Here is a 72,089-nt window from a genome sequence, read left to right as displayed (position 1 = left end):
GTTTTCGGGTCAGTGTACCACCCCCCAATGTTGCAAAGTGTCAGAATCCCAGATTTCGATTGGTCCCCACGTAGGATAGGTCAGCACACCAATCAGAATTTACTTCTACAAGCTCATATTTGCATTCTAAGGATCCGCCTAGTAAATTTGGGGTTCTCATGAGACAAGTCAGTGGAATACAATGGAATATTAACAAATGTTTCAATTTGGGTACAGACAACTCCGTCCTGCTGGGTCGCAGGTCATTTTCTCAGGAGCATCTTGACTGTCTCTGCCAGCTGGCTGAGTTCCACTGTTCAAGGCTGACTTTCCCCTGGCTGTGCGACATGCGCAGAAAGGACCTTCAAGATGGTTCTCGGCTCATTCAGACCCCCCAGTTATCACGGTACATGAAAAGTAAGCGAAAACAAATTAAAACATAGAAATAAATGGATTTACTACATATCATGATTTTGTACTTTAGGTTTCTCGCTGTAAAAATATACTATGCGATTATAGATTAGTGCAACACACAATAACACGAGAGCATCTGCGCAAGCTTCACCATGTGAGTATTCCAGACAGCCATATTAGCGGCAAATACGCATGCGCACATTTTCCCACCACAACTGCGACTACGTCACGTCACGTGAGTGTGACTAACGCATGCGCAGTAGTAAATTCCCAAGCGACGGACATTTTAAGGACAAGGGTTACGAAGTTAGTAAAACACATAAGCAAGCATCACTAAGATACATGTATATAGTAAAAATAAAGGAAATTAGTAAGACGTACAATTGGATTACAGAGTTATAAATGAATCGAGGTTCTTGATTTCAGCAAGTCGCGTAATGTGCGAAATCTTGCTTCATCAGTTTCATGGATGTTATAGTTCGAAATTAGCCTTTAAAAAAACATAGAATTTAATTGATAAAACTGAGATTTCAGATAGTTGGACATTTCACTCGGACAAAACAAGAGAAATTCAGCTATTATAGTTAGTTACAGTTAGTAACTCGCTCCCCCGCAATGCACTGCTGATGACATCACATATTACATCATTCATGACATGGTCAGTGGCATCACTGATGACATCACAGATGACATCTCAAATGACATTACTTGATAATGTTGGATTTATTATAGCAATTGTAGGAAAGAAGTTATAGAATTGATTTCCTAAGGTTACTCAATTCAGCCCAGTAGCAGTCTCTTCTGCTTGGCCAGATGTTGACAGGCTACACCAAGCTGCCTTAATGAGGTGTGGAATGGTCTGGGCTGAGGGAATGAGATGTCTGGTGGGAGGAGATCAGCAGCATCATATGCAAGAATAGGAAGTGGGTGGATGTCCAAACTGATCTTCAAAGCGAGAAAGACAGATAGGACAGGAACCAGAGCCAGAACTAAATCCTGCACCCCAAGCCAGGTAGGAGTCTCTGTAATGGAATTAAGAGAGCGTCTGGAAAGGGAGTGTAGTCAAATGTTAGCCACACCTGTGGTATGGGTTAACCAGACCTGATTCTCCAAGAGAGATTTTCTCCATTTTGATGTTTGTGGAACACCGTTTTCTGGTACACGAAAATGCCAGACATTTGGTGAACTGGTCATCACAGACGGTGGGACCTGCACCCTATTGGTCACTGGTACCACCCTTCTTGCCAGCCCAGAAACCTGGATAAATATGGGACAGCTGCCCAGCAACTCAGATCACTGCCTGGAAATATCAAGACAAGCCCAGCTGACCAGCGTCACTTGGACTTTAAAGGAATTGTACCAGGTGCATTGTGGGAATAGCAGTTCCAAACCTCCAAGAGGCTAAATAGGGCTGCTGGACCCTTGACTGGTGTTGTGGACCCTCAAAGACATAAAAGAAAAATCTGGCAAAGAAGGAGTTCCCTGCTAGACCCTTGGACTGCTCAAGCGAAGATTGCACTCACAAGGACTGCACCTGCTGCACTCACAAGGCTTCACAGCAAAAGGATTTTACCTGTCTTAAACAATAAGTAGTAGAATCCCAGAGCAGCAACAGGTAGGAATGTGCTGCAACATTAACTGCAAGGACAACTCCAGCTGACAACATGCACTTGGATTTTACATGGATTGGCCAGATGAATAGTGGGAGTTGTAGTTCCAGACCAGAGCTTCTGAACCCTTGCCTAGTGGTGCGTACAACTTTCCTGCACAAGAAACACTTCTAGAATTAAGTGAAATAGTGTGACATTGCAGGCGACCTGAACTCTTGCCTCTGTATTGGTCCAGCAAGACCTTTTTTAACTGCTATTTTCTTCTAAGCGCTAGTTTTACTTTTAATCCATAACAAATCAGATATCTACATTGGATTTTTCCCATATTGGTGTCATTTAAAAATATTTCCTATTTTTATAAATTGGTGTTGGATTTTTCTTGTGTGTTGTGGCTTATTTAGCTAACATTTTGGTGTTATTAAACACCTTATACACCTGTTTCCTAAGTTAAGCCTGACTGCTTGTGATCCACACTACCAAAGGTTGATCAAGGATTGATTTAATGAGGCTTGACTGGACCTTATTTGGGATTGTGGTGATAATACTAGCTGTAGGTACTAACCTTCACCTACTACTGAATAACCCTGGGTGGGCAACTTCGCTACGCTCACAAAGTGGGCGTAGTGTTGCCTGCTTCGCCCTTTGCAAAGTAGGCGAAGCAGGCAACACTATGCCCACTTCGTGGGCGTAGCGAAGTTGCCCGCCACACGCCTCCCTCCCGCCCACCCTAAATGCTTAAACAATATTATAAATGAATTATAAAACCACTTACCTTGTCCGCCATGTCCCCGGGGCTCCCTCTCGTCATCCGGGCTGAAGACGGCTGGAATGCCAGAAACCGGTCTTCGGAAGCTTGTTTCCGGTCCAGGGAAGACATGGCTTGGCAGTTCGGCCTGGACTGTTCCCATGAGGCACAGGGTCAGACTGATTTGCATATAGCCATGTCTGAACTGGGGTGGCAGAGTGGGCTAAAGAACGGTGATGAATTAAACCCAGATCTTTTGACTGGGTGTGAGTGTTTGATTGATTCAGATGCTCCGTCCATCACCACCCCCTTTTGTACCGCTTTTGGCCGCCATAAGTGTGGCAGGGTATGCTCAGACGTGAGTCCCTTGCTCACTTTGCCACTGGATTCAAGCAAGCCGGGCTGAAGACGGCTCGAATGCCAGAAACCGGTCCTCGGAAGCTTGTTTCTGGTCCAGGGAAGACATGGCTTGGCAGTTCGGGCTGGACTGTTCCCATGAGGCATAGGGTCAGACTGATTTGCATATAGCCATGTCTGAAATGGGGTGGCAGAGTGGGCTAAAGAACGGTGATGGATTAAACCCAGATCTTTTGACTGGGTGTGAGTGTTTGATTGATTCAGATGCTCCGTCCATCACCACCCCCTTTTGTACCGCTTTTGGCCGCCATAAGTGTGGCAGGGTATGCTCAGACGTGAGTCCCTTGCTCACTTTGCCACTGGATTCAAGCAAGCCGGGCTGAAGACGGCTGGAATGCCAGAAACCGGTCCTCGGAAGCTTGTTTCCGGTCCAGGGAAGACATGGTTTGGCAGTTCGGGCTGGACTGTTCCCATGAGGCACAGGGTCAGACTGATTTGCATATAGCCATGTCTGAACTGGGGTGGCAGAGTGGGCTAAAGAACGGTGATGGATTAAACCCAGATCTTTTGACTGGGTGTGAGTGTTTGATTGATTCAGATGCTCCGTCCATCACCAACCCCTTTTGTACCGCTTTTGGCCGCCATAAGTGTGGCAGGGTATGCTCAGACGTGAGTCCCTTGCTCACTTTGCCACTGGATTCAGGCAAGCCGGGCTGAAAACGGCTGGAATGCCAGAAACCGGTCCTCGGAAGCTTGTTTCCGGTCCAGGGAAGACATGGCTTGGCAGTTCGGGCTGGACTGTTCCCATGAGGCACAGGGTCAGACTGATTTGCATATAGCCATGTCTGAACTGGGGTGGCAGAGTGGGCTAAAGAACGGTGATGGATTAAACCCAGATCTTTTGACTGGGTGTGAATGTTTGATTGATTCAGATGCTCCGTCCATCACCACCCCCTTTTGTACCGCTTTTGGCCGCCATAAGTGTGGCAGGGTATGCTCAGACGTGAGTCCCTTGCTCACTTTGCCACTGGATTCAAGCAAGCCGGGCTGAAGACGGCTCGAATGCCAGAAACCGGTCCTCGGAAGCTTGTTTCTGGTCCAGGGAAGACATGGCTTGGCAGTTCGGGCTGGACTGTTCCCATGAGGCATAGGGTCAGACTGATTTGCATATAGCCATGTCTGAAATGGGGTGGCAGAGTGGGCTAAAGAACGGTGATGGATTAAACCCAGATCTTTTGACTGGGTGTGAGTGTTTGATTGATTCAGATGCTCCGTCCATCACCACCCCCTTTTGTACCATATGCATGAAGTGTGGCATTAAGGGACATTATGCCCGAGTTTGTACGGCAACGCGTGTTTTGGAAAAGAAAAATTCTGATGCAGTACGCATTGTAGTAGCTAGCATCAGTGAGGAGAATGGTAAGATTGATGCTGACAAAATTTCAATGCCAGAGTGTGATATCATGGTGAATGATTTCAAATTTGTAGTCTTAGCTGACTCAGGGTCTCCTTTCACCATGATAGGCAACAAACAATGGGATGAAGTTGTTGGTTTGGATGATACTATTTTGCTACCTCCTGATATAAATCCGGTCAGCTATGCAGGGGCTAAAATCACTGTTCTTGGTTATGTCGATGCTTGCATTAGATTCAAGAACAGGAAGGCTGTTGGAAAAGTCTACGTGGCAGTGAGAGGGGACAATTTAGTAGGCTGGAGGCACCAACGTGATCTGGGGATCATGCTTAATCCATCTGCTAAAGATCCCAAATATCAGGTCATGTTAGTAGAGTGTGAAGGTAATGGTGGTACATATGACAATCAGAACTGTATGTATTTTAAGAAATTTCCAGAAGTCTTTTCTGATGATTTAGGTTGTTTCAAGGGGTTTGAGCACAAAATCATTCTTAAAACAAAGCTATACCCTGTGTACACAAAGTTAGAAAGGTTCCCAACATGATGATGGATCCTTTGAAATTAGAGTTGGAAAGGTTGTTGAAGTTGGATGTAATTGAAGAAATTGAGGCATCAGAATGGTTGGCACCCATTGGCCGCAAAGGATGGTGGGGCCAAGGTTAGAATGTGTGTGGATTTGAGAGCATTGAATGTGTGGATTTGGTTTGACAGGCAACCATTACCCAACATTTCGGAGTCGCTTAGCACTTTGAAGGGTGCATGTGTATTTAGTGTTTTGGACTTATCATCCGCGTACCATCAGGTTGTTTTACATAAGGAGTCAAGACACCTCACTTCATTTGTTGTTTTTTTAAAAAACTTTTTATTAAATTTATGAATACAAACACAAACAATTTGCAAGGAATAAAGAAAAAGAGAAGACAGCAATTTAAACAACGTTGCATTACACGGTGTGGGAGCGGGAAGGTCAACCAATGAGCGTATGTTACATCAAGAAAGAGTCTCGCATGGGGGGGGCAGAAGGAACAAAATGTATCCAATACACAGTAGTAAGTGGAGGAACCCTCGGGTTACGGGAACGTAGGCGCAACATCTGGGCCTGGGAGAGGGGGGGTACATATATCGCCACGGTAAGTGTTCCACTGAGTCCATATCTTCCCCCATTTTCGGGGGGTACCCCGAGAAATATATACAGTTTTTTCCCTGAACATGCACCAGTCCATGTTTTGTTTCCATTTCCGAATCCCGGGTGGTCCCTGAGCGCCCCACAGTGGCGCAATGTCTCTTTTGGCGATCATATTGCCCAAGGTCACCCATCGAAGCTGCGATACGGAGTAGTCGTTCGGTTCCCATACATTCAGCAAGCATCTCCTAGCCTCCGGCATCGATCGCACCCCCGTAACCTCACTCATCACCTCGTGCACACGGGTCCAGAATCGCACTATCTCAGGGCACTCTCAAATGATATGTAAAAAGGTGCCCAGGAGACCGCATCCACGCCGACACAAACCATCCACAGAAAAGCCCATGTGTACCAAACGGGGACCAGTCACATACACTCTATGCAGGATTTTAAGTTGCACAAATCTAAGGCGCGCCTGGATGGCCACCTCTTTAGGGGAGGAGATCGCCACCTGCCAGTCCTCATCGTCCAGCTCCAGCCCATCACCAATCCAGACCTCTCTAAGGCGAAACAGGAGATCAGACCTGGAGTTGATCAATTTTTTATAAATAAGCGAAATCGTACTATCAGGAACATGTCCGTCCAGTACCCTGTCCTCAAGCGGGGACGACTCTGGAATCTCCACACCCGAAGGGAAGACCGAGAGCACCGCGTGGCGGACCTGCGCATAGCGGAAAAATTCGCGATCGCTCAGAGCGTACTCGGTTTTCAATTCCTAAAACGTCTTCATTCTCCCCTTGGTCCAAACGTCATCAATCCTGCTGATACTTATTAAGTCCCACCTATCAAACCCCTTCGACTGCCAGAGGGAGCCAAGTCTATCGGATGCATACAATGGGGTGGCACGAGTCAATTTACCAGTCCACCCAAGCGCCATGGAAGCAAGTCTCCACACCTGGACAGCCGTGTGGGGCCCGTTACATTTCGAGGGATGAGTCTCGAGTAGAGGGCTCTATTGTAGTCACCCCCCGGTAACAACCATTTGTCCATCTCGAAGGCCGGATTCGGCAAAGGGCCATACATGCAATGATTTATTGCCCCCAATTGAGACGCCCAATAATAGCGACGGATATCAGGCAAAGCAATTCCACCGTCGTACCACGGGAGCAACAGTTTAGCGATGGCGATCCGGGGTCTGCCCCCCCACACCAGTTGTCTCTGTAAACTCTCAACCTCACGGAAATATTAAGCCGGGACAACGTCAAGTGTGTTTTGCAATGCGTAGAGGAAGCGGGGCAGTGACATCATCTTAAACAATGCCGCTCTACCTAGGGGAGAGAGAGGGAGTTTCCCCCAAGCGACAACATCTGCCCGAAGGCGCTGAAGAGGGGGCAGTAAGTTCCGGTCAAACCGCAGTTCAGGTTTCAAAGTGATAAAAATGCCTAGATATTTAAAGCCATCTCGCACAATCGCGATAGGACAACCACTCGGCAGAAGAGGGGTGTCTCCCGACAGGACGTACACACAGGACTTCGACCAATTGATGACAAGACCCGAGTTTTTGCGAAAGGACGTCAAGATATCGAACAGTACAATGAGGGATTTACGGGGAGATGTGAGATACAGCAGAATATCATCAGCATAGAGAGATACACGGTCCTCAAACTCCGAATTCCATCTAATGCCCTTCAGGGACGGCTCCCACCTCAACCAGGCCGCCAGCAGTTTCAAGGCGAGAGCAAACAACAAGGGGGACAGGGGACAGCCCTGTCGCGTACCCCTGCCCAGTGCAAAGGGTGCAGAGACCCGACCATTGACCACCACCTGAGCCATGGAACCGGCGTAAAGCAATTTGACCCACCGAACGAACTCCGGACCGAAACCAAACTTGGCAAGAACCGCCCACAAATACGGCCATTCTATTGTATCAAACGCCATCGTAGCGTCCAAGGACGCCAAGATGGCGGGCTCACGTAGCGTCTCGGCTCGTGCCAAGACGCCATGCAACCTCCGGAGGTTAAGCGCCGTGTTGCGATGCGGTATAAAGCCGGATTGATCAGGGTGAACCAGGTCCCCAATGACAGTCGCCAGACGTGTCGCCAGCAGCCTGGCCAAGATTTTAGGCTCCGCATTAATCAACGAAATGGGTCTAAAAGAGGCACAGCGATCCCGAGGTTTACCATCTTTGTGGATGACGACTATAGTGGCCAGTCTCTGGTCAGGTGGGAGAGAACCCACCTCCAAAGACTCGAGAAACATAGAGCGCAGATGTGGAGCTAGCGTGTCCGGGCGTAGTTTATATAGCTCAATGGGGAGCCCATTAGGGCCCGAGGCCTTGCCGGATCGGACCGAACGGACAGCAGCGGCAATCTCGTCCACAGTAGGCGGCGCATCCAGAGCACCCCTATCAATGTCAGGCAATCGGGGAAGTGCAATATCCCGCAATAGCAGGTGGGAGTCCTGCTCAGATCGATCAGACACCTGGGAATACACCTCACGGAAGTAATCGGCAAAACATGTAACAATATCAGCAGGGTCAGTACAGCACTCTCCATTCTCCGCAACAATCACAGGGACGACACGGCTTGCATTCTCCCTCTTATCCAGCCAGGCAAGTAATTTCCCAGCCTTATCACCCACATCATACAGGCGGCCCTGCTGTTCCCTTCCCATTTCCTTAGCAGCTTCCGTGACCAGAGCCCTGTATTCATGGTGTTTCAACTCCAATAGATGTAACCCCTCAGCGGTGACCCCAGATTCCAAGCACCCCTCCAGGGCCGTGACCTCCCCTTCAAGGCGAACCATCTCAGCACGGTTGGCCAACTTCACGCTACCAATCAACGAGAGGGCCTGGCCACGAATGACAGTCTTGTAAGCTTCCCAAAGTAAACTTGGGGAAGAAACAGAGCCCACATTCTCGGCAAAATAACAATCGTGTGTTTTAACCAGCTCAGCCCTGACCCTGGGGTCTTTCAAATACCAGGGGTTAATCGGAGCCACTCGGCCCGCCGAACTCCGCCGTGCATCAACCACCAGCCAAAGCGGAGAATGGTCCGAGATACCCTTGCCAGATGTTTAACTTCCCGTATGAGGGATGCATGGGCCGAGGGCAGTAAAATATGATCTAACCTCGAGAGACTACCATGAGCACCAGAATGATAGGTATATTGCAACTGCCCCGGGTGAAGCAAGCGCCAGCAATCAGTGAGCCCCAGCGTCTCTAGGAAGTCACTCCACCAAGTCTGGGCCTTCAGCAGTTCCCTGGGAGGGTGACGGTCACACATCCCCGAGACCACCGCATTAAAATCACCCCCAACCAAAAGCAGACCCTCGGGGAGACCCAGGACAAGTCCACTCAGATCAGCGAATGTGGTGGCTTGGAGGCCCGGGGGCACGTACACGGAAATCAGAATAAGAACCTTCCCCTCCCAGCGCCCCACAATGGCGGCGTATTGTCCCTTATCATCCAGTATGACATCATCAATGGCCAAGGGGAGGGAGGTCCGAACCAGAATGCCCGCCCCTCTGGAGCCCGAAGTGAAACCCGAGTGCGCCACAAGGCGATAACCACGCCTATTCAGAGCGTAGCACTTGTTGCCGAGCAAATTGGTCTCCTGCAGTAAGACAACATCAGGAGACAAACGTTTCAGCAATTGCAGCACCACCCTCCTCTTGATCCCATCCCCCAACCCGTTCACGTTCCAACACAATATCTGAAGTCCCCTACCCCCCATCCCCGAATTCAGCCCCTCCCCCGCCCCACACCCAGAGCAACTGCAAAAAACAGGAGTTTGCCTTTCTTTCGCCTTGCAAATAACAATAAAATTCAAACCAACAACCCAACCCCCCCAACAATGCCAAAACAACTATACCCCCCACCCCGCACCCCTGCTGAAGACCAAAAAGCCCCATAAACTTGCAGTGTGCCTGTCGCCCAACCACCCAACTAATCTACGAAAAGAAAACCCAGGAGGAGAAAGGACCCGCTCACCCCCCACCCACCCCCAAAAGGACTATTACTTGCAAACATTAATGACGCAGCATTAGCACAGTTCAAAGCCAACGTGAAGGGTACGGGGTCAAAGTCGATATCTACTCCTGCTCCGTCGGGCCACCGTCCGCCCGATCCGATCTGCCAGATTCCTCAAATGGTTCTTGATCCGCAGGCAGCGAGTCAAGCCATTCGCTCACGACCCCAGGATGGTCGAAGAAAAAAGTACGATCCCTATGAACCACCCGCAAACGGGCCGGGAAGAGCATGGCATATTTCAGAGACCTTTCCCGGAGTCTCTTCTTGACCCCTTGAAACCCCAGCCTCTGTTTCTGGACCTGTTGTGTAAAGTCCGGATAAAAGCTGACAGTAGAGTTCTCAAAGGCAATGGGACCAGACTGTCTCGAAGCCTGCAGGATAGCGTCTCTGTCCCGGAAATGAAAGATCCTCGCAATGATGGGTCGTGGGTTAGCACCCGATTTAGGTGTGCCGCCGGGGATCCTATGTGCACGCTCGACAGCAAAAAACTTGCTGAGACCCTTGGGTGCCAAGTGATTCAGTACCAGGTCTTCCACCAATAAGTCCGTCGAGGCAGCAGTCGATGATTCCGGGACCCCAATCAGGCGGATGTTATTGCGCCTGGCACGGCTTTCATAGTCCTCTAGGCGCCCAGAGAAATAGTCATTAGCTTTCCGCAGATTCCCGACTTCGGCCTGTAAGTCAGAGACGTCAGTGACCAGGCTAGTGGTCTTGAGATCCAGGGATTTGACCTTTTCGTTTGTCTTCGCCAAATCGGCCCTGATCAGATTGACATCAATCGACACAGTATCCAGTTTGAGAGTCAAGGCCTCATATTGTTGCCCCAATGAAGCCTTCATACCGGTAATGGCGCCCATGACATCCCGCAACGAGGGCTCTTCCTCAATCGATGAGTCCTCCGGCATTGTCGTCGAGGGTTTAGATGCTGCGCCCGGCGATCCTTTGGTAAGGGTGTACCGGTCCATAATGTTCGTCTGCAAAGCACTCCCTCGAACGCCCGGTTTAGTCTTGCGCCTCTCATTCTCTGGCTTGGTGGCCATCTTAGATCCTGGACCCGTACGGGTCGCCTGTTGTCGGGTGAAAATGGTGACTGCGGTGGCAAATGCAGAACCAAAAGGGCGAAGGAGGTGCCAGTCTCAGAACTGAAAACCACGACAGATCGGCATCAGAAGCGGATAGACCAAAAATATAGGCACGTCCGGCTGTCTACGTAGCTAACAAAGTCAGGTTGATCTCCGGACAGGAATCAAAACCAAAAGCGGTCGCCAAGCCCACGCTAGTCCGGCAGTCCGTTGTTGTTCACTTACTGGACGGCAGGCCAGACAAGATAGCTCGGGCGTCACCTTGGAGCAGGCCAGAAAACTGCGGCGATCTGTAGCTCCGGACCCCGAAGTCCCAAAAAGTTTTTTGGAACAGATAAATGATCAGCAGAACTACGCCAATAAACACCCGTCGTCCGAACCAGGATAAAGTACAGGATAGTCGATGGAGGTGGCGAGGGTTCGGGAGCCCTGTGCTCACGCGACCATCTTGGGTGCGCGCGAAGCTCCTCCTCCCCTCACTTCATTTGTGACACCTTTGGGAGCATATCGATTCAAGAGGATGCCTTTCGGATTGGCGTCGGCAGCGGCATGTTTCTAGAGGGTCATGAAAAAAGATTTGGAGGGAACTAATAACATCATGTTTTTCCAAGATGACATTTTGATTTATGGAAAGGGAGAGATAGAACATAGTAAAGTTTTGGTTGAAGTTTTGGAAAGATTGAAGGAGAAGGGATTGACGGTGAAAAAAGAAAAGTGTTGAATTGGTGTGGAAACTGTTACTTATCTTGGTCATGTGATTTCTGGTGAGGGAATTCAGCCAAAGTTGGAACTTGCAGAATGTGTAGTGAAGGCCCCGGTACCTTGTGTTAAAGATCAAGTGAGGTCATTTCTGGGACTTGCAGAGTTCTATGCTAAGTTTTTTCAAGGATGTGCCTGTGTAACAGAACCAATTAGGATGTTACTCAAAAAGGGGACACATTTTGTGTGGTCGGAGGTCTGCCAGAAAGCTTTTGAGAAGATTAAAAAAGCAATTAGAAAATTTGATATGAACAAAAAACCATACTAACCACTGATGCTAGCCTCAGAGGTTTAGGTGCAGTACTTTCACAAGTAATAAATGGTGAGCAAAGAACAGTTGCATTCGTTTCTAGGGCACTTAGGCAAGCAGAAGCGAACTAGTCCTGTATTGAAAGAGAGGCACTTAGTGTTTTGTGGGCAGTTCAACATTTTAAGTTTTACTTATAGGGGATTCCATTTCTTGTTAGAACTGACCATCGACCTCTGGTTCAGATGTTTTCATGCAGACATAGTGAACATTTGACACCAAGAATTAAGCGGTGGAGTGAGGGTCTACAAGAATATAACTTCCAAGTACAATACATACCTGGACCCAATAACAAATCTACAGACTGTTTGTCTCGGTTACCGTTTGAGGACGTTTTGGGTAATGACAAGGAGGAGTGTGTATTTTGGGTTGCTGAGAATGCATTGACACAAAATGAATGGGTGGATGGTGTGAACAAAGATAGGATTTTAACTGAGCTTAAAACCTGGATAAGTCAAGGGTGGCCAGATTACAAAACTTTGGACCAAGAAATGAAAACATACTGGTCTGGTAAAGATGAGATTTCCTTTGTTGAGGGTAAATTCTGAGAGGTGTGAGGGTGATTCCTCCAGTTGAGTTTAGGAACAAGATTATCAACACTGCCCATGATGGTCATCTTGGTAGGAGCCTCACTAAAGCAAGAGTAAGGGAAAGGTATTGGTGGCCTACAATGGATCGCATGATTGAAGATGTAGTCAAAGATTGTATATCATGTGCAACTAATGACAAGTCGTATGCTACTAATCGTCCGCCTTTATCACCGGTTGATGTTCCAGAGGCAGTGTGGACGAAGTTAGGGTTAGATATAATGGGACCATTGGAATTGTTACCACCTAGTGAACGTTATGTCATCTTATTGGTCGATTACACATCTAAATGGGTGGTGACAAAGTGTACACCTTCTGTAAATGCTAAATCTGTTATTGAGTTTCTTAAGGGTGTATTTGCTCCCGAAGGTTTACCTAAAATCTTGCTAACAGATAATGGTGTACAATTTGTTTCTAGTGAAATGTATGACTTTCTTAAAAATTGCGATGTGATTCATCAAAAAACAGCATTATATTCACCTCAGGTCAATGGATTAGCAGAGAGAATGAATCGACTTGTAAAAAGTTGTGTTCAGCGTGCTTTAGATTCTAAAACCTCTCTCAAGGATATTATGAGAGATACTTTGTGGGCACACCGTACCACACCTAATGCTGTTACTTTAACATCACCTTTTGAAGCTTTGAGAGGCAGGAAAGCAATTTCTAATTAAAATCCATTTTGAATGCCTGTCATTAAAGGTGAGACCATTTCTGCTGAAATAAAAAAAAATAGGATTTGGATTATCAATACAAATATAAAGCAGGATAGGATTAAAAAATGCATGTGAAGGGAAAGAAGTGGAATGTTGGAGACAGATTGTTGATAAAGAATCCTAGGCACACATTTAAAGGCAAAAGTACCTTTATTGGTCCTTTCACTATTGTTTCCATAAGGAAAAATGTGGTGAAGGTCAGCAATGGTAGCATATGGAGTATGTCTAGGTTAGTCAAATGTCTCAAAAATCATCCAAGTTTTTCTGACCATGAAAGTTGTGGTCAAGGTGATGTTGTTGACAAGAGTTGTCAAGTAGTGACCAAAATGCTGGAACCTCAGGAACTTGTTTAACATCGACTGATTTATATTCAGGTAATTTCACCAGCAGACGCCATGTTCATGTTAAATTTAAAGATTATGTTATGACTTGAATTGCAGACTAGACATCTTGTCTTACTCAAATTTTATTGTGCTAATTCAGGTTATTTTTCTTTCATTATCATTGTTATTTATTATAGGTTTACAATCTGAAGTTGAGTATATGTTTAAGGAACCTAGTGATGTCATAGAATGTGAGCTCCTCATGGGGCCAGTTGGAGAAGGAGTTGAAGCTGACTGGACGTTGATGCTGTGCTTATTAATCTTACAATAAAGATACTACTTTCTACCAACTCCGAGGTATCTTTGAATTTAACACCTTCCATGTGTGATGGCCATGCATCTGAAACATTACATCAAAAAACAAATATGTGGTACACGAAGGCCCTGGTGGGCGTGTGTGCGCATTATTGTGCTGCCTTTCGCCCTGGGTATTGATGGCTCAAAGGGGTATCATCAGCCACGGGCAGAGTGCACATCCTCTATCAAATGTGACAAACAGTAAAGAGTAATGTGTAGATTTGTGTTGCAGTAAGCTCTGTTGTCAGGCTTTAGCAGTATAGTAGTGTGTCATATGTGAGACTTTCAAATTCACGTTTGACCTGCATTGCTTGACTGTAATGGGCGTTATCACTGTGTATGACGTAGCCTCACTGCTGATCCTGCCTCCATCGGAGTACATTCACATGTGTGAACTTCGCAATAGCAATACTTTCAATAATACCGCACACCATTGACATGCGTGTCTGCGCATATCCACAAGCTTGACAACAACATGTGATGTTGGCCATTCAATGTTTTCAGACAGCATCTCATTAGCAGTAGTTGCCGCCCTCCAAGTACATGCTACATTAATGTAAATTGGGGATTGTGCGACGTCAAAACTACAACAGGGACACACACATAAGTACACTTCCTGACAAGGCAGGAACTGAACAACATCCAGGTCCCCGGAATAATTATTCACACCCATACGCTGGCCTGGCATAAGCAAGCCTAGCCCACTTTGTGTACGTATAAATAGGATACCGATGACGCCACATGTCCCAGTTCTTCCACACTGCATTAGGTGATATGGCCGCCTCCATCTCGCATATCCGAATGTGCAATAAAAAAAAGGGATCCATGAGGTGAACAACATCCTGGCAATCAAAACTCGATTTGAATTGTGAACCCTTCTGGCCGTCGTGTTTGGACACACAACAATGACAGCAGGTGAGCAGTGGGGCCTGGGTGCACAGGGGCTGCAATTGAACGCGGTGCAGCGGGAGGGGTGGGGTGCATCAGCCTGGGTGCGCAGGTGCAAACAAGGGATGTTGCTGTGCGTAAAGATGTGATCTCTGACCTCATTCAGTCACATCTCTGTCTCATTTTAAGGACCTGCTGGACAGTACTGTAGGCCTGCGCCAGCAGGCAGCGCTGCCCTAAAGACACGTGGTATTGGCTTTTGTGGCACTGTAGTGAGCTGATTACTAAGGCCCCCATTAGGATGGTGGGCGGACTTTGCCTGCCCACCATCCCATCGTGGAAAGGGACCGCTCGCCATAGGGGCGGGGCCCCGTGGGGGGAAAAGGGATGCGCCCACCATAGTGGCGGGCGCATCCTGTATTTTTAACATTGCAGCGGGTGGTGCTGAATGCACCGCCCGCCGGAATGTTAAAAATACATTTTGTGCATTTCAAAGCACAACGTGACTGGCACCGCGCGGTGCCTGCCACGTTGTCCTTTGAAATGCAGGGGGGTACCATAGGTACCCCCCATGTGCACCCCCCACCCCCCCGGAGTCCTTGGGGGCCCGCCACAGAAAGACATTGGTAAATGCCCATCCAAATATGGCTGGCGGTGTCTGATAGACACCTCCACCATATAAACCGTTTTCCGCCCTGGTCATCGCGGCGGACGGTCTTTCTGTCTGCCACAGACCCCCCCACCATGCTAATATGGCGGGGGGTCATTCTGGCATGGATGGCAGGCGTCATTCCGGCACGAATGGCAGGAGTCATTTGAGATGTCATCAGTGATGTCATCAGTGATGTCACTGTCCATGTCATTAACAATGTAATATGTGACATCATCAGCAGTGCATTGCTGGCGCACGAGTTATAGTTAGAAGAACTTACTATAACAGAGGAATTTCAATGGTTTTGTACAAGGGAAATGTCCAGCTTTAACAGTCCTGAAACCTATGGTTTTTCAGTGAATTTCTAACGTTTTTTTAAATGCTAATTCCTACAATAACGTGCCAGAACTCTATGCTTTTTTCAGTGAAGTTCAAAGATTTTTTAAATGCTAATTTGTAACTATAACATGCCTGAAACCTATGTTTTTTTCAGCTAATTTCAAAGGTTTTTTTAAATGGTAGTTTCTAACTATGCCTACAGAGGTAGAACATGTGAAGAAAGAAGAAAAAACACAAAGAAAGAAGAAAAAGAAATGCAGAAAGAAGCAACAGAAGTCCTCAAAGACATGCGGAAAGAACAAACAGAGGAGTAGAAAGAGGATTTGTTGCAAAATCATCCTGTGCCCACAACTTTTTCAGACAGGTACTGGTGGTAACTGACTCTGACTCTGACTAACCAGACCTAGAGCCAGTGGTATGCTGAAAAACACTTAGAATACAGTGAAAACACCTACATATAGTAGGGAACACTATGCGTTGGGGTACCCCTGTGCATGAACTCCTCTGTAAGCCCCTAGTATATAATAGGGCAGGGGGATTAAAACTACCTCTTAAAATGCGCCAAGGGGTACATTTGCACACTGGTGAAGGGAGGGAGGGGGCCTGAGATGACATGTGTGCAAACACGACCTGTGGCGCGTTTTAAGTTGGGGGATAAATTCCCCTTGAATCCGGAGGGTCCCTGGGGGCCAACTAACTCACCAGGTATGTCCAATAAGTGCCACAGAGTTGCACTGCAGAGAGGTGGAAAATGGGGCATGGCCTCGGACCACCTCTCTGCAACGCAGCTCTTTGGTGCTTACAGGAGGTACATGGTGGACTAGTTGGGACCAGGGACTCTCAGGATTAAAGATAACTTAATTCCCCAATTTAAAATGCGCCACAGGGTGTGTTTGCACACGTCACCTCAGGCCCGGTCCCCTCCCTTCACCACCGTGTAAACACGCCCTGTGGCTGTTTTAAGTTGGGGGATTAAGTCCTGTTGAATCCTGAGTGTCCCTAGGGTCCAACTAGACCACTAGGTACCTCCAGTAAGCACCAAAGAGCTGCGTTGCAGAGAGGTGTAAAAAGGGGCATGGCCTGGACCACCTCTCTGCAACGCAGCGCAGTGGCACTTACAGGAAGCACCTGGTGAGCTAGTTGGCCCCCAGGGACCCTCAGGATTGAAGGGCAATTATTTCCCCAACTGAAAAAGCGCCACAGGGTGTGTTTGCACACGTCACCTCAGGCCACGTCCCCTCCCTTCACCACTGTGTAAACGTGCCCTGTGGCCGTTTTAAGTTGGGAGATTAAGTCCCCTTGAATTCCGAGGGTCCCTAGGGTCCAACTAGCCCACTAGGTACCTCCAGTAAGCCCCACAGAGCTGCATTGCAGAGAGGTGTAAAAAGGGGGGTGGCCTCTGAACACATCTCTGCAATGCAGCTCCTTGGCGCATACTGGAGGTACCTGGTGGGCTAGTTGGCCCCCAGGGTCCCTCAGTATTGAAAGGGAATTAATTCCCTAACTAACAACTCACCAGGGGGCGCGTTTGCACAGTGGTGAAGGAAGGGTGTGTGGCCTAAGGTGACATGTGCGCAAACACGCCCTGTGTCTCGCTTTAAGTTGGGGAATTAATTCCCCTTGAATACTGGGGGTACTTGGGGGTCAACTAGCCCACCAGGTACCTCTAGTATGCACCAGGGAGCTGCGTTGCAGAGAGGTGTTCAGAGGTCACGCCCCTTTTTACAACACTCTGCAATGTAGCTCTGTGGTGCTCATTGGAGGTACCTGGTGGGCTAGTTGGCCCCCAGGGGACCTCAGGATTGAAAGGGAATTAATTCCCCAACTAACAACTCGCCAGGGGGGCGCGTTTGCACAGTGGTGAAGGAAGGGTGTGTGGCCTAAAGTGACATGTGTGCAAACACGCCCTGTGGAACGTTTTAAGTTGGGGAATTAATTCCCCTTGAATACTGGGGGTCCTCGGGGGTCAACTAGCCCACCAGGTACCTCCAGTATGCACCAGGGAGCTGCGTTGCAGAGAGGTGTTCAGAGGCCATGCCCCTTTTTACAACACTCTGCAACGCAGCTCTGTGGTGCTTATTGGAGGTACCTGGTGGGCTAGTTGGCCCCCAGGGGACCTCAGGATTGAAGAGGAATTAATTGCCCAACTTAAAACGCGCCACAGGGCGTGTTTGCACAAATGTCACCTCAGGCCCCACCCCCTCCCTTCACTACTGTACAAACGCACCCTGTGGCGCGTTTAAAGTTGGGGCTTAAAGTCCCCTTCAATCCTGAGGGTCCCTAGGGTGCAACTAGTCCACCAGGTACCTTCATTAAGCGCCACAGAGCTGCGGTGCAGAGAGGTGTAAAAAGGGGTGTGGCCTCTGAACACCTCTCTGCAACGCAGCTCCCTGGCGCATACTGGAGGTATCGGGTGGGCTATAGCCTCAGATGGCCCCACTTTTGAAGCCATATTCGCCCTGGGGACCCCATCCCCCGGGGCATGGCCATTTTTAAAAATCTTTTTTTATTTAGAGGGGTTCTGCCTTGCCCCACTCCTTAGGTCATTTATGGCCTCAGAGACCCAGTCCTTTGTTTTTTTTTAATTAACTACCCACACAGGTAGTTTCTTTTTAAAACAAGCCCCTGGGGTGGTGGTCCATAAGGCTGCATCGAGCCATGTGCCCCCACCAATATTTTATAGAAGCACCAGGGTTGGCGGTCCCCGGGGCTTGGGCGGCCTTTGAGCCCTCCACCCATTTATTAAACAAGCTCCAGGCGGTGGCGTTTTTCCCGGGGCTGCGGGGGGGGGCCATGAGCCTCCAGCAAATTATTTTGAAAAGCCTTGGGGGTGGTGGTCCCCGGAGCTGGGAGGCCCCTTTGGGCCCCCATTATAATATATACCATTGCCCCTGGGATTTGGCCCACCCAGGGGCTAATTAATAACAAAGCGTGGGAGCCTGCTCTTCGTTTTTTTTTTTCGGCCGGATCTGCAGTCGCGCATATCACTGTTTTTTAAAATAAAAATAAATATTTTTTTGGCCCAGGGGGTCCTTGTGGGACCCCCTAAGCAGGCCTAGGGGGTCAGGGTGTTTCCACCCTGCCCCCATTTACTTTTTATGGCATTTTTTCCCTTATTTCTTGTGCCTTGGTTCTAACGAGGCACAAGATGGCTGCCAACACTTCCTGATTTGGAGTGTTGACAGCCAATGTTATGTTATGTTATGTTAATAACAACTTCTAAAGCGCACGGTCAACCGTAGGTTTCATGGTGCTAATCGTAAGGAATGCCGCAGCGGATTGAATATGCATAGGCCAGCTCAAACAGCCAGGTCTTCAAGGCTTTCCTGAAACCCAGGAGGTTATCACAACTCCTAAGTGCTAGGGGAAGAGAGTTCCAGAATTTAGGAGCGAGGTAAGCGAAGCAGCAGCCTCCTTGCCGTTTCTGTTTAAAAGAGCAGTTGGTGAGCAAGTGGAAGTGGGCCGATCGAGACTTCGTAAGGGTATGTGCTTCATGAACATACTAATAATGAACCCTGGGGCTTTTACCATGTAAGGCCTTGAAGGCTAAGCAACCAGTCTTAAAAGCAACCCGCTGGGCCATTGGTAGCCAGTGGAGTTTCAGCAGCAAGGGTCTAGCTGAGAGCCATTTTGGCGGTTTGTGAATAAGTCTTGCTGCCTGTTTTTGAACGATTTGCAAGCGTCTTAGTAGAAAAGGTGGCAGGCTGAGGTAAATTGTGTTTGAGAAGTCAAGCCGCGAAAGTACCAGAGCTATCACCACCTGTATGAGAGCTGAATGAGTCAGCAATTGGGCAATTTTCTGGATTTTTGATGGAAGCTTGAGGAGATCACCGCTCCCACCTGTCCGCTGAGAGAAAGATCTGCATTGATGGTAACCCCAAGACTTTTCACCGATGGGAAGGGAATAGGAGGTGGCCCCAGTTCCACCGGCCAATAGTGCGGACCCCAGCCGATCTCGCACTTCCCACGCAGCACTAATTCCATCTTGCCTAGATTTGAGTTTCAGGTGGTTCAGATTCATCCAGCACTGGATGTGAAGCATGGTGGCCTGGAACTCAGCAGCGGAATCAGGGTGTCAGGCGGCCCTGATTTTGCTGGACTTCTCTGCTGCCTTCGATACCGTCCCCCACCAGCTGCTTCTCTCTCGTCTGTCTTCCATCGGCCTCTCTGGTACTGTGTGAGCCTGGGTGAAATCTTTTTTGAGCTCCCGCTCCCAGCAAGTTTGGATGCCTCCCTTTTCATCCTCTGCCAGGGAGGTCCTGACGGGAGTCCCTCAGGGCTCAACCCTGAGCCCATTACTTTTTAACATCTATCTGACCCCCCTGATCTCCCTGGCCGAAGTGCTGGGTGCCAAAATTATGGCTTACGCCGATGACACCCAGCTTCTGTTCAGTTGGGCAGACTCTGAGGTATGCGCCGATTCGGCACAAAGATGTTTAATCGCTGTCTTTACATGGCTAGCACAGGCCAAACTGAAATGTGATGAGGGGAAATCAGAAAACATCCTCTATGGACAAATCCCCCCGCTCTTCACAGAAGCACTGTGGCCTGCTGATTTTCCCCGCCCATCATCTGAGGGCGGCCCGGCTAAGAATCTAGGAAATTAATTTGAAAAGGACCTTAGGTTCGCGGAGCACATCAAAAAGCTAACAGGCACGTGCTTCGGGACTTTGAAATCCTTAAGCAGATTTTTTTCCCCTGCTTCTCCAGCCAGCCAAGGAGATGGTTGTTCGGGGCTCATTCTTTCACGCCTTGACTATGCCAATGCTTTGTTTCTTGGCATTCCGGCATATCTGGTTAACAAATTACAACTTATCCAGAATGCAGCTGCACGACTGCTGCTTGTCATCTATAAGAGATCTAGGGCCAGATGTAGGTGGCCAATTACCGGTCGGTAACGGCCGAATTCGTCCGTTACCGACCGGTAATTGGATTTTGAGATGTAGGAGCATGCTTTACAGAATCGGTATTTTACCGAATCTGCATTTACAGATTCGGTAAAATTACCGAATCGGTAAATACAGACTCGGTAAAAATACCGAGTCTGTAAAAGCACATGTAGGTAGCACATCTTTGAGTGCCGCAGGCCTTTCAGATTCGGTATTTTAACACCCAATCCAATTGGGTGTTAAAATACCGAATTCAGGTGTGCATGCACATGTGTGCATGCACACCTAGCCATGTGACAGACAGACATGCCCTTAGGGCATGTCTGTGTGCCACATGGCGCACATGCCTATTTTTGGGGTGCCAGAGGGTGTCAAAGTGACACCCCCTGCACCTTGCAAAATTCGGTATTTACCGATTCTGTAATTACAGAATCGGTATTGCCCATTGATTCCTATGGGCTTCAAGGCCCATAGGAATTAATGGTCAATACCGATTCGGTATTTACAGATTCGGTAAATACCGAATCTTAATGATTCGGTATTTACAGAATCTGAAATACCTACATCTCCCCCCTTCATATTTACCGACTCTTAAATACCGAATCGGTAAAATTCGGTATTTAAGAGTCGGTAAATATGAATTACCTACATCTGGCTCCTAGTGTTAGATCACAGATGAGCGCTCTTCACTGGTTGCCTGTGCCCTTAGCGGGTTCAATTTAAAGCTCTTGTTTTAGCGCATAGAGCCTTACATGCCTCGGGTCCCCCCTACATCAGGAAAGAGTGGCTTTCTACACACCCTGACGAACCTTAAGGTCTGCTGCCCATCGTCTGTTGGCCATCCCACGTTTTTGTAGGGTTAGGATAGGTGGCCAGTCATTTTTAGTTAAGGTGGCCACTCTTTGGAATGCCCTTCCGACTGGGCTGCGGCACACTAAGGACTTAAGATGCTTCAAGAAGCTTCTTAAAACGTACCTTTTTACCCAGGCCTACTAATCTTCTTTCTAGCATTTTGTTTGGGACTGCTCCGTGCCAGGATACTCTAGAGTAGTTGTGCGCGCTACAAATTTCCATATAACATATCATAACATAACATATAAGCTGAAGGGCGTCAGCATAGTTTAAGATGGTGACCTTTGTATTTTTTAAAGAGTGGATCAGGGGCCTTAGATACTGATTGAATAGCAGCGGGGAAAGCGAGGAGCCTTGTGGGACTCCACATGTGGAGGTGAGCTTGGGGGCGGTGAAAGTTCCGAGCCTTACTGATTGAGTACGATCAGTGAGGAAAGATTTAATCCAGCTAAGTGTGGGTCCTCACAGGCCTGCCTGCTCGACACGGTTCAGCAGGATGTTATGGTCGACCGTGTCCAACGCGCCCGACATATCCAGGAGCACCAGAGCCTCGTGGATACCCCTGTCTGCATTTGCTCTGATAGAGTCCAGGACTGCCAATTAGCATGAAGCTCATGATCGGGAGGGTGCGCGTATCCTCCGAGGCCATAGATATTATAACTTTTTGAATTTTGATTTTCTCAGCAAATACTGAAAAGATTTACACCATTTAACAAAAAGGGATCTTTCTGAACCAAGGGCTACCTTTTTGCCAAATTTGGTGTAATTCCGTTCAGCAGTTCAGGATTAAGGGTGGGCGTAGTTCGCGAAGTAGCGCTACGCGAAGCTACGCGAAGTGCACTTCGCACTACGCAAACTTCACGTAGCACTACGCAAGCTGCGTATTAGCATGTTCGCACTGTGCAAGATGCATTTTCCATGATTGCACAGTGCGAACAAGCATCCGGCACTGAGCAATCATTGAAAACGGCATCTTGCACAGTGCGAGCTGTAGTTTTCTGCCGCTCGAGTAGATTTTTACTCGAGCGGCAGCTTTCTCAACGCGAACTGGTAGTTTCTCATCGCGAGCATGCACGACCACTCGCAATGAGAAACCTGACCTCCCCGCGTTGAGAGTCTCGCCAGGATGTCATTTTGCTTGCTCGCGGTCACGAACATGACGTTGAAGACCGCGAACAAGCAAAAAATGACTGCTGAACTACGCTACGCTGTGCTACGCGTGTTCGCACTGTGCTACGTGCAGCTCGCATAGTGCGAAGTTGCACAAACTTCACAAACTACGCGAGCGTAGCGTAGTGCTTCACCCAGGGTTATTCAGGATGTAGCTGTGTCTAAAGTTTCCTATGGGAAATTGCATGGGGAAAACATGTTTTGGGACCCCCATTTCTTCTCGGCCCCCCATTTATGAATCACCCCGACACTTTCAAGATAGGAGCGGACCGTAGCGGGCCACGAGTTTTGAAAATTTCACGAAGATTCCTCAACCGGTGTTAAAGTTATTGGGAATAGAATTTTACAAATTTCCCATGGAAACTAGGTCCTAACTATAACTATATACTGGCGACCGCCAGTAGATAACATCTATCTATATATATATGCACTGAAAAAACCATAGGTTATAGACCATATATAGTTAGGAATTAGCATTTACAAAACCTTGAAAATTCACTGAAAAAACCATAGGTTATACACCATATATAGTTAGGAATTAGCATTTAAAAAACCTTATTTTACTCACACAAAACCATTGAAATTCCATATATAGTTAGTTGTACTAACTATATATCGCGCACCCGCAATCCACTGCTGATCATGTCACATATTACATCATTCATGACATGGTCAGTGACATCACTGATGACATCACTGATGACATCTCAAATGACATCACTGATGACATCACTGATGACAACATCCAGTGACTGTATGTTTCTGTAAAGTTAAAATATGTCTTACATATTGAAGAATGAGTGGATGTAGAAGTGTCTGAACAAAGGATTTAGTAGGTGCATGACTGACTGTATGAGTGAGTGATTAAATGTGTCTCACTGAGTGCATGGGTTAGTGACTAAACTGTCTTAATTTGTGCATCATTATGTCTGTTGTTCTGTAAACTGCTGCATGTGTTGATCAGTAGCTATATGATTAACTATATGGGTTATTGATTGGTTGCCCAAGTATTTGTATGGGAGACTGAGAGTGTGTATGGGTGGCTGGGAGGTGTATGACTCTCTGCATAGATGTATGGGTTCAAAAGTGCATGTGGAAACAGCTGTATGGGTGGTTGACTGTGTGCATGACTGTATTGGTGAGTGAATAGATATCTCAGTGCTACATGTCAAAGTAAGTACATATGTAAAATACAGTATATGTGAGAGTTGACATATATAAATAACTGTGCATAAGAGCCAGTGAATGTGTGAGTGGCTGTATGGATCATTGTGAACTTGTATCCAGGATTGTATAAGTGAGTAAATATGTTTTAGTATATGTTTGAATAAGTGAGGTGTGTTTAACTGTATAGTTAAGGAAATGGAGGTGTGATTAATTGTTTGCATGACTGACTAGGTGTGTGTGTAACTTCATGGATGAGTGACAATCTGCGAGTCTGTGTTTACACTGAGTGTATCTAAGGTTATATTAGAGTCTGAAGAGGTTTATCGTATTATCACATGAATGATGTCATCAGTGATGTGATCAGTAATGTCAAATGAGATGTCATCAGTGATGTCATTTGAGATGTCATTTGAGATGTTATCAGTGATGTCATCAGTGATGTCATTAGTGATGTCATCAATGATGTCATTTGAGATGTCATCAGTGATGTCATCAGTGATGTCATTTGAGATGTCATCAGTGATGTCATCAGTGATGTCATTTGAGATGTCATCAGTGATGTCATCAGTGATGTCATTTGAGATGTCATCAGTGATGTCATCAGTGATGTCATTTGAGATGTCATCAGTGATGTCATCAGTGATGTCACTGACCATGTCATGAATGATGTAATATGTGACATGATCAGCAGTGGATTGCGGGTGCGCGATATATAGTTAGTACAACTAACTATATATGGAATTTCAATGGTTTTGTGTGAGTAAAATAAGGTTTTTTAAATGCTAATTCCTAACTATATATGGTGTATAACCTATGGTTTTTTCAGTGACTTTTCAAGGTTTTGTAAATGCTAATTCCTAACTATATATGGTCTATAACCTATGGTTTTTTCAGTGAATTTCAATGGTTTTTTAAAAGCTAATATCTATAGCTGTAAAATGTATTCTTCTTTAAATCCAAAAATATATTTTATATGTTTATTAATAATTTTTTTTAAATATTTTTTTTGTTTCGCTCCCGGTCCGCGAACCGGGAAGCTTCCCGTTAGCTCAATTTGATGCCGCGACCCGGTCCGCGAACCGGTAAGAAATCAACATAGTGACGGTATCGCATTGCCGCGTAATGCGTCTTATGACGTACTGCGTTAGCGCACCCGGAAGTGCCCCGGGGCGCGGACCGAGGCGCGAAACGCAGCTCCCCGGAAGCGATCCGCGGCGCGTCGCGAAAGCGCGACGTATCGCGTTGCCGCATAATGCGTCTTGTGACGTACCGCGTTAGCGCACCCGGAAGTGTCCCGGGGCGCGGACCGAGGCGCGAAGCGCAGCGACCCGGAAGCTATCCGGGGCGCGGACCGGAGCGCGTAACATGAGCGTGAGAGGTCATGTGACTTGCTAATAAAACTTTTCATTGGTTCATTTCACTTTTGGTTTCATAATGATGTAAGGCTAGGTCAGGTGACCTAAAAATAACTCTTTTCATTGGTTGAGAAGTATTGTTTTTCCCAAATGATGAAAACCCCTCCTTCTTTCCTCACTCTGACTTTCATCATTGTGAGAGGAAGACCTTTACTACTATATGAGAAATGGCTTCATTGGTAGCTTCAGCTGGTGGACCCCCACCACCACCACCACCTCCTCATGGGAAGAGAGGACCACCTCCCCAGGTCATGACCAACACTGAGGAGGAAGAGGAAGAAATGGATGAGGAGGGAGAAGAACCACAGTTCTTAGAAGAGGTGCCCCGGGTTTCCAGAAAGAAAGCCAGTTTCATCTGGCAGTTTTATTCGATCCCTCGTGGCCAAAAAAAAGTCAATGCGAGGTATGTCACCTGCCTCATATGCAAAGAACAATTATCCAGAGGGACGGACAAGAAATATAGTTACGGAAATCACACAATGCACAGGCACATGACAAGGAAGCATCCGCTCAATTACAGCCGGGCAGAAATAAGGGATATGCAGGACAATCCAAGACCAACTCCTGTGGCCAGACCAAGATTACCAATTTCATTAACACCAGAAGAGGCACGGGAAACTGTGCCAAATATACAAGAACATTTTGGCCACATGATACACTCTTGTATGCACTGTCGTGCGTTGTTAGCGTGTGGCAACATGAGCATCAATGCACTCAACCTGGCGTATGAACACCATGATTGCCCTAACCGCCCCCAGTAATTTTTTTTTTGCTCCTGTTGAGCCCTTTTCAATGCCTGTTTTTTGTTGTTTCCCCCCCCCCAAAAAAAAACCAAAAAAAATATAAAATCGTTCAAAAAATACAAAAAAAACAAAAAATGTTCAAAAAATAAAAAAAAATATAAAACAACAAAAATATTTTAAAAAAAGTTCTTTTCAGAACTACCTTCCCTTTCAAAAAAAATGGCTAGAATGTTTAGCACTCTGGCAAGCTCTATTTCTTTTGGTTCGCTCCCGGGTTAGCTTCCCGGTACGCGGACCGGGAGCTAACCAAAAAAATTTTTACAAAAAAAAAAGAGTAAGTATAAGGAAAGTAAACAGAGAGTGATGTTAAAAGAAAGACAGCTATAGGGAGTAAAGAAGAGATACTGTTTAATAGATCTATTTACCGAAGAAAAGACGGAAGAGGGTATAATTGTGAAAAACAAAATAGATAACGAAGTGAAAGAAAAAAAAAAAGAGAGTATAACATTAACAAAGAAGAGTTTCTTGGAGAATGTGAGTGAATGTTCAAAATAAGATTAAAACATGAGGAATAACAGAGAGAAAAAATAGAAAACAGAAAACAAAAAATAACAGAAAAAGATTAATTGAAACAGCAAAGAAATGTAAGTAACATAGAGCCATATCATCAACATAGGCAATAAAAGTTTTGCAGCTTTTATTGGCAGAAATGTGTCGCTAAAGCTGCTTTTGCGGCAGAAAACTGCCGCTAAAACCACTTTTGCACCAGTTTTCTGCCAATAAAAAGAGCAATAATTTTATTGGCTGTGTTCATAATATGCCCCTTAGTGTGCTTCAACTACACAGAGAAAGCATTATGAACAAGTAGTGATAGAGTGATCAGTCAAAGACACTAAGAGTAATAGAGACGGAGTGAGTGAACAAGAGTGAGGAACTATGAGAAGAGAGGGACTGAGAAAAAGAGTGGAAGGAGTTGAGTAAGTAGGTAATAGAGAAAGGAATGAGGGAAGTAGCAAAGGCAGGAAACTGAGGGTTAAAGAAATGAAGCAGTGGAACTAATAGTAGGTGAATGTGATAGAAATGTAACGAAAAGAGTACAAAGCATTTACCTTATAATTGTCGTTAAATTACTCACTTTTTGTTTTTATACTTTCAATCTGTGAAAGAGAGAACAAACATTTCAAAAATATTAAAACATGTATTTAAAAATTACAAAAGACAAGGGAAAAGATTGAAGGACAAACAGTTTTTCAACAACTTTGACACTTACAGAAGCTTCTGCTTCTCCAGGCCCCCTACACAGTCCTAAAGATATACATTTTAAACTAACAGTATCTTGATGCAGATGAAGTGAGGCCTATCTTAAAACATGGTGCATCTTTTGCATTGCTGTTGTCTCAGAAAAGTGTCGCAAGACACTAAAATTTTAAATAATTGCTTCAGGATGCCAATAAGATGTGTCCTATCCAGAGGTTTGTTTGAGGTGAGGCCTACTCAGGGTTGCAGATGAAATTTCGAGTTGTTGAAGAGAATAGAGGACATAATACATGTGAAGGTCTACCAATGAAGTGAGTCATGTCCACTGCACTCTTGAACAAAGTCCAAACCTCCTATGTTTCCCTGGACAGACCTAAACTTGATCTGCACAATGTGATTCGTAATGATAGGAAACACAGGTGATGTAATTGAAATACGTGCAATTTATTTTGCTCATTTCACAATCACATCACTTGTGTTTCCTTTGCTTAGGTATCTCATTGTGCAGATGTAGTCTAGCATATGAAAGAATACGCAGAAGTGCAGCACTGCATGCAACAACTTTGACACTTACAGAAGCCTCACCTTCTCCATGCCTCCTACACAGTTCTACATATACATCATAAATGCAAACAGTACAGAATTAATTATACATGTTAAATGGTTTATTTTTGCTGTTCTCAGAATGTATAAAAATTCACTAAAAACAGTGACTTGAAGGTATTCATCATATAACAGCGGGGAAAAAAAAACACAATCAAAATGATTGTGTTTAAAAAACCCATACAACATAAGAAATCAGAATTCAGAACTCCTTAAAGTTAACTTACTTTCCATGACGTCAAAGGATGTCCTATGAACAGCTTACACTCTTTTGTGCTGTTATTACTTTCAGCCCGCCACTTTCTGAAAGAAAATCTCCATCGTTTTTAAAAACATGTTACATGCAATAAATGACTTCTTGCTCTCTACCACAAGTTTCCACAAGGCCAAATCTTGTCAGACCCATTTATAACTCTTGTATTTCTTGTAAGCCAATCCCGTCATTTGGCATTTCCGCAACTTTCAGAATTAAAATGTTGAAGATCATTTTCACAATCCTGGAATAGTAATATCTTCCCCTTCTTGCTCAGTCATGTTCTACATTTCCTATGACACTGATACTGCTTACTATGAAGCAGACTTACACTAACTCTATGACTACTACAATTATTTAATTCTCTACATCACTTTCAATCACAAAGCAATGTAAAACAGTAGACAGCGTTGCAGACTTACATTCCCTCTACTCTATGTTTTGATTGGCTGCTTCAATTAGCTTATAAAAAGAAATAGTTTTTCTGAACTCATTCAAAGTGCACTTATTTCTCCATGACGTCCAGTCTTATGGTTAGAAGTTATGTCTCTGAACTACACTTATCCTCAAGGCCAAATTGTGTAGGAGCCATTAGAACTTCTTGAAATTCCACAGAGCACATCCCAAGATTATTTCCCTAAAATGTTGGTTTTAAAAACACCAGGTAAGAGTTTTTAAGGTCATACGGCAATTTTTTTTTTGAAAATTAAAACAGAATCGTTGCAGAATGACCAGCCATTTCTAGACTTTAAATAAGCTGTGTAATGTCCTGATGTTATTGAAGGGCCGTCATGATATATAATTGCTGCAGTTACAAAAGTCCTTCCTGATATTGACAACTGCGAAGCTACAAAATTTTTAATTAAAGTTGTCAATTTTGTTCCATCAGGCCTACATCGTTGGAACATTAAAATGACATACTGGCCATATGATCGTTTAAATAATGTGGACATCATTTGAGATTTACATTGGCTACACTCCATGTTGTGATCAGCTGCTTTTACTAGCTTATTAAAGGAGACTGATTTACTGTCTGGCAAAGTTAAATATATAAATCTTTCTGAGTCTACACTAGTAGTACTTGATACCATACAGTTCTCGCAGTCATGCTGCCATTGATAAGAAAGCCCAAACAGCTGATCTACATCTACACCTTCAGCATGCAATACATCAAGCATATACATTAAAAACTCCTGACAATCTTGCTGAATATTTTGAGAGAATTGTGTTTGGCCTGAACATCTGTCTAACAGATTTCGAATTTCAGACACACTTTCTATGTTTCTTCTATCAGTGCTACATTTCTCTAACACAGAATTTAACAAACTGCAAAATCTTTGATCAGAATTGACCACAATCTCTTCTTTTACATTTTCTAGAGAAAACAAAACATTAACCACTACATTAGCATAGCAGTTGACACCAGAACTGTTTTCAAATTGAAAACCAACAACATCTTCAACAGAATCCTTTTTGTTTCTGCTTGTAATTTTAGGTTCATCGACTTTTCGTCTTTTTGCTACAACCTCCCCAGTATTGGTCACATTTCTTCGTTTCCGGCCTACCACACGTTTCTCAAACAAAGGATACTGAGGCAAATGTGGCGCATACTCTCTTCTTAACCTATTGTATTCCTTAACACAATCTAGATCCGCACAAATGTTTGTGACATCACACTCAATCAAGTACAATCCCGATAAAGTTCTAACTCGTGACAATGCCACATATGCCATACCCTCCTTGAACACAGAACTGCCAATATTCACCAATGCACAGTCTACACTTAAACCTTGCGATTTATGGATTGTCACCGCATATGCCAAGCAAACAGGAAACTGCTTACGGCGAACATATAAGTCTTTTACAAGCAAAAATCTAGCAGAGCAACGACCAATTAGCTGTACTTCCTCAATGCCATCAAATTAAATTTTTAAAAATTCAATTCCATCTCTATTTCTGTATTTTACAAAATCAACTACATTACCCATTGATCCATTTACCAGACCTCTTTCAACATGTAAATTCCTTCTTAAAATTATACGGCAGTTCAAGCACACATTCAGAGTCTTTTCAAAACCTGCAGTTTTAGATATACTCTTCTCTAATGAATCCAATTTTGTTTTCAGATTCTCAGACAAAATAATTGTTGATCCCATATGCTCTACTCTGTCAATAGCTTCCATTTTCACAATCTCTTGCTTTTCTAAATGCAACATTTTGTTGTTGAATTTGGCACATTCTGCAAGAGTTGGCATCAAACATATTCCAGATTTCTTATCAGTAATTTTCTGAAAAATATTCTCAGGCACAACATCTTGTTCTGGATATAAATTTGATAGTAATCGTGCATGTAAAGCTTCTTTCCCATGCTCGGTCACTTTTCCAATTCTAACATCTTGTAGAATAGTCTTGTAAACTTCATCCTTCACCTGACGCATATTTTCATGCAGTTCAGCATAATTGAAGTTTAACCATATATTGACGTTGCCAATGCTGCCTAGGCACTTCCTGGTATCTTCATGCGTGAACATTTTGAACACAGGTTGCCCTTTCACTGGGTCAGCTGCAGAAGATCTCTGAAAACAATGATGTGTTTGCCACCAAATAACACATCATACTCTGTTTTGAGAACTTCTTGCATTCTCAAATGCACAAAGGCAAGCATGACATTGGAAACCATGCTTACTTCGTCAATGATAAGAAGTTTCATTTTCCTCAAGATTCTTGAAACTTCAAAACAAGCATCTCCAGATAGCTTGTGATATTGTAATTTGTTGTCATGCTCCACTGGCAGCATCAGTAAACGATGTAAAGTAATCCCTTTAATGTTATGTGCTGCCAGTCCAGTTGGAGCGGTGACAACACAAGACAGCGATGACTCTGTCCTTTCCTGCAAATAGCATGAAATTGCTTTAATGAGGAAACTTTTTCCAGTTCCCGCTTCTCCACTCACGTACAGTCGGACAGGCTTCAACGACGTACATGAGCACTCTTTCTTGTCATGACTTAATCCATGATAAATTTGCATGGTAACTTCGTCATATATTTTCCTCTGCTCAACGTTGAGTTGTCTTTCCAACTCTTCTAAGTTAACCGCATCCTCCTGAGCATGTGCCATGGCTCTTTCCACTTCATTCATGGCAGTGGCAGCTTCATTTTCGATAACAGGTCCTCCTAGTGGATCCTGACTCAATGAAGCAGAACTCTGACTGTCCTGAGAACTGTCTCTGGCAATCTCGGCTGCAATCGTTGCTTCCTGCTCAATTTCCGCATTCAACATTTCTACATATTTGGGAAAAGCAGGACATTCTATGGTCTCCTTGGCGGCATTGAAAGAGTCTTCGTAACAGAGGAAATCTCCAAGCAGTTCCTCTTCTGCACGCCAAGGCTTGAAAAGTTGCAAAAGTGCTAAATAGAAAAACTCCTTTTTTTCAGGAGATTCGCCACTCAATTTTCGATGGTTTACCAAGTGGCATTTTCTTTGCTTGACCAGACATCCCTCACTTCCTATTACAGCATACACTCCTTTCTCAGTATCTTCTTTGATGTTCCTCTTGAATATGTAATTTTGAAGCACCTCATACAGACAAACATTGTCGAGGTGACTGCTTCTATTTGGATAATATGTATCCAACATGTTGGTCTTCAAAATGTCGGTACTGTTTGGCTCCTTTTCCGCCAAATACTCAATTTCCCGCACAGGTTTCAGAACTCGATTACGCGTTGCAGCAAGACCAAGACTCGCCCAAACGATACTCCTGGACTTGGCATAGAGACTTGCTGAAGACAACCGGTCAGAGCATTCGTAAGCTCCAATTTCTCGATGCGACAACATCTTCAGACTGAAACTGTACAACTTCTTGCTGAGGCTCTTTTCATGGGAAATGTCCTCCCACATATCCTTCAATTCTGTCTTCTCTTTTTTGGTGATGTAAGACGTCACATACCGAGCCACAGCCATACAGTTATCAGCCACAAACTGTATATCCATGTTAGCATTCCACATGGACAAAATCACCGGGTTGTAGTCGTTGATGTACTTGGACTCTTCGTTCCTCTTCAAATTGTATGTGTTTTTAGGTGATTTCTTCATGACATTATGTCGCAGCGAAGACATCAAACTGTTTACTCTTCCTTTAGAAATCACCGGTCGTGGAAAGCCGAAACGACATTTGGTGTAGAACTTGTCCTTGTTTCGGAATTTACGACGGCAGTACTTTCCACATCGATGGCTTTGGAAACGCAGAACTTTTTCTCTTAGGCTTTTCTTCTCCTTTGCGTTTGGAACAGCACACGTAGAATACTGTTGGATGAAACTCATCACTGAGTCTTCTGGATCCGTTCCAAATTTAGGTGCATCCTTGATCCACAGCAACATATGTATATGAGGAGCACCTCTTGCTTTGTACTCCTTTCTCCAGAAGAAATCCAACACCTCTCCAAGAGGTGGATTCTTCTTATTCATGATGAAAGACATCATAGCTTCAAATCTATGATTGAAGTACCTACATACATTGACTGGATCCAAAGAGCACAGTTCTCCGGGTGTCTTGAATTCGATGTTATCTACGTTAGCATTTGCCTCTCGTAGAAATTCAAGTAAGTCTTCCCAGCCATACTCGGCACAGCTCAGAGTGAGGAACCATGTGGGAGTACCTAAGTTCCTCAGCATACATTTTAAATCACCATGACGACGGTACCAGTACTCATTAGTACCACGCTGACACGCCATGAGATTAATCAGGTGAGAATCCAAAATACTGTCTTGGACATTGACTTTATCCATAAAGTCACTTGCCGAGATGTTTTGCATGTGTATACCACTTTTCAAGATGTGGTTCACTGCATATGACAGTCCAGACAGATCGCTTTCAAACAGGAGATGAAACAAATAGGGAATGCATTGTCGAAACCTAGCATCTCCTGCATACAATCGCAAAGTCCGGTATTCAGAAGCAGGAATTTGATGAGGTCGCTCATCATATCTTCCTCCCTGACCTGTTGGAAAAAGCTGTGGGAAACACCGAGCTTCCAAACTTTCCTCCCAAACACTAATGGGACTCCCTTTGGCATGTTTCATTTGAAACAACTCAATAGCATTCCCCATGACTTCCTTGGAATGCAAAGGATGAACACTATAATGTTCATATATTTCTTCACTAGTAGAGGGTTCTACTTTCTCAATTTGACCAGCACACAAATCGCTATCCTCTTCCTCACTTACTTCCTCTTCTGCAACATATACATTCTTATAGTATTTATTATTTTTTTTCAAATACAATGTTGCCTTTTTAACTTTCCTAACATCTACTAAATCTTGCCATATTTTCTTATTCTTTGTCGGAACCCCATTAACTAAGATAACCAGAGGTTCCTCTTCCACTTTTTCTACTCCAATTGTGTTAATGTTTTTCTTCAAATCTAGAGGCAAATAAACAACTCTTCCCTTTAATCCTCTCTGTAAATCTGATGGAGGCAATTTCCCTGTCTTTGGCTCCATTCTTACAATAGCCTGAAAGGGATGGATACTTTGAATCAAAATAGATTCATAAGTATTTAAATCCTTCAATTCAGAAGGAATCTCAACCAATTCCAGATTATTATGAACTGCTCTAGCAGGCATCTGGTTTTGATTTAATTTGCAACAACAATAAGTACACACACGTTGATCGAATCCCAAATCAAAACAATTTTCTACCATCAAGTATGTTGCAAAATCCTTCCATTCACTATTATTTTCCCTTTCACTTTTTGCATATAAATCCACTAACTTAGTCTGATTCTTATAATAAGTGCGTCGACAACACACACAAGTGAAATTAGGCCTCTCACTTGATTTCACCTGAAACGTCGCAATTTCCCTCTGGAAATTATCTGTACTGGAAACCTGTACACTATCTTCCACATTACCCTCTTCTTCTGGGTCAATTTCAACATTCTCCTCTTTACTTCCAAAGTAACAAAACTCAATTTCTTCACATATGTTCTTCACATCTATTTCAGAACCATGCAAAAGAGCAGCGCATAATTGTTTAAGCATAATTGCTGGACTCTTAGCATAATACAACATTCTAACTAATTTCCTCACTTTATTATGATGCACTGCTAGCATCCTGAAATGATGAAAAACACTCTGGCATACTCTCCTGGAAAGACAAGCCAGTGAATGACCATGCAAACCTGTCACTTCTCTCACTCTGCAAGGATCTAATTCTTGCAACAACCTTATTTTCTGCTTCAAACTTTTCTTATTAAATGACCGTACAAAATCACAAAGCAAATTGATGGAATCCTGTCGCACACTACAAATACTACTACACTTCCAGGTGTACACAGGACCCTTAGCACGTCTTCCTAAAACCTCATTACCTAACACCTCTTCTGTCTCTGTTGTCACAAGTTTTTCTTTTTCAACTGGATAACCATCTTTCACTTCATAAGCACGACCACTGGTGTCAACTGCATGCACCAAATCATTATCCTGGAAATAACTCTCCTCATTAAAAAATGCCTCACAGCTTGAACTATGCATCCATTCTCCAGAAAACACTTCACAAAAATTACTACGATTAACTATTCTCTTCCATCTACTATTTCTTTTGAAATCATAAATTGCCTTGTTTAGCTTCCTAATTCTATTGATTATCAAAATAAATAACTTACGTTTAATTTCAAATGCCTGATCAATAACTTTCTCAACTTTTTTTTTTCTCTTATAAAAAACCAGTTTCTGTTGACCTTTCTTAATATTTTTTAACAAATTGCCAATTATCCTGTTGCGGAACATTCGTTTACGAATGTCCCTAAACTGTTGTTTCCTTCTACTATCATGCACAGAGTTATCTCTTGCTCTAGCAGTAACATTTTTGATTGGCCTTTCCTTTCCATTTGATTTGCTTTTTTTTTTATGGACTGAAACATTTTCTGTAGTAATATTTTTTTTACTACACATATTTCTTATGAAATATTTTGTGCTCTTACCCGGTGCTTTCTTCATGACTTGACAAATCTTTTTGTTAGAGGACTGCTGCTTATTTTGTTTCACCTGCTGTCTTTGACGTTTTGCAGCCTTTCTCTGTCTTTCTATTGTTGGCATGGTGAAATCTTGAAATGATCTGCAGTTGAATCTGTGGTAAAATATAATAAAAAATGTTATTAACCATTATTACCAAACAGTAAATCAATAACAGTGATCAAAAACTTAACACACTACTTGACATTTTAAATAGAAGATTTTTTAGTCCTTGGCAAATTTACAATACAGAAATAGCAGAAAAGAAATGACATTTATATTTATGTTACCTGTGCTATTTTATATGTGAATCTGATCTAATTTTATGAGCATATTTTAATATTTTATTGAAGACACTACACATAACCTGTTTTTGAAGGTGTCTTTATTTTTAAATTAAACGGTTTACATTTTTACTTTTTATTAATTATACATTTTAAAAATAAATGTTTATATTTCCATAGGCTCAAGCAGGTCAGCTTCCCACCCTATGTCATATAATTCGGACAAATCTGCATCCTCATCACGCTCTTCTTCATCCTCAGGATTTAAATCATCCAATGGATCAACATCCACTGATGTTTCAATTACAAGTTCAATGATGAGGTCAAAATCAACTGATTGCAGATTGTCGCTCATGTTGATGTTGTCTTTATCTTTAAAGAAAGATAACAACAATGAGATGTTGCAGAGTAAGAGACAAATCTCAGAGATTATAATAGTAAAATTGTTTAACAAGAGTAATATTTTGCAGCTATTATTTAGCCATGTCCAGCAATGCTGATCAGGTGAAGACTATGTCTAATTTTTCAGTGAACAGGACTCATCTCTTCTTAACCTTGGATAAGCCTCACCGACTCTGTGTGTCCTGCACATACTTAAATGTAAAGGGGCAGATTTATGTTAAATGGCACATCCCCAGGCATGCACCAGTTAACGTGCACCGCTGCTCTGCCACCCATGGTGTGCCGTATTTACAATCAGATAGGAGAAAGCTGCGTCAAAACCCTGCGCCTGCTTTAAGCAGGCATAGGTCTTGACGCAACATTGTGGAGATGGGGCACCCCTGAGCCTTGCTTGAGCTGCATCGCACTTGCGATACAACTCCAGCAATCACTACCTTTACAGCACAGATACATCACGCATCTGTGCCATTTTTGCCCCATGATGCCCCGCATTGTAAATGCAGCACACCATGGGTGGCGGAACAGCGGCGCAGGATGACTGACACATCCCTGGTGATGCACCAGTCATCATAAATCTATCCCTAAGCTTCTTATCTTGTTACAGATGAACCGCCATATGTACCATCAAACTATTTTGCATTTCCTAAATAGCGAATTTTAAGGAATAAATAGCAATTCTTTACCATTCCTAATCTGCAATGAGCAAATTGCTAATTGCAAGTTACCCATTCATTTCCATGGGCTAGGAGCCTCATAGGAATGAAGGTTTAATTTGCGATTAACAATTTGCTCATCACAAATTAGGAATTTTTCCAAGGGTGCAGGGGTGTCTCAAGAACACCCTGCTGCACCCCTGAAAAAGAAATTTGGGGGCATATGGCACACATACATGCCCTAAGGGCATGTGTTGGCGTCATATGGGACCTTTTGTTTTTTTGAAAAAAAGCTTTTTGAAAAGAATTCACAAATTACCACCAATTTACCACAATAGTTTCCAAATCCTTAATGTCATTTTTTACATATTTTTTGTTTGATACATTGCATTTAAGTAATCGCAAAATTTGCAAATCCTTCAGTGCAATCGCAAAATAAGGAATAGCAAATTTTGCTACTCCTTATTTTGCATCAAACTTGTTTGATACATACCATTTGTCTAATTAACATTCGCAAAGGCCGAAATTCGCAGAATTTTGATCTTTGCGAATGCTAATTAGCTTGATACATATGGCCCCAAGTGAGGCCTGTCTTGCAACATGGTGCATCTTTTGCATCACAGCTGCATTGGTTTCATGTGGTACGTTTTTTTTACACCATGACATATCTGCCTAAATGCATCAATTTGTAATTTTGTCGCCTCATAGCAAATCTTTTGCACCGCCGCTGCATCATAAAAGTGACGCACAGTGGCGCAAAAGAGGCATACACCTATCATAAATCTGTCCCTAGCATTTTAAATGATTAATCCAGGATGACGATAAGGTGTGGCCTACCCAAAGGTTTGTTTAAGGTGAGGCCTACTCAGGATTGCAGATTAAAGTTACGCTTAATGAAGAATACAGAGGAGATAATACATGTAAAGGCCTACCAATGAAGTAAGTGATTTGCACTTTATTTCGCCAGTCATCATAAATGTATCCCTAAGCTTCTTATCTTGTTACAGATGAACCACCATATGTACCATCAAACTATTTTGCATTTCCTAAATAGCGAATTTTAAGGAATAAATAGCAATTCTTTACCATTCCTAATTTGCAATGAGCAATTTGCTAATTGCAAATTACCCATTCATTTCCATGGGCTAGGAGGCTCATAGGAATGAAGGTGCAATTTGCGATTAGCAATTAGCTCATCACAAAATAGGAATTTTTCCAAGGGTGCAGGGGTGTCTCAAGAACACCCTGCTGCACCACCTGAAAAAGAAATTTGGGGGCATATGGCGCACATACATGCCCTAAGGGCATGTATGGGCGTCATATTGCACCTTTTGTTTTTTGGAAAAAAAGCTTTTTGAAAAGAATTCACAAATTACCACCAACTAGAAGTTGGTGGTAGTTTCCAAATCCTTAATGTCATTTTTTTACATATTTTTTGTTTGATACATTGCATTTAAGTAATCGCAAAATTTGCAAATCCTTCAGTGCAATCGCAAAATATGGAATAGCAAATTTTGCTATTCCTTATTTTGCATCAAACTTGTTTGATACATACCATTTGTCTAATTAGCATTCGCAAAGGCCGAAATTCGCAGAATTTTGATCTTTGCGAATGCTAATTAGCTTGATACATATGGCCCCAAGTGAGGCCTGTCTTGCAACATGGTGCATCTTTTGCATCACTGCTGCATCGGTTTCATGTGGTACGTTTTTTTTACACCATGACATATCTGCCTAAATGCATCAATTTGTAATTTTGTCGCCTCATAGCAAATCTTTTGCACCGCCGCTGCATCATAAAAGTGACGCACAGTGGCGCAAAAGAGGCATACACCTATCATAAATCTGTCCCTAGCATTTTAAATGATTAATCCAGGATGACGATAAGGTGTGGCCTATCCAGAGGTTTGTTTAAGGTGAGGCCTACTCAGGATTACAGATTAAAGTTACGCTTGATGAAGAATACAGAAGAGATAATACATGTAAAGGCCTACCAATGAAGTAAGTGATTTGCACTTTATTTTGCCAGTCATCATAAATGTATCCCTAAGCTTCTTATCTTGTTACAGATGAACCACCATATGTACCATCAAACTATTTTGCATTTCCTAAATAGCGAATTTTAAGGAATAAATAGCAATTCTTTACCATTCCTAATTTGCAATTAGCAAATTGCTAATTGCAAATTACCCATTCATTTCCATGGGCTAGGAGGCTCATAGGAATGAAGGTTGCAATTTGCGATTAGCAATTACCTCATCACAAAATAGGAATTTTTTCAAGGGTGCAGGGGTATCTCAAGAACACCCTGCTGCACCCCTGAAAAAGAAAATTGGGGGCATATGGCACACATACATGCCCTAAGGACATGTATTGGCGTCATATGGCACCTTTTGTTTTTTGGAAAAAAATGCTTTTTGAAAAGAATTCGCAAATTACCACAAACTAGAAGTTGGTGGTAGTTTCCAAATCCTTAATGTCATTTTTTACATATTTTTTGTTTGATACATTGCATTTAAGGAATCGCAAAATTTGCAAATCCTTCAGTGCAATCGCAAAATAAGGAATAGCAAATTTTGAATTAAGGACATTTTAAGTCATTTCCACATGTGCAGTGTTTTCAAATTATGATTTGAAAATCGTTTTTGGGGAAAAGTAATGGTTTGCAAATTTATGACAAGGACATAATGGTGTATGCTTCTCTATAAGGCATTTCAGTGTCTCTGATGTCATTTTTCCCATATTACATTATAAGACCTTTCCCCATGGAGCACATTCCTTGTAAATATGCTCCCACCTGTGCATGGTGAATTTAGATTTTGACTGTTTGAGTCACATAGCCATGTTAAAAGTGACCCAAAAAAATTGCAAACGCTTTAAAAAAACACATTCATGTGTCTTAAGGACATTTTAAGTCATTTCCCCATGGACAGTGTTTTGTAAGTGGCGCAAAAGAGGCATACACCTATCATAAATCTGTCCCTAGCATTTTAAATGATTAATTCAGGATGACGATAAGATGTGGCCTATCCAGAGGTTTGTTTAAGGTGAGGCCTACTCAGGATTGCAGATTAAAGTTACGCTTGATGAAGAATACAGAGGACATAATACATGTAAAGCTCTACCAATGAAGTAAGTGATGTCCACTTCATTGCGCCAGTCATCATAAATGTATCCCTAAGCTTCTTATCTTGTTAGACATCAACCGCCATATGTATCATATAACTATTTTGCATTTCCAAAATAGCGAATTTTAAGGAATAAATAGCGATTCTTTACCATTCCAAATTTGCGATGAGCAAATTGCTAATTGCAAATTACCCATTCATTTCCATGCGCCAGGATGCCCATATGAAAGAAGGTGCAATTTGCGATTAGCAATTAGCTCATCGCAAATTAGGAATTTTTCCAAAGGTGCAGGGGTGTCTCAATAACACCCTGCTGCACCCCTGAAAAAGAAATTTGGGGGCATATGGCGCACATAAATTTTAACAACATTCCTTTACCTCAAAAACGATTTTCAATTCATAATTTGAAAACACTGCCCACAGGGAAATTACTTAAAATGTCCTTAAGACACATGAAAGTGTTTTTTTATTGCCTTTCCAGCATGGTTGGGTCACTTTTAACATGGCTATGTAACACAAACATTTAAAATCTAAATTTGCCATGCACAGGTGGGAGCATATTTACAAGCAATTTGCGCCACAGAGAAAGGTCTTACATTAAAATGGGAAAAATAACATCAGGGACAGTCAATTGCCTTATAAAGAAGCATACACCATTATGTCCTTGTCATAAATTTAAAAACAATTCCTTTTCCCCAAAAACGATTTTCAAATCATAATTTCAAAACACTGCACATGGGAAAATTACTTAAAATGTCCTTAAGACACATAAAAGCGTTTTTTAATTGCCTTTGCAGCATGTTTGTATCACTTTTAACATGGCTATGTAACACAAACATTCAAAATCTAAATTTTCCATGCACAGGTGGGAGCATATTTACAAGCAATTTGCGCCACATAATTCATAATTTTCTCCTTAAAGCACACTATTCTCTATCTAAATTAAAGAAATATTTTCTCACCTTAGCAAATACTTTGAGTTTGAAAACAGTCTCAGAAACACACCAATTTGTCTTCAGCAGAGCAAAAGGTATGCACTCCAGAGTCTGCAGCTATCAAAAGCACAGAAATGCTGTAATTCTTCACACATATCTCTCATGTCACCCAATCAAAACTCTTCCCTCACTTTTTTTCAAATGAAAACCCTTCCCCCCTCTGCCCTTTCTGCCTTTTCTGCATGGCAACCACCTCTTGGAAGACTTCTGGTGTTTGCAAGTTCACACAACAATGTTGCAATTGAACTCTGAACTCTCAGTGCACCTGCATATCCAGTGCATTCTTTCATTTAATGATTTTTTATTGACCATTCAAAATACATCTTTCAAATAACTCATCCGTGCACCCTAACTTTCTGTTTTCAGCAATCAAAATCCACCAATCACTGTTACTGCTTCATGAACACAGAAACTCCACAGTTTTTTTCATTTTAAACTCTCATTTTTTCAACTGCCATTTCATTGCCACACTTCATCTGACTGCAGGAGAACCTTCTCTCACCATGTTTTCTGTCTGGATTGTTGGACATAGTTATATTCACTGGGCTCAAAGGTACACTGAAAACAGGAATTTACCTAACCTCAATTTACAAGATGTGGAAATTAAGTGGTTTGGCCACAGAGGATTAAAATGTCACCAATTGATACCATTGGTGAAAACCTTTATGCATTTGCCCAAACCTGACCTGTTAATTGTGCACTGTGGAGGTAATGACTTGGGCACTTTGACTGGTGTAGGTCTGGAAATGCTTTTAAAGGACACCTTTGAGCAATTAATGGCACTTTTTCCTCAGACTGCCTTGGTATATTCAAATATATGCCAAAGACAGAAATGGAGGTGGTCAAACCAATTTTGTCCACAAATTGAGAAGTCGAGGAAGCATGTAAACAAATCTGTTTCAGCTTACATGAGAGACCATGGAATGGGCTCCCTGTACAACAATAACTTGCGTTACTACATGCAAGATATCTACAGAGGAGATGGAGTTCACTTCTCAGATGAGGGCAACAGAATTTTCACTCTGAATTTAAGAATGTGCATTGGTACCTACTTATAAGTACCTAAATGTACCATAAACCCAAAAGCTCTTCTCAGAGCTACCCTACATCTGATCACTCACAATTGTTATTTTTCCTCTAACTTTTTTCACTAATTTTCAACAAAGTACGCTCCCTGGGACGCTACCCGGTACGCGAACCGGGAGCTAACCTCGCGAAATTTTTTTAAAAAATGTTTTTTTTTCGCACATATAAGCCTCCTCAGCCACCCTCACAAAACCTAGGGGGTCAAGATAAGTCTACCGTGCCCCCTTCTCCCCATTCTGAACATTATTTGCCCTCCATTTTGTATCTTAATTCGACCGAAACACAAAATGGTGGACTCCCGTAACGCTTAAGGTTCGCGAACCGGGGCGCTCAACGGTTCGCGTACCGGGTCGCTCCCTGGGAAGCGCACCATCAAAAAAGGTGGGAAAGTAGTTCACAGAAAAGCCACTGGAGACAATTTCACCAAATATAGATTAGCTCATACTACATACCAATCCCTACCATTTTCACAAATTTGATTGGAATTCCATTTAGCCATTTAGCCTGTAGACCTCTCTAAATACCGTGAGGTAAATTACTTCACAAAACACATCTGAAGTGTTGGAATTGACAACCAATTAATATGTTACTTTCATTTTCTACTTTTTTTACCTGACATTTCATTGGTTATATACCTGAATATATATAAAGGAAGAGAAGAAAACACAGCCATTTTGACTACTACTTCTTGGTGTACATTTCAATAGGATTTTCACTAATTCCTTCAACTTCTTTCTAAAGGTAAGTTTTTATTTTTAAAACTGAAGTATATTGTGCACTATAAGTTAATATGGTAAACTTTTTCTGATAGTTATATACTATCCCTCTGTAGTAGTTATAGATTTAGATAGACTTCTCTGTTATAGTTATGGATGGAGTTAGGCTTCTCTTGTATAATTATGAATTTACTTACGTTAAATCACATACACTTTTTTATATTCCTACTTCCACTCTGATACTATACACTGCCCAAAGATAAATTCACTGATAAAAACTGCCTATCTAAAATTTATCCCAACAGTGCCCTATCTCTACTAATATATATTTTTTTAATCTAAATTTCAGGCAAAATGGAAGGCGAACAGAAAGTTGAATTTCAAATTGTCCTGCAAGAGAGCAGCCAAGAAATCATTGATGAAAATGATATTGAATTTTTCGATGAAACTTTAGACAAAGAACTACTGCAATGTGTACAAGCAGTAGATAACCTCCTTGAAAATGAGGACATTTTACACCCTCAGAGACTACAATGTATATTCAATGATAATTATGAAATTTCTGACAATGAAATGTTAGAAAGTTTAATAAATTATGAAACACAATCACAATAAAAAAAAATGCTTAAAAAATAAAGAAAATAAAAAATAATCAACAAAACCAACAATCAATTAACATACAGCATTTGAAAAGTCTATCATTCATTTTTCATTGTAGTGCGCTGCCTAGAACGCTTCCCGGTTCGCGGACCGGGCGCTACCCACGCAAAAAAACAAAAAAAAAATTTTTTTTTTTGCCCCGCGGGGCCCTTTTAAAGCCTCCACATTAAACCTAGGGGGTCAGGGAGGATCTACTATGCCCCCTTATGGTTATTTCCCCCTTTGTTTTGGCCTCCTCTTGTCTCTCAATCCTACCGAGAGACAAGATGGCGGCCGCTCCGGACTGTTTAGAATGTTGACAGACACCGGAGAGCCAATCAGCTTCGCTACGCGAAGTTCCGGTACGCTTAAGGTCCGCGGACCGGAGCGCTGCCTGGAGCGCGCTTACAGATATATATCTTTTTTTAAACGTTAATTTCTCAAAATCCACTGGAGCACATATATTGAGACCTACAAAAGGCACATCGGGCTACCAGTCCCTACAATTTTGCCAAGTGTCATGCAAATCCATTCAGCCGTTCGGCCTAAAAGTGAGGCCAACCGCCCTATGGAAAACTCAATGTTAAAAACACGTTTTGGGACCCCCTTTTTTCTGGGCCCCCCCTTGACGAAACCCCCCCAAATTTTCAAGGGCTGCTCCGAAACAAAATGTTCCATTTTCCAGAAAATTTCAGCCAATTCCGTCCACAAACGCAAAAGTTATTAGACATAGAATTTTCAAAAATCCCATAGGGAAAAAATCCTAACTATATATACCTACTGGCGACCGCCAGTAGGTAATATATATATATATCTATATTACCTACTGGCGGTCGCCAGTAGGTATATATAGTTAGGATTTTTTCTCTATGGGATTTTTGAAAATTCTATGTCTAATAACTTTGGCGTTTGTGGACGGAATTGGCTGAAATTTTCAGGAAAATGGCACATTTTGTTTCTGAGCAGCCCTTGAAAATTTGGGGGGGGGTTCGTCAAGGGGGGGCCGAGAAAAAAGGGGGGTCCCAAAACGTGTTTTTAACATTGAGTTTTCCATAGGGCGGTTGGCCTCACTTTTAGCCCGAACGGCTGAATGGATTTGCACGAAACTTGGCAAAATTGTAGGGACTGGTAGCCCGATGTGCCTTTTGTAGGTCTCAATATATGTGCTCCAGTGGATTTTGAGAAATTAACGTTTAAAAAAAGATATATATCTGTAACAGCGGACCTGGCAGCGTCCCAGGACGCGTACTTTACGCGCAACGGAGCTTTGTGAAGCGAAGCTGATTGGTTCTCCGGCGTCTGTCAACATTCCAAAAAGTCCGTAGCGGCCGCCATCTTGTCTCTCGGTAGGATCGAGAGACAAGAGGAGGTCAAAACAAAGGGGGAAATAACTATAAGGGGGCATAGTAGATCCTCGCTGACCCCCTAGGTTTGATGTGGAGGTTTTAAAAGGGCCCCGCGGGGCAAAAAATAATAATAATAATAATAATCGAACGGCTGAATGGATTTGCACGAAACTTGGCAAAATATTAGGGACTGGTAGCCCGATGTGCCTTTGCTAGGTCTCAATATATGTGCTCCAGTGGATTTTGAGAAATTAACGTTCAAAAAAAGATATATATCTGTAACAGCGCTCCGCTTCGCGTAACGGAGGTTTGCGAAGCTGATTGGTCATTCTGTCACTGGGCTATAGTTGGGCTACATCTGGCTGATATTTGGGCTACATTTGTTTTTTTGTGTGTCTGGCGGCCATCTTTGGGCTACATTGGGCTACATTGGGCTTCATTGGGCTACATTGGGCTACATTTGGGCTCCAACATATATATAGGCCAATGTAGCCCAATATATATTTTTCAAAGTTAATTTTCGTAAAAACCACTGGAGCATATATCTTGAGACATAGCAAAGGCACATCGGGCTACCAGTCCCTACAATTTTGCCAAGTTTCGTGGAAATCCATTCAGCCGTTCGAGCTAAAAGTGAGTCCAACCGCCCTATGGAAATGAAGGAAATGAATGGGTAATTTGTAATTAGCAAATAGCTAATCGCAAACTAGGAATGGTAAAGAATCGCTATTTATTCCTTAAAGTTCGCTATTTAGGAAATGCAAAAAACTTTGATGATACATATGGCGGTTCATCTCTAACAAGATAAGAAGCATAGGGATACATTTATGATGACTGGCGCATCACCAGGGATGTGTTAGTCATTCTGTGCCGCTGTTCCGTCACCTATGGTGTGCTGCATTTACAATGCGGCGCATCATGGGGCAAAAACAGCACAGATGCGTGATGTATCTGTGCCGTAAAGGTGGCGCATTGCTGGAGTTGTATCGCAAGTGTGATGAAGCTCCAGCAAGGGTCGGGGGTGCCCCTGTCGCAGGGTTTCTGTTCTCACACAGAACTGTGGACAGAGGATTGGAACCTCGGCGAATTAGGGTGTCCCAAAACTCACGTTAGTAATCAAAAACCCCTTAGCAAGCTAGGTACAGTGTCACATTGGATATAACAAACTCTCAATGTTTAGACAATCCAGAATATGAACTTATAGTACCTCAGGATACGTGGAACTCATGAACAGTCGGTCGTTATATATTTCTTAAAACCAGAACATGGAGTTAAGAAGAACACATGTGTATTTGAAATGTTTATTTACTAATGCCGTCTTCTCAGGCGTAGTATCTTAGATAATACAAGTACACATATTATCAGTAGCAAAATTACCAGCATAGTTACTAGTACATAAAAAGCGAATGGTGATAGTATGTTAACATGCTGTAAATGAATAAGAGTTAGCAACACTTATAAGCAGCCGCGGGCCGTGGAGGGAGTTACGGTGAGGCAGGGAGGCGGGGAGGGGGAGAAGCAGGGTGGAGAATACAAGTACACATATTATCAGTAGCAAAATTACCAGCATAGTTACTAGTACATAAAAAGCGAATGGTGACAGTATGTTAACATGCTGTAAATGAATAAGAGTTAGCAACACTTATAAGCAGCCGCGGGCCGTGGAGGGAGTTACGGTGGGGCAGGGAGGCGGGGAGGGGGAGGGGCAAGGTAGAGAGGGCTCCACCCTGATTCTCCCCCTCCCCGCCTCCCTGCCTCACCGTAACTCCCTCCACGGCCCGCGGCTGCTTATATCTCACCCTCCCTAATACACATATTATATTATTTGCTAAGAAGGTCTCTTTGTGTTGGTTTAGGGCGTGCCCATACATTTACATTTACATTTACATTTACATTTACTTTAGTGTCTTAGATTTGAAGGAATCACATCAGCATACACCAGCTCTCTCTTCATGTGAACCGCATCAACTGTTGTGTATGTGTGTTCGGCAAAGCAATATAAAACCCGCCTCATGCCCAGAATTGGCAGAAGTTGCACTTATGTTATGAGTATGAAGTCGTGGAGATCAGACCTCATAACAATTCTGTATCGTGTTGTTCTTGAAACTTTAGCACTCGCTGTACAGATATAGTTTAACAAGCAAAGCAGATAGTAGAGCAATAACATATTATTCTCATGTAAACCACGATGAACTACTAGGTGGAAAGCTAAAGCAACAACTAAGTGTCGTGTGCAGAAGTTGCAAAAAAGGAAAAATGGCGTTTAAACCGGTAATGAGCCCATGCTAACTTAACACGGTGTAAAGATATCCAGGACCTAGATGACACCTCCCCATGATCCGGAAACGAACTGAATAAGATAATAGAAGTGCCATCTCATGAGAGCAGATTGCAAGTTTATATGTGGACGGTCCGCAAGGTAAAGCATTAAAAACTAGGAAAATTTAATGCTAAAGAAAAATAAAACAGCCAAGTACTTTATCGAGTCTTAAGCCAATAGGCAAGGTAAATAATAAAAATTTGACAAATAAGTCAATGAATTGTCAATGAAATGCTAGTACTCAGCATATCAAACATGAAAAAGGTCTATGACATAACTGTGTATGCAAAATAAGCTGCAACAGCCTCCAATAGGAAGTCACCGTCTTCATCCGAAAACAGTTCAGCCATCCAATTTAAAAGCAGAAAAGAACATACGTGCTCTCCCAGCACCAGATCCTCTATCACCATCAGAGGACAGCTCGGTGGGTTTTCAAGAAAGCTCTGTTCCAAGAAAGACTGTGCTGCCGCCAGTAAATTCCAGGGACCAAGTAGTCCATGCATCAATGCCACAGCCATAATCCTTTCGCCAGGACAAACCAACTCGTGAGTAATGATAGGAGTCATCAGCTGATTAAAGTCGATGTCAGGAGAAACCGGTCCGCAGAGACACAAATCAATGGCCCAATCGAAATCACAGGTCAGGCAGTGAAATACAGGCTGGACACAGGTGAAGTAGGAGAATCGAAAAGATAATCCATATGCCGTGCTTAATATCGCCAACGGCATTGTGCCATAATATTCTAGCATGCGATTGCGGAACAGTGTCAGCAGCTGCAGGGTGGGAGGTTGCATAGGAGGGACATCCATATTTAAAAATGTAAAAAAGCACAAGAGCGTCCGCTGGTAATGCAAGTAAAAATGCCAATCCACGAACCAGAGTGGAGAAAATAGAATGAAAGGAAGCAGGGATGACTCCAAAGATTTTCTCAAATGAAGTCACGAGACCACTGGTAACAACTTTAAAAAAGTGCGCCAGGGTCTTTGTGGAGGATGCGTTAAAGATAGTCGGAACCATCTTGCTGAAATTGAAAGGCAAATCTGAATTGAAAAGGGTCTGCACCTCTGTACGGGTGTTCGCTATGTGAAGCACGAAAGTTTCACGGGCCGAACTCAAGGCCACCTCTCTCTGAGACAAAAGAGCTCTTATTCTTGCCATGCCGTTGAAATCTGTCCCAAGGTTGGTATTTGTGGCCAGATTGAAAACTCCCTATGTTCATGTGTGGGAGGAAATAGAACATTTCTGCAGCAAATAACCCGTTCACTTACTGTTACGATAAAAGGAATACTTTTAATTAACTCAGAACAATCTTCATTATTGAGCATCAAATAACTACCATTTTCCAACAACTTGAACGTGGGGATGATAGCAGGAACTGGCGTGCCTTGCAACACGCAAGCCATATTTGGTCGGTATTTGTTGCATGAACCGTGTAACTGTATGTGCCTACACATTAGTGAATGATCTGGCGTCTCAGTGCATTCCTCTCCATTCAGATAAACTTCTTGATCATCTTTGAAACATCTGTATGTGTATGGAAGCGACCAGACCTCATGAAGAAAAGCACTACCTAAAGGTTCATAACGACCTATTGGTATATATTTCATACAATTTGAAAACGTATATAAAGCAAAAGGCAGCGTTATTAAACCGTGGATAAGGCACGTTGCCAAAAAACCCGCAATCCTCTGCTGATGATGTCACTGAGCATGTCATGAATGATGTAATATGTGACATCATCAGCAGTGGATTACGGGTAATAGTATCTCTAGTTTACTCCCCTATAGCTGTCTTTCTTTTAACATAAGTGTCTGTTTCCTTCCCTTATACTTACTGTTTTTGGTTCGCTTCTGGTTCGCGTACCGGCGAGCGAACTGGGAAGCGAACTAAGAGAAATAGAGGTTGGCACAGTTCCAAATATTGTACCAATTTTTTAATAACGGGGAGGTAGTTCTGAAAAGAACTTTTTTTTTAATTGTTTTTGTTGTTTTATATTTTTTTTATTATTTTTCGGAACATTTTTTTACTTTTTTTGAATTTTTCTGAACAGTTTTATATTTTTTTGGGTTTTTCATGGAGGGGGCAATGAAAACGATTCATTGTAAAGGGCTCAACAGGAGCAACAAAACAAAAAAAGAAGTATTTATTATTTTGGGCGTTTCGTACAAACTTGCATATGATAGTCAATAGCTCTGTTGATCAGAGTGATGCTTTTTTCTCTGTAGGAAATGAATCCATCGCAAAATACGCAGATGTGTTTTACTTCACCAAATTTCATTTGTATATTTGGCACCATCTCCCTGCCCTCTGGTCCCGTTACTTCCGGTACAACAGATCTTCTGGCCATAATAGGGAGATTATCTAGGTCGTTCCGAAACTGTGCAGCACTGTAGTTGTTAGGATGCCACCTAGTCATATGGCGATGCATTGTGTAGTTTCCGAAACTGTATTTTTTCTCGGTTCCTCTGGACAGTCTATCTTGACATATAAGGCAAGTTACGTATCTTGCATTTACTTTTTTCTGACCTTTGGGAATTTTAAAAAATTGCCAAATGAAGTTTTCTTTCCGGTGAGACGTCCTGGGCTGCTCAGGCAAAAACTGCCTCTCTTCGTGCTCGTCGTCCTGTTCCTCTTCTTCTTCTTCTTGTTGAATTATAACTTGAGCAGGTGGTCCACTCTTCCTTGGATGTGGTGGAGGTGGTGGGGAAGCACCAGCTGAAGCTACTAAAGAAGCCATTGCTCAGTGATCACAAAGGGTCTTTCTCTCACAATGATGAAAGTCAGAGTGAGGAAAGAAGGAGGGATTTTCATCATTTGGGAAAAACAAGAGTTCTCAACCAATCAAAAGTATTCATTTTAGATTATATGACCTAGTCTTACATCATTAGGAAACCAAAAGTGAAATGAACCAATGAAAAGTGTTATTACCAAGTCACATGACTTGCTGTGTTTACGTTAAGCGCTTTGCAGGGCCTCCCGGTTTGCTTCCAGAAACCTGCGCTTTGCGACTCGCTTCGCGTACCAGTTCGCTAACGTAGCACGTCATATGACGTATCACGCGACAACGTGAAACGTCATGCGGACGGGAGGCGTCACGATGTTGTTTTCTAACGCGGCACTTGCGGTAAAGAAACGTTTACCGGCTCGCGGTCTATTTCGCGGCATCAAGGTCAGCTAACGGGAAGCTTCCCGATTCGCGAAGCGGGAACGAAGAAAAAAAAATATTTAAAAAAAAAATTATTCATAAACATATAAAATATATTTTTGGATTTAAAGAAGAATACATTTTACAGCTACAGATATTAGCTGTTAAAAAACCAATGAAATTCACAGAAAAAACCATAGGTTATAGACCATATATAGTTAGGAATTAGCATTTACAAAACCTTGAAAATTCACTGAAAAAACCATAGGTTATAGACCATATATAGTTAGGAATTAGCATTTAGAAAACCTTATTTTACTCACACAAAACCATTGAAATTCCATATATAGTTAGTTGCACTAACTATATATCGCGCACCCGCAATCCACTGCTGATGATGTCACATATTACATCATTCATGACATGGTCAGTGACATCACTGATGACATCACTGATGACATCTCAAATGACATCACTGATGACATCACTGATGACATCTCATTTGACATCAATGACCACATCACTGATGATATCATTCATGTGACAATACAATGCATCTCCTCACATTTTAATATAACCTCTGTTTCACCCAGTGTTAAAAAGAGAGTATAATTTTTGAAACCATTGACACACCAATACTAGTTACTACATACGCACTCACTGATTGCTACGTCTACACACACCTTCACTCATTCACCCATACAATCATTCATACATACAATCACTCATCTTTACAACACTATCATATGCACTCATACACCTATACAGACACTCACAGTCTGCCACTCATCCATGGAGTTACTCACACACCTAGTCAGTCCTGTAAAGAATCAATGACACTTCCATTTTCTTGTCTATACAGTTAAACATAGAGCACCTTACATTTTCAAACATATACTAACACATACTTACCTTCTTATACAATCATTGATACAAGTACAGATTGATCTGCACAGAGTCACACACCTCCCAGCTAGCCACACACACACTCAGTCTCCCATACAAATACTTGGGCAATCAATCAATAACCCATATAGTTACTCATATAGCTACTGATCAACACATGCAGCAGTTTACAGAACAACAGACATAATGATGCACAAATTAAGACAGTTTAGTCACTAACCCATGCAGTCAGTGAGACACATTTAATCACTCACTCATACAGTCAGTCATGCACCTACTAAATCCTTCGTCCAGACACTTACACATCCACTCATTCTTCAATATGTAAGACATATTTAAACTTTATAGAAACAAAAAATCACTGGATGTTGTTATCAGTGATGTCATCAGTGATGTCATTTGAGATGTCATCAGTGATGTCATCAGTGATGTCACTGACCATGTCATGAATGATGTAATATGTGACATCATCAGCAGTGGATTGCGGGTGCGCGATATATAGTTAGTGCAACTAACTATATATGGAATTTCAATGGTTTTGTGTGAGTAAAATAAGGTTTTCTAAATGCTAATTCCTAACTATATATGGTCTATAACCTATGGTTTTTTCAGTGATATATATATATAGCTATATATATATATATATATATATATATATATATATATATATATATATATATATATATATTTCTATATATATTTATATATATATATATATATATATATATATTACCTACTGGCGGTCGCCAGTAGGTAGTTATAGTTAGGACCTAGTTTCCATAGGAAATCCGCAACCTTCTATTGAGGATAACTTTGGCGCCGGTGGACGAATCTTTGCGAATTTCTAAAAGAAGATTGCCTGCTCCGCTCCGCTCCTTCCCTGAAAGTTTGAGGGGGATTCGTCAAGTGGGGGCTGAGATAAAAGGGGGGGTCCCAAAACGTGTTTTCCCCATGTTATTTTCCATAGGACGTTTAGACACGGCTACAGCTCGAACGGCTGAATGGATTTATAAGAAATTTGGTAGAAAGGTAGAGTCCGGCTTGCAGATTACGCTTTTCTTTGATTGGTGTAAATCTGTTCAGTAGTTGCTGTGAAAATTAACTTTGAATAAATATATATTGGGCTACATTGGGCTATATATATATGTTAGAGCCCAAATGTAGCCCAATGTAGCCCAAAGATGGCCACCAGAGAGAAAAAAAAACAAATGTAGCCCAAATATCAGCCAGATGTAGCCCAACTATAGCCCAATGACAGAATGTCCCAGAGTGTTCTAAAGAACAACTAGAGCGCTAATAGTCTTACTTATGACAAAAGTATGGCACACCTGAAGTCATCTTGATTGGAATAAAGTGTTAACACTTAAAACATTTAATTTGTAAAGGAACTAAATGAGGGGGTTCATTTTGCCATAGAAATTATGATTAGTGCTGAAGAAAGAAAAATTAGGGCAGGTTGTGAGTGACTTCTTAAATCCTCTTATATTTCATTAAAAAAATTCTGATATGCAGTCTCCCAAGATGGCCACCAGAGACAAAAGAGCCCAAATGTAGCCCAAATATCAGCCAGATGTAGCCCAACTATAGCCCAATGACAGAATGTCCCAGAGTGTTCTAAAGAACAACTAGAACGATAACAGTCTTACTTATGACAAAAGTATGGCACACCTGAAGTCATCTTGATTGGAATAAAGTGGTAACACTTAATACATTTAATTTGAAAAGGAACAAAATGAGAAGTTTCATTTTGCCATAGAAATTATATATATATTCACTGAAAAAACCATAGGTTTTAAACACGTTATAGTTAGGAAGTAGCATTTAAAAAACCTATGAAATTCACTGAAAAAAACATAGGTTTTACACACGTTATAGTTAGGAAATAGCATTTACAAAACCTATGAAATTCACTGAAAAAACCATAGGTTTGACACCAGTTATAGTTAGCTGGAAATTTTACTCGCATAAAACCAATGAAATTCCCACGTTATAGTTAGTTGGACTCACTATAACTTGCGTGTGCAATGCACTGCTGATGACGTCACATATTACATCACTCATGACATGGTCAGTGACATCAGTCATGACATCACTGATGACACCATCCTTGTGACAGAGAGACAGACCTCTTTTCAATGTAATGTAACCCTTGAAACACATATTCAAAAATAGAAACTAAAATTTTCAAAAAATGGAGATACCCATACCAGTTACAACAACCAATTCAATAATTCCACCATCTATATACACATCCACTCATTGATCAACAGTTCTATATAGTCACTCGTACATATACTCACTCATGATATGTAGTGATACACCTATACATCCTGTTACACACCGACAGTCATCCAAAAGATACTCTCACACATATTCACACATGCAAATAAACTATTGAACATCCATGTATTTGCATATACAGCTATACACACACAACCACCTTATTTCTATGGAAACTTACACATACTTACTCTCTTAAACAATCACTTATAGAAACACATACTTATCTAAACAGAAACTCTTACAATCTCTTTCTCTCACATATACTCACTTATATACATCAATATTCACATATATTAGATTAAAACATATGTAGTTACTGATAAAGACACTAGTGAGACAGTTATTCACTCACTAACACACACCTATACACACTCTTCCACCCATGCAGTCCTGCACATATGCTGTCTTCAAAACACATACAAAGAGAGAGTCAGTCATTCATGCATCTATGTGTTAAGTAATACCCCCACCTAACCATACAAACACTCATACTGATACTAACAAAAACATCTAATAACCCATATACATACACATGTAGCTACTCACCAACCCAAGCAACCACTTATACACAAAGTGAAACACTAATACATATATTTAAATATTTAAACATTACTCTCTAATATATGTATTCACTAAGATACACTTAATAAACCAGTTAACCAATCAATTTTTTTTTTTAAACATCCAAGTAATCACTTATTTAAACATTTATTCTTCCATCAACTTTTACATATACATATATAACACATATTTATTTTTTAAAAAGACACACATTCACTGGATAGTGTCATCAGTGATGTCATGACTGATGTCACTGACCATGTCATGAGTGATGTAATATGTGACGTCATCAGCAGTGCATTGCATGCGCAAGTTATAGTGAGTCCAACTAACTATAACGTGGGAATTTCATTGGTTTTATGCGAGTAAAATTTCCAGCTAACTATAACTGGTGTCAAACCTATGGTTCTTTCAGTGAATATATATATATATATATATATATATATATATATTACCTACTGGCGGTCCCCAGTAGGTAGTTATAGTTAGGACCTAGTTTCCATAGGAAATCCGCAACATTCTATTGGGAATAACTCTGGCGCCGGTTGAGGAATTTGTGAGTAATTTTCCAAAATTTTGGCCAGCTCCGCTCCGCTCCTTCCCTAAAAGTCTCGGGTAGATTCATCAAGCGGGGGCCGAGAAAAAAGGGGGTCCCAAAACATGTTTTCCCCATGTTAATTTCCATAGGACCTTTAGACACGGCTACAGCCCGAACCGCTGAACGGAATTACACCAAACTTGGCAAATTGGTAGAGTCTGGTACGCAGATGTTTAAATAGTGTAAATCCCTCCAGTAGTACCTGAGAAAATTAAAGTTGAAATCCATTATATATCTATAAGCGCGCACCGTGCGCGCTCCTTGCCGTGCACGAGCTTCATGCTGATTGGCTGCCACTGTCTGTCAACACTCCAAAACAGAAATGGATGGCAGCCATCTTGTGCCTCAGTAGACTGAGGCTCAAGAAAGCAGAAAAAAAGTGTAGAACTTAAAAAGGGGGCAGGGTAGAAGCACCCTGACCCCCTAGGCGTGCTCATGGGGTCCCACAAGGACCCCCAAGGCCAAAAATGTTTTTTTTTTTCAAAAACCGGTATGTTTATTTAAAAATTACCCCCCAGGGGGACCAAATTGTGGGGGCATAGTGATAAAGAAGTGTGGGGGGTGCCCAATCCCCCCCCACACTGCCCCGGGGACCGCCGCCCTCCGGGGCAAAGCAACGCAGCCCCCTGGCGCATACTGGAGGCTCCTGGTGGGCTAGTTGCCTCCCAGGGACCCCCAGTATGCAAGGGGAATTAGTTCCCCCTCTGCAAACGCGCCTGTGGGCTGCGCTGCAGAGAGGTGTAAAAAAGGGTGTGGACTCATTACACCTCTCTGCAATGCAGCTCCCTGGAGAATACTGGAGGTTCCTGGTGGGCTAGTTGGCCCCCAGGGACCCCCAGTATGCAAGGGGAATTAGTTCCCCCTCTGCAAACGCGTCAGGGGGCTGCGTTGCAGAGAGGTGTACAAACATTTTTTATCAATTTATATTAAAAATATGTAATGTAATTTAAAAAATAATATATCTAAAAAATTTTTTTATAATAATATAGTAAATCAGTATAAAAAATATAACAATTATTACATTAAAAATTTTCATTTACAAAACCATTGAAATTCACTGAAAAAACCATAGGTTACAGCCTCGTTATAGTTAGGAATTAGCATTTAAAAAACCTTTGAAATTCACTGAAAAAAACATATGTTTTACACACGTTATAGTTAGGAATTAGCATTTAAAAAACCTTTGAAATTCACTGAAAAAAACGTAGGTTGGACACATGTTATAGTTAGCTGGACATTTCACTCATATAAAACCATTGAAATTCCCCCGTTATAGTTAGTTCAGCTAACTATAACTCGCGCGCCCGCAATGCACTGCTGATGACGTCACATATTACATCACTCATGACATGGTCAGTGACATCACTCATGACATCACTGATGACATCTCAAATGACATCACTGATGACATCATCCTTGTGGAAGAGTGGCAGATCTTCTCTCGCCCTAATATAACTTTTATTACACACATTCAAAAATAGAAAATAACATTTTCAATACAATAGACATACCAATGCCACTTACAACACACCTATTTAGTAATTCCAAGATCTATACACTCATCCACTCATTCATCAACAGACATATACAGTCACTCATACATGTACTCACTCATCATAGGTACTCATACACTGATACATCCTGATCATCCTGTTACACACCGACACTCATCCATAGAGTTACTCACACATAACTCATATGTACTAGTTTAAAACATATGTACTTACTCATAAATACACTATTAAAACAGTCATTCATTCACTAACACACCCATATATACACTCATCCACCCATACAGAAAAAAAACAAATTACCTATATAGCTACTCACCACACAGCTTGAAAAGACCTATTTCAAAAAATAGGTAGGTTTCACCGACACCACCGTTTTCCGGAAATGACAGTGAAGGGGTTAAGGTTTGAACGATACACTACTCGAGTGTCATGATATAAGTCCACCAACGTTTGGGCGCCATGTAGCAGGGTTTCTGTTCTCCCACAGAACTGTGCACAGAGGATTGGAACCTCAGCGAATTAGGGTGACCCAAAACTCACCTTAGTACCCAACAAACCCCTTACCGAGCTAGCTACAGTGTCTCATTGGTCATAACAAACTCCCAATGTTTAGACAAACCAGAACATGAGCTTACAATACCTCAGGTTACGTGGAACACATGAGCACTCTTTCGTTATACAATCATTTCAAACCAGAACGTGGAGTAAATGAGGACACGTGCACTTTTGAAATATTTATTTACTAATGCCGTCTTCTCAGGCGCAGTATCTTAGATAATACAAGGAAACATATTATGAGAAGCAAAGTTATCAGCATAGTTACTAGTCCATAGAAAGCAAATGGTGACAGCATGTTAACATGCTGTAATGAATAAGGGTTAACAACACTTATTTCTCACCCTGTCTAACACACATATTATATTAATAGCTAAGAAGGTCTCTTTGGGTTTTAGCAGGGCGGGCCCATACCTCAGGATCCTAGAATGAAGAGATCACATCAGCATACACCAGCTCTCTCTGCATGCGAACAGCATCAAGTGTGTTTGTGTGCTTCAAGCAAAGCAATATAAAACCCGCCTAAAGCCCAAAGTTGGCAGAAGCTGCACTTATGTTATGTCTATGAAGGCGCGAAGATCATACCTCATAACAATTCTGTATCGTGTTATTCCTGAAGCTTCAGCACTCTCTGTACAGACATAGTTTATTAAGCAAAGCTGATATCAGAGTAATAACATTTTATTCTCATGTAAACCACAACGAACTACTAGGTTGAAAGCTAAATCAACAATTAAGTGTCGTGTGCAGAAGCAGCAAAAGGAAAAATGGCGTTTAAACATGCAATGAGCCCATGCTAACTTAACGCATTCTAAAGATATACAGTAGCTATATGACACCCCCCCCCATGATCCGAGGACGGATAAGATAAGATAGGATAAGGGCAACTTCAGGAAAGCAGAGTTCAAGAACCACGAACAACCTTATAATTATAAAAAACTATAGTAATCAAATCAAAATTCAAAGAATGTCAATTTCAGAATTCAACAGCACTCAAGCCAATAGGACTGGGAGGTGAAAAAATGCAAAAAAAATTGGGGCATCATCATAAACCAATAAGGGTCATCAAGGCAAGACCGAATATGCAAAATATGCAGCAACAGCCTCCAACAGGAAATCACCGTCTTCATCCGAAAACAGTTCAGCCATCCAATTCAAAAGAGGAAAAGAACAAACGTGTTCTCCCAGTATCGGAGCCTCTATTACCATCAGAGGACAACTCGGTGGGTTTTCAAGAAAGCTCAGTGCCAAGAAATCTTGCGTTGCTGTAAGAATGTTCCAAGGACCCATTAGTCCATGCATCGCTGCTAAGGCCATAATCCTGTCACCAGTACAAACCAACTCGTGAGTAACGATGGGACTCATCAGCTGATTAAAGACGACTTTAGGAGAAACCGGTCCGCAGAGACACAAATCAAGGGCCCAGTCAAATCACAGCTAAGGCAATGAAACACAGGCTGGGCACAGGTAAAGTAGGAAAATCGAAACGATAATCCATATGCCGTGCTTAAAATCGCAAGCGGCAGCGTGCCATAATATTCAAGCATCCGGTTGCGAAACAGCGCCAGGAGGGGCTGGGCAGCTCCTTCCACATGTGGGGCATCCATATTTAAGGAAGCAAACAACCACTAGAACGACTGCCGCTAGTGCCAGTATAACCGGGAATCCACCAAACAAACTTGAAAAAATGGAATGGAAGAAAGCAGGGATGACTCCAAAGATTTTTTCAAATGAAGTTACAAGACCACTGCTAACGGATTTAAAAAAATGCTCCAGCCCAGTTGTGGAGGACGCGTTAAAGATAGAATGTACCATCTCGCTGAAATGCAACGGTAAATCAGTATTTAAAAGGGCATGAACCTCAGTACGGGTATTAGCTATGTGAAGAACGAAAGTTTCCCTAGCCGAACTCAAGGCCACTTCTTTCTGGGACAATAGAGCCCTTATTCTGCTCATGCCGCTGAACTCTGCTTTCAAGGTTGGGATGCGTGGCCAGATGGAAACATCCCTATTTTCATGTGTAGGTGGGTACAGAACATTTCTGCAGCAAACTACACGTTCAGTTACGGTGACCACATAAGCTACACCTCTAAGTAACCCGCAAAAATCTTCATTATTTAAAAGTAAATAACTTCCGTTTCCCAGCAAGGTAAAAGTCGGGGTGATTGCAGGAACTGGAGTCCCTTTTAAAACACAGGCTAAGTTTGGCCGGTCTTGGTTACAAGAACCGTGCAATTGTATATGCCTACACATTAGCGAATGGTCTGGTGTTTCTGTACACTCCTCCCTATTCAGATAAACCTCCTGTCCGTCTTTCAAACATCTATAAGTGAGAGGGAGGGACCAGACTTCATGGAGAAACGCACTACCTAAGGGCTCATAGCGACCTATGGCAACATATCTCATACAATTTGTAATTTTATACAAAGCAAAAGGTAATGTTATCAAACCGTGGATAAGCCACGTTGCAGCATTGGCCTCTGCCACAGAAAAAGGCAAGGACTCCAGTCTCTCAATATGTAACATAGAAAATGAAGCATCTCGCATGGAAAGCAAGCGCTGCTTGTCAGTCAAATTAAAGGGGGCAGAGAGAGAAGAAACATTCATGTAGGTCCATGGCACCTTGCCAGATTTCAACGTTTGAAGGGTCCATGCAAATTGCATGATAGAACGTAATTGATTCTGACCATGGTACAACACAGACACTTCATCATGCACAATATCCACTACAGAAGACACAATATTATCTAAAGTGTAAATGCGGGAAGAAAGCATGTTAATACTATTATCTACCACAGCAAGCACTTTTTTTAGATTGGCTTGATCTATAGCTCTAAGGCGTGTCGCAGCCTCAATCTGTGATGTCTTCCAGATTTCATTGTAAACAGCATATATCCATCTTTTTGATCTACCACTAGCCGGGCCCTTTATGAAATCATTTAAATCTACATCATCATTCAGCTTTTCAAGATGTAATTTAACTGCAGACAATTTAGAATGTTTCAACCAATTTTGACATAATTTGCCCACAGAGTAAGTTGTGACAGAATGCTCGGTTTCAAAACGTGGATCAGGTCTGACCTGTGTAAAGCCATCAGATAAACCTAGAAAACGGTGCTGGCATGAATCAGCACTTCTGTGCCACATCAGCCAACCTTTCGGATCCATACTGGATATGTTAAAGGATGAATTCAACAATAGGGTTTGCAAGTCCCTAATCGAAAACTGAGTATAATTACTCCAGCCAGAATATTCTTCTAACTCTGGGATGGTCGGAGAATTTAATTTTTCAGAAGTAGCCAATCCAAAGCACGTCGTTTGTGAAATAGAGGAATTCAAAAACAACAATTGATTCGGGATGAGACAAGCACGGTGCAAAGCCTCAGTGCCTTGTACCTGCCAGCTTTTAGAACCCCAAACTGATTTTAAGTCAATAGGTTCCTTCCATAATTCATAGCCACCAACAGCCAGCTGATCAAGAAAGGACTTTGAATACAATAATTTGGTATCGGTAAGTCTAACCTTGGACATAGGCTTCTGTGTCATTTTGAAATAAAAGGACTCGGGGTTAGACTGATTGAAGTCAGTAAAATAAGTGTACTTTTTCAAAAAAGTACTCGAACTGCCTTGTTTAGGAGCTGGGCAATGCTCCCATTGTGTATATTTTACAGTATTCCTTCTGGATGCTGTTTTATCTAAGAAGTGATTGCCAAAATGTTGAAAGCAAAACAAATCACCATAATTAGCAGATTCTAAGTACAAATCCTCAGCATCAAAGGCAGCATAATATTTCAAATCAGAAAACAAAGACTCTACGGCCTGAACATCCCAATCATCAGAACGTATGTTTTGTTTCACTACATCCCCCATGTTAACCCTAAGCACATTGGGGACATTAACAATCTCGGTAGGGCCATGAATTTGAAACCTGACGGCATCCCACACTATCCCATCAAGGACAGGCCAAGCAGTGATGTTAACAAATGTCAAGTCTCTTTTCAACCTGTGTGCAGAATGCGATGAGGAAAGGGGGGCCAAGGTTCCATTCAGATGTCGAATGCATGTTCTTTCTTCGACATAGTGTCCATTCATAAGTCGGAAAAAATAAAACACAAGCCCAATTGACATAAAGAGGTAAATTGAAAAAAGCACCAGCCAAATATATGTCCAAGGGGGAATTAAAAAATGTGTTTTAAATAAGCTGGCACGAACTGCAAAACGTGAGGGTTTCTTTGAGGCATTGGAAACAGTGTCAAACGAAAATCTGGATTCTGTGGCCAAACGGGCTTGCAGGTCAGGCATGGACAAGTCAGTGGGGTAAGTATAGTCTATTTCATCAAGGTCTGTACCGGGCAAAGTACTTAATAAAGGACTGGAAATAGCAGGCAACTCGATGGCCACTTCAGTTTCATGATTAGAAGCAGTGGGCAAAACTGAATTTCTCACAATGGAAGGACAGGAAACCGCCGGTATCATGCTAAGAAGAATCGGCCACTCTGTGTATCTTGACATTGTCAATTGAGATAAACCTGTTTTCCTTACGACCGGGAAGTGGTGGTAAAATGACTGTTCTTGTGCCCTTCACTCCAAGTACTGGAACCGGAGCTCAATATGAAGGACCAAATTCTTTCTTGTTATCGAACTTCTCTCGAACCAGTTCTCCAACTTGGGGTAGCCAGCCGACTACCGGGATCTGCAACGCAACATCCGACGTGGAGGGCAAATGTTCCTTTGCAAGACTGTCTCTGGTCTTTTGTAGATCCTGTAAAACATTACAATGTTCATCTACGTCAAAGGTTGTGGCGCGAGCCACGCAGTCTAGACCGTCAAGGTCAGGGACGTACATCTTGATGCCAAAGAGCATTTCGTATGGGGTCTGCCCACCCAGAGACCTTCTAGGGAGATTATTAAGAGCACGCTGCACGCCATTGAGGTGGGTCAGCCAGTTTCTGCCAGTGCCTATGACTCGAGCTGTCAAAGATTGCTTTAAATCACGGTTCATTCGCTCCACTACACTATTACCCTCAGGTCTGTAGGGAGACGAAAACTTGACTTGGACCCCCATCAAAGTCATGGCATCCTTATACGCCTTAGAGGCGAAAGCCGGACCCTGATCCGAATGGAAGGTACCACAGGCAAAAATCCCTACAAAGATGCGCAAATCTCTAGTGACAGTCCGTGAATCAGCGCTGCGATGGGGCCAGACCCACACAAAGCGTGTACATGAATCAACTGCTACTAAGATGTACTTATACGCAGTATCAGAGGAAAAAGAACCGCAGTGATCTAAATAAACACAACCTAGCGGTTTATTAGAAATGTACAACTGTGTCTGTGGTGGACGCGCAGCAGTCGAAGGTTTAATCTGCTGACAAATGTCACAAAGAAGGACATAATCACACGTCTGTTTGTACAGTCCCCGCCACCAGAAACGTTGTTGTAATTGAGTTACAGTGGCCGAGACGCCCACATGCGCAGACGCCACACCTTCATGAGCCGCTGTAATCAAGTCAGCCCTGCGATCCGAGCTGGGAATCAAACGTTCCCCAACACCAGGAATTTTCACAAAAGGAACCTTTTCGGGACTTAAGTGGTATGTGTACTTCGAAGGGAACCCCGTAGGATGTTTACCTCCCTTCTCAGTGGCAGCAACAGCCGCCAAGATGTCACTATCAATCTTACTTTTGGACCGAGTAACTGCTGCAACTAAGTATGTAGACACCGCTGATTTCGCTGCTTCATCAGCAAGCGAGTTACCGACAGCGTGGACTCCAACACGCTGGTGGCCAAGAGTATGAATTACAAAAATGAGCGGCAACGTAGCCTTAAGCTCCGCCACTCGAACCCAGATCATCTTATGTTTTATTGTGCCACCCTTGGAATCACGAAAGTCATTCTGAAAACAAAAGAACAAGTTTTCATTGTAAGACTGGACACAGTAGAAAGAATCACTTACAATAAGAGTAGTAACACTAGGATCAGCGTACTCCAACGCTAGTAAGAGAGCACGAAGCTCTGCCAATTGTGCGGTGCAATCTCCCAGTGGCAGCGTGTGCACTTCCCTGGATATGAACTCATCGTTCAACATAGCACCGACCACAATGGCGCATGCGGAAACGTAGGCATGTTTAGAGCCATGCACAACCTGCGCCGAACCATCAGTGTAAATGATGCAATGGAAGTCCTCCAAAGGTCGCATAGCTAGAGGAGCAGGATGAACAAACTCATACTGCAAGTACTCTTGCGACCGCAACGAGGCGTAAAAAATAAACGTGACATCCGTGGACGTCAAGGACGCAGCCCACTGAATCCACCGACGGTGCAAAGCTTTTGAATTTGGTACACTGGCTTTCGTGACTGCCTCCAAATGAGGACAGGGTGTAACAACCAACATGCGTTTCCCCTGTGACCGAGCCCGTTCCTTAAGAATCGCCATTTGCACAGCTGTTAAAACCTTTTCCACAGTGGGAAATCGCATCTCAGCCGAAGTGTACAAGTGTGACTTGTAAGCAATAGGTACTGTGTCTCCTTCATTAAAAGTGAGGTACGTGAAACCCACTGTCCCCAGTATTATTCTTATCACCAGGTTGGTATGGTTATCACGAGTCAGTAAGAACTTAGAAGCGAGCAGATCAGCCTGCAAGCACTGCAAGATGGCTGAGTGCTCAGGCAGCCAGCATGATTTGGAAAAAGTTGGTTGTTTCAAAGCATACAAAGGCTTGATACGCTGGGCATATTCCGGAATGTATGTCCTCCCGAAATTCAGAAAGCCCAGTAAAGACTGTAATTTTTTCAGTGTTGTAGGAGTGTTCAACTGTGCGCATTTCTCCAAGAAGTGAGGTGCCAAACCTCTACCTTCATTGTTGAGCTCATAGCCCAGGAACAACACTGTGTACTCGGCAATGTGCGATTTTGCAAAGTTAAATCTGTAACCCATGTCTGCAAAGTTACAAATGATTGAATTTACACGACACAGATGCTCCCAAATTTCGTCGTCTGTGAGATATATGTCATCCACATACGAACAAACATCTGGGTCGATCCTCTCCAAAAGAGAGACTATGCGAGCGGTAAATATACCAGGACTATTCTTATAGCCCATTGGGAGACGCCGGAATTGTTTTAGGACCCCAGCGCATGTAAAACTGGTCCATTGGGAGCTAAAGCTGTCCAATCTGTGGGCATAGAAACCGTTGGATATGTCAAGCGTTGTTTTAAAACGCTTACGCACTAGACTATCCACTAGGGCAGAGCCGTGAGTATTCTGTACTGCACAGTTACGGCAATGCGAGTTCAAATGCCGGTAATCCAATACCAAACGATATGATCCGTCAGGCTTGGTCACAATAAAAAAGAGGATTATTCATCGGTGACACACACGTTTCAATTACTCCCTGATATTCTAATTGTTCAAGGATTTCCGCGACGGTAGCTTTTGCCTCACGCCGAATGGGATATTGAGGTTGAGGCTGCGGCTGAGACCGCAAGGGAATTCGTGGCAAGGGGACAATTTATCCCAACCACATTGGTTACGGTACAGAGCCGGTGCGAGAGCCCGAGCCCACTCTTCTGCAAAATGCTGCGCATGCTCTTTCGAGACTGTGTTCGCGAAACTGGGGAGGATTACCTCCTCCCCTCGCGGCGCCGCAAGCACAAAAGGTGGGAGCCAGTCAGCCTCCGAAAGCAAAATATCATATGTAGAAGAAAGATTTTCCCAAAATACCCCTTTGACGGTACGTTGTATGTCACCTTCAATTAACAGGACAATTTCATAAAGTCTTTCAGGAGGAGCAAGTCTCGTATCGGCTGTTTCTATTACAACGTAGACATCAGTCGCTGTCACCCTCAGTAGTGGACGCAGCGCCTCTCTCACTATGGTAATCTCCGCCGCGCTGTACAGCAAGGTCAGAGCCCACGTCAGATTCCGAAGCCGCGTTCTCACTATCTGTGGCATATCGATGCGCTGTTAAGGCTGCGACTTTCTTTTTCGCAAACTGCAGTCTCTTTGGCGTAGAATCCTCCTGCTTCGCTGCGCCGTCTGTCTGGCGGGACTGGCCACGTCCTTGTTGGCCACCACGTCCCCTACCGCCTCCTCCTCCACCGGTCTTCGGGGCAGATGAGTCCTGAAAGGAACGAGGAGAGCGTTGATCAGAAACCTGAAATCGATCAGGTGATTTAATCATCGCGCGATCGCGCAAATCATAAATTCTCTCTGTTGGCGCAGGAACTTGTGGCGCAGGATAAGAATCCTGAGTCTGCTGTTGTTGCTTCCCCTGTTTTTGTTTTTTAGGCCAATTCTGTTTATTCGACTTGGGCTGGACATCTGCCACAGCAGAATGCCCTTGTGGTTGTTTTTTCTCCTTGATAGGAAAATATTTCAGACTTTTACTTGTGCGACCTATAGTTTTATATGCGGCCACAACAATCTTCGCTAACTGTCGGGGTTTTTCGGCATCGGGTAGAGCAGCCAAAGCATTCGACACCTGAAAGTTCACCGCATCTCCCTTTATATTGGAGAGGATGAGATCGCTAACAATCTCAAAAGAACCACACAGGCGCATACCCAATTCAACCGCTGCTTCCGGTCCGTGATCATCCTGAACACGCTTAACGATCGTAGGCAGTACGGACATAGACGGGGTGCCGAAACACCTCGTATAAACGGCCGCAAAAGTTTTCCCCCAACTTTCACAGTCAACTAGTTCAGGAGTTAAATCCTTAGGCAAAGTAATCGTCAACATTCTATGTTTATCAGCAGGAGTAGAATTCGGAAACACAGCCTCCAGTTGGTCAAATTTCTCGGCAAGCCTGAAAGGAAATTCATCTTTATCATCTGGGCGCTTACCAAAAACCGAATTGACCATAACCGGATTGAGCCTTAAACCACCATGTTCCTTTTGAATGGCCGGACCCGCCGGGGGACCACCCGGGAGATGACGACCTATGTATTGCACTAATGCACAAATCACAGCAATCGAAACAACAGTCTGCGAATATCCGCTAAGGGAGAAGCGCCGTGATTCGGGTGCGGGGTGAATCAGGCCAATTTGTGCCTGGAATGGACAAAGGACCCAACCTCGCAGCGGACAAAGAGTGGGGTAGGGCGCCATCAAACCAAACGCGATGCTGCCAATGATCAATAGGTATTTCCAGTGCCCTGTACGGTGTATAATCAGCTGGTACAGGTGAGGGTGTGTAGGTGTGGAACACACCAGAATTTGCGTCCACTCCCGGAAACGTTACCCACGAATAAAACAGTTCGAAAGGGTACGCCGGATCTGCACACACCACTAAAACCACAGCCAAGCCATCTAACGGGACTTGGAAAGCCTGTAAATGGTTGCGCACCGCAATGCGACTATGCTGCGGGATGGCCACAGCCTGCGCCATGATTACACCGGAATTACTGAAAAACAAAGGAAACTTTGTAGCACAACTGGGTAGTAATTCAAAGAAACCGTTTTAGATAGATTCAAGCTTGAAAAGACCTATTTCAAAAAATAGGCAGGTTTCACCGACACCACCGTTTTCCGGAAACAACAGTGAAGGGGTTAGGGTTTGAACGATATACTACTCGAGTGTCATGATATAAGTCCACCAACGTTTGGGCGCCATGTAGCAGGGTTTCTGTTCTCCCACAGAACTGTGCACAGAGGATTGGAACCTCAGCGAATTAGGGTGACCCAAAACTCACCTTAGTACCCAACAAACCCCTTACCGAGCTAGCTACAATGTCTCATTGGTCATAACAAACTCCCAATGTTTAGACAAACCGGAACATGAGCTTACAATACCTCAGGTTACGTGGAACACATGAGCACTCTTTCGTTATACAATCATTTCAAAACAGAACGTGGAGTAAATGAGGACACGTGCACATTTGAAATATTTATTTACTAATGCCGTCTTCTCAGGTGCAGTATCTTAGATAATACAAGGAAACATATTATCAGAAGCAAAGTTATCAGCATAGTTACTAGTCCATAGAAAGCAAATGGTGACAGCATGTTAACATGCTGTAATGAATAAGGGTTAACAACACTTATTTCTCACCCTCCCTAACACACATAATATATTAATAGCTAAGAAGTTCTCTTTGGGTTTTAGCAGGGCGGGCCCATACCTCAGGATCCTAGAATGAAGAGATCACATCAGCATACACCAGCTCTCTCTGCATGCAAACAGCATCAAGTGTGTTTGTGTGCTTCAAGCAAAGCAATATAAAACCCGCCTAAAGCCCAAAGTTGGCAGAAGCTGCACTTATGTTATGTCTATGAAGGCGCGAAGATCATACCTCATAACAATTCTGTATCGTGTTATTCCTGAAGCTTCAGCACTCTCTGTACAGACATAGTTTATTAGGCAAAGCTGATATCAGAGTAATAACATATTATTCTCATGTAAACCACAACGAACTACTAGGTTGAAAGCTAAATCAACAATTAAGTGTCGTGTGCAGAAGCAGCAAAAGGAAAAATGGCGTTTAAACATGCAATGAGCCCATGCTAACTTAACGCATTCTAAAGATATACAGTAGCTATATGACACTTTGGACACCCCTGCACCCTTGAAATCGCAATCTCAATTTGCGAATCGCTAATTGCGATTAGCAAATTGAGATTGTCTTCCCATTCATTCCTACGGGCCTCTAGGCCCATAGGAATGAACGGAGAGATATTCCTTAATTGCGAGTCGCAATTTGCGAGTCGCAATTAAGGAATTATTAGAAATCGCTGTTATTTAGTGATTTCTTGATGCATAGCATTTTGCTATTCCTTAATAGCGATTCGGTATTTTTCGCTATTAAGGATTAGCAAAATGTGTTCTTGATGAATCTGGGGGCAAATTTGTTATTGGTTTCTTGATTGAGTATTTGTTTGGGTAAATGAATGTCTATGTGGTTTGGTGGGGGGTGTGTGATTGCTCAATAATGTGTGAATAGTTCATTCAGTAGGTATATGAGGTTAAGACTACATGTTATAACAGTTTTTTCAGTGGGTGTATATGTTTATGGGTGTGGTGATGATGAAATAATTCAGTCAATGGTACATCTCCATTAAACCTGAAAAAAAAGGCAGTGTATGTGACCGTTATATCTAATTAAGTGTGCTTAAGACTTAGTGATTGTGTGAGTCACTATATGGATAACTGTATACTTGTAATAGTGATTTTATAACACACTAAGTGTGAGTTACTATTTATATAAATAGATGAAGTGGTGTTTGTATAAGTGTGTAGATGAGTGAATGTAAGTATAATCAATTGTTTGCATAAGTCAGAAGGTTGTCTTTATAAGTCAATATAATGTGTGCTGGTGTGTATCGTTGAAATAGGCGTTTAAGTATATTTCATAGTGTTCTGTTAAGTATTCACTGCATATAACTCTGAATCTATAGGTAAGTGATTAGATGTGTGTATAGATCTATGAATCACTGAGTGGATGTTTAGAAATTACTATTGGTGTGTCATTGGTTTGAAATATGGCACTTTCTATTTTACAGTGAGTGAAGAAATATTATACTAGTGTGTGATAAGGTGTATTTCATTGTCACATGGATGATGTAATCAGTGATGTCATTTGTGATGTCATCAGTGATGTCATCAGTGATGTCACTGACCATGTCATGAATGATGTAATATGTGACATCATCAGCAGTGGATTGCGGGCGCGCGAGGTATAGTGAGTACAACTAACTATAACGCTGGAATTTCAATGGTTTTGTATGAGTAAAATGTCCAGCTAACTATAACTGGTGTGAGACCTATTTTTTTCAGTGAATTTCTAAGGTTTTTTAAATGCTAATTCCTAACTATAAAGTGTGTGAAACCTATGGTTTTTTCAGTGAATTTCAAAGGTTTTTTAAATGCTAATTCCTAACTATAACGTGTGTGAAACCTATAGTTTTTTCAGTGAATTTCAAAGGTTTTTTAAATGCTAATTCCTAACTATAATGTGTGTGAAACCTATGGTTTTTTCAGTGATTTTGAAAGGTTTTTTTAATGCTAATTTTAAAATGTATCAATTATTGTCTTTTTTGTGTTATTATACAAATGTTCTATATTTTTAACAATACTAAAATTTTAATTTTGATCAATGTATTATTATGTACTCATTTTTGATTTTTTTAATAATTCTGGCCTTATTTTTTTTGGGGGGTGTTTTTTAAGGTGCGCGCACGGTTTTCGCATACATGCGCGCACGGTGTTCGCACCCAGCGAAAAAACTTTCATTCCAAAAAGTAATTTCTGTAAATATAATGTACCTAATAACCCAAGACATTCTGTGACATAACTGTAAAAATAGTTTTTTTATCTTTTTATAACCGTATATTAGCTTTAAAAGCATGGAGCGAGTCAGGCTTTAGGACATGCAGTGCCTTATAGTCCTAGCCCTTGCATGATGCCATACACTGCCCAAACACAACTACATTGCTCTAAACTCATAAATATCAGTCCCACGTTGACCCCCAACACTGCCTGAACACCACTGCACTGTCCTAAACCCTGAAAACACAACTGCATTGCTCTAAACTCAGAAATATCAGTTCCACCTTGATCCCCTACACTGCCTGAACACCACTGCACTGTCCTAAAGCCTGAAACACCATCCCTAGCATACCATGCTAAACTCTTTTAACACTACTGCACTGCTCTAAACCCTGAAACAGACAGAGTATTAAGGCTGACTTACTCCATGAAAACATGTATTCCCATATTTTAAACACATCAACTAAGCACATTATTCTGCCACATGTTACTAAAAGATTTTCAATGGCATTTGTGCAGCACACCCTGAATGTTTACTAGACTGCAAGGAGACTATCTGAGAATTCTAACCCTGATATACAAGTGTGTAAGTGGTTAGCCCACTTCATGTACACACTCTACATTTTTAACAACAGCACTGTACTGCAAAAAAATATCTCCTCAAACAATTAACATACCAAATGATCCTATCACAATGTTTTTCCCAAAGCAGACAAATTCAGAATCAGACTCTATGCAAATAAACTCCTGCTTCCACATTAGAACACATTTTTCTTATTAACTCTAAGTGTACAACATAGATCCCCTTACAAATGAACAACTCACCTTTAAAAATGCTTTTGTAGTTTTAGAACAGTGTCAATCACACACCAGATTTTCTTAAGCAGAATCTCTCAATTGTGCACCAGTCACTGGAACCATAGAATGGCATAGCTTCCCTCTCATTTTACACACATATTCTTGTAGATAACCAATGAAATATCTTTCCACACAAATTCAAAACCAAACTAAGGGGCCGATTAGGATGGCGGACGGACCTGCATCCGTCCGCCACCCCAGAGGTGGAGGGACCATCTGCAGGGGCAGCGGTGGTCTCTCCGTGCAAATTAGGATGTGACCGCCACCCTGGCGGTCACATCCTGTATGTTTAACATTGCGGCGGGTGCTGCTTGAAGCAGCACCCGCCACAATGTTAAAACTCCATGTGTTACATTTACATGCACAAAGCGGCAGGCACCACGCGGTGCCTGCCGCTTTGTGCATGTAAATGTTGGGGGGTACCATAGGTACCCCCCATGTGCATCCCCCACCCCCCAACACCCCTGGGGGCCCGCAATGGGCCCCCAAACGCCAATGTCCACATGCTTTTCTACGGCGGAAAACCCGCCATGGAAAAGCATGTCTCCGCCGGCATCCTAATATGGCTGGTGGTGTCTGATAGACACCGCCACCATATTAGAGCTTTTCCGCCGTGGTCGGAAGGCGACCGCGGCGGAAAAGAGGCGGACGGAAACATGACCCCCCCAGCCATCCTAATCTGGCGGGGGGTCTTTTTTGTTTCCACAGCGGTGAATCTGCATCCTCCGGGCCGGCGGTGCCTTCCGCCGGCCCAGAGGATGCGGATTCACCGCGATCCTAATCGGGCCCTAACATTTTAATTGGTTCTACATTGCAACACTTTCAATCTCACATAATATTCAACCTTCCCCCACTGCTTTGTCTGCCTGTTACCATGGTAACACTCCATAGAACACCTAACTGAACACACAGGTGAAAAGTTCATCTGCAAACCAAATCAGCAAGGGTGTTTGACTTTTAAATACACCAGCGTATCCTGTGCAATGTTCCTTTCAATCACTTTTTCGCAACCATTAGCATTTCTCCTTTAAAAAAACAGTAGTATGCTCCCTAGTTTTCAATGTTGAATTTTCAGAAACCACCAATCATTTCTTTTTTTTCAAGTGCACTGAATCTCATCCACATTTTTTTCTAAACTCCTACTTTTCAAACTGCCATTTCATTTCCAGAGCCCATCTGAGTACAACCAGATCTCCCTTCAAGATGCTTGGAGTGTGGATTGTAGGACACAGCTATATTTTCTGGAGTGAAAGGTATGCAGCAAATAGATGCTTTCTCAACCTTAATTTACTAAATGTGGACATTATGTGGATTGGCCAGAGAGGAGTAAGATGTCACCAATTGATGCCATTGGTAAAATCCTTTTTGCATCACCCACACCCTGACCTCATAATTGTGCATTGTGGTGGCAATGACCTAGGCACTTTGTCTGGGGTAGGTCTGGAAATGCTTTTAAAGGACACCTTTGGGCAATTGATGTCACTTTTTCCACAAACTGCCTTTGTATATTCTGATATATGCCAAAGGCAAAAATGGAACTGGTCCAACTAATCTTGTCCACAGATTGAGAAAGCAAGGAAACATATGAATAAGTCTGTTTCTGCTTTCCTCAGAGACTACGGTATGGGTTCTATATATCACAACATGCAAGGCATTCATAGAGGAGACGGTGTACATTTCACAGATGAGGGAAACAGAGTGTTCCTCTTGAACTTTAGACTCTGCATCGGTACTTACTTGTAGGTACAAAAAACACACAATGAACACAACGGCTCTTTTTAGAGCCAACCAACATCTAAACACTCAAACTTGTTATTTAACTGTATTTTTTGTCTTTTTTTTGCTAAAGTGCGCGCAGCTCGCGATCCTTCAGGGACCCCCTGAGAAGGCCTAGGGGGTCAGGGAGTCTCTATCCTGCCCCCTTTTCACGTTCTCCACCTTTGTTTTGGACTCTCTTCTGCCTCAAAAGTGCGAGCAACGGGCGCGCACGTCGCGATTAAAAAAAAAAATTAAAATACATTTTGGGGGCCATCGGGGTCCTTCGGGGACCCCCTTAGAAGGCCTAGGGGGTCAGGGAGTCTCTACCCTGCCCCCTTTTCATGTTCTCCACTTTTGTTTTTGACTCTCTTCTGCCTCGAAAGTGTGCGCAACGTGCGCGCACGTCGCGTTTTTCTTTATTTTTAGTTATTTTTTGGGCCTTCCGGGTCCTTTAGGGACCCCCTGAGAAGGCCTAGGGAGTCAGGGAGTCTCTACCCTGTCCCCTTTTCACGTTCTCCACTTTTGTTTTTGGCTCTCTTCTGCTTCGGAGTGACAAAATGGTGGCCAACACTTCCTGGTTTCCACCGATTGGAATGTTGATAGACGTCTAACAGCAAATGAAAACGGTGCGCGCTTCTAGATATAAATATTTTTTTTCTTTTGATTTTCTCAAGAACTACTGGAGGGATTTACACCATTTAAGCAAAAGCGTGATCTGCGAATCAGACTCCACCATTTTGCCAAATGTCTTGTAATTCCGTTCAACAGTTCGGGCTGTAGCCGTGTCTAATCGTCCTATGGAAAATAACATAGGGAAAACACGTTTTGGGACCCGCCTTTTTTCTCAGCTCCCACTTCACGAATCTCCCCAAAACTTCCAGGGAAGGAGCGGAGCAGAGCGGGCCATCTTCTTTGAGAAATTCGCAAAGATTCATCAACCGGCGCCAAAGTTATTCCCAATAGAATGTTGCGGATTTCCTATGGAAACTAAGTCCTAACTATAACTACCTCCTGGCGACCGCCAGTAGGTAATAT

The sequence above is a fragment of the Lissotriton helveticus genome, chromosome 9 (assembly GCF_964261635.1).
Source record: "Lissotriton helveticus chromosome 9, aLisHel1.1, whole genome shotgun sequence".
Classification (NCBI taxonomy): domain Eukaryota; kingdom Metazoa; phylum Chordata; class Amphibia; order Caudata; family Salamandridae; genus Lissotriton; species Lissotriton helveticus.
The sequence above is the reverse complement of the archived record's forward strand: the minus strand, read 5'-3'. Positions refer to the sequence as shown.